The following is a 72,089-nucleotide window of genomic DNA, read 5'->3' on the forward strand; positions in this document are numbered from 1 at the left end:
TCTCTCAATAAAACACGGTGTTTAGTATAAATCACATTTATACTAAATTTAATTATATGAATCTCATCCTAATAATTAGTATTTGAATCATATTCAAATATTTAATTTGTATCAAAATCAATTTTATATTATAATGTATCAAATACATTATATTAATTATATCACATATGATTAATTTAATTAATTATATCATATATAATTAATTCCCTTAATTAATTTGAACAAGTTAAATTAATTCACTCAATTAATTTGAACAATTCAAATTAATCCAAAATTAATTCTCAATAATCCCTGTTGAGCTACAAAGGGGACCTTATGAACCTGTAGATTGAAGCTCCAATGGTACTTGAATAATTAATTAAATTTCTCTAATTAAATTATTCAACATCCATTAACTGTCGGTCACTCCACTAAAGACCGACAACCGCACTCTTTGAAGGAACATTGTTCAAGATGTGAATCGCAGCCTCTACTGCATACCCCCAAAACGAGTTAGGTAATTAAGCATGGCTCATCATAGAACGAACCATATCTAATAAGGTTCTATTTCTCCTCTCTAATACACCGTTCTGCTAAGATGTATCAAGTGCTGGAAGTTGGGATTGAATTTCATGTTCTATCATATAATCCTGGAATTCTAAATCCATGTACTCTCCATTCTGATTAGATCGAAGTGTTTTAATCGTTTTACCAAATAGATTTTCAATTTTAGCGTTGTACTCTTTGAACTTTTCAAAGGCTTCAGACTTATGTTCCATTAGGTATAAGTAATCATTCTCGAATAGTCATCTATGAAAGAAATGAAATATTTGTACCTTCCTCTAGCCTTTACATTCATTGGGCCACAAAGATCCAAATGTTTAAGCTCTAAGGGGTCTTTGGCTCTATAACCTTTTTCCCTAAAAGATCTTTTAGTCATTTTTCCTTCAAGATAAGATTCACACGAAGGTAATGAATCATCTTTTAACTTGCTTAGAAGTTCATTCTTTACCAATCTCCCGATCTTATCGAGATTTACATGACCTAATCTCAAATGCCAAAGATATGTATCATTGTTACTTGGAGAAATTCTTTGCCTTTTTGTTTGAGTATTTTCAATTTTAAACATCTCATGATTTAAAAGTGCTTTTGATTCGTTGGTCTTAACACATATAAGTTATCTTTTAGTTTAGTTGAACAGATAGTTATACCATTTTTCATAATGAACTCTTCATTAGATGAAAAGAAATAGAGTACGATTGTTCAATTAAACAAGAAATAGAAACAAGGTTCCTCCTCATTTTTTGGAACAATGTATAAGTTTTCTAAAAACAAGAATCTATTACCAAAAAACAACTCAGCAGCTCCCACTGCACGAGCTGAAATGGTGTCTCCTGTTCCAACCTTGAGTGTCATTTCACCCTCCTCAATCTGCTAGAAGGAACTAATTCCTTGTAAAGAAGAAAAAACATGATTAATGGCTCCCGAATCTAGTATCCAGGCATTATGGTCATTTTTCACTAAACAAGTTTCCAGAACTAGTAAATTATATTTACCTTCCTTATCTTTTTTCTTTTTGGCGAGGTACTTGGGGCAATTGCGTTTCCAGTGACCATCCACATTGCAGTGGACGCATTTGCCTTTGTCAGCCATCTTGACCTTCCCTTTACCTTTCCCAGTAGTGGGAGCCTTCCACTTCCCCCATTTCTTTTTCTGGATTTTCTTAGAACCAGAATATGAGTGAGCAGACTTAGTTCCCAAGGATGAAATTAAAGGAACTCATTTACAAGGAGATCCTTGAGGGGAAGCGAATCGTCCAAATTCCATTTTTATTGAAAACTAAATTTACAGTAAACATACAAGATATGCATTCATAAACAAATTACAACATACTTTTTACAAGGAAAAATGGTTCAAAAGATATCACCTTTGAAGAACCTTTCTTTGTGTAAATCCTTCGATCGGTCACGAACCTCCAACTCAATAACTTCTTCAAGACCTTCTTCAAGAACTTTACGAACCAAATAGAAACACTACCACAGTGAACCTTTGGTATTCTCAGGATGAGAACCCAAGATTGGTGGGCTCTGACTATCTTGGTTTGGAGGGTTTGTTTGAGTTTTGAAGGAAGAAGAATATTGAAGCACAAAACGATTCTGTAGTCTCTATCGTATAGATAATAAACTTCAATCGTATAGCCTTTCACGTTAGTCTAGTAAGAAAGAAGAGAAAATAATTTCTTTTATTCCTTTTTGCCACAAAACCAATTACTACCCACTAAGGTGGTTGGAGAGAAAATAGGAATTTATTATTCAAAATAATAAAATAATAAAAATAAATATGATAACTAACTTATCATATCATATTTATATTAAACTATATGTTATATCAAATATAACACATTAGTTAATATTGTATCATATACAATATAAACTATAGTTTCTTTTCTCTATTTTATGGCATTTAATATAATTCATATTTATATTAAATTTAACAACTATGAATTTTATTCATAGGAAATATATTTGAATCTCATTCAAATATTTATTTCCTCCAATTAAACTTTAACGTATCAAATACATTATAACAATTATATCATATATAATTGAATCAATTTAATTATATCATATATAATTAAATTCCCTCTTATTAATTTAAACAATTCAAATTAACCCAAAAATTGATTATCAACTAAATCCTTTTGAGCTACCAAGGGGACCTTATGAACCTATAGCTTGAAGTTCCAACGGTACGTGAATAATTGATTAAACTCTTTAATTACATTATCCACCATCCATTAATTGTCCGACACTTCACTAAAGACTAATAGCTGCACACTTCGCACTACAAATATATTTTTGTGTCCATTGGATATGACCAATCAATAGTACGATAACCCTTCACAAATTGCTCATATGTACAACTAAGAAAAATTACCATTTTACCCCTGTAGTTACATTTAACTCCTTAAATACCACTGATCCTTCTAATGAACAATAGAACCTAGTCCCACTATGACTAAACTCCTCTCAGGCTAGAAGAGGATGTGGGACCACATTGTTTAAGACCCAGAATCAGCCCTTAAGGGAGCAATTTATCTGCTTACCCCTGCTTTGGGGAAGGAGTGAATTCCACCTTGTATAGCTGAGTTCTCAGCTCCCCAATAAGATGAATCCCCAAAATGGTAGGCTTGTTGAGTCGACGATCTGGAAACTCTCACCCATACAAATCAAAGGACTGCCTTCATAGGCAGGAGTTCACAACTCACTCAAGATTAAGATCATATTACCTATGGTCATCCTAGTAAAATGAAAGTCTCTATTATGAATGGTGTTATATAATGGGACTAAATATTTCGTGGTCCAGTCTTATACAAACTCCTTTGTATAGAATATCCTCGCTCGTATGTCTAATACATGAATGATCAGGATCAGATCATTTGTAGCACTTTACAATAATTGTAATACCTACAAAGCGAGCCATACTCATAGTGTCACCAAGATAAGGTACCCAGCCTTATCCATATACTATAAACCATTTAGGTTATCACTTAAACATGATCCACCCGTATGTCTCTACATACATGTTTAAGTTACAATGATAACCTTGGATGTTAGTTTATTGGTTTATGGTTAATGAAACTAAAATATCACATATGTTATAGACAAAGTGAATAAAAATATAATATATTATTAATCACATAAGAGTTTGTTTCATACAAAGTTTACAAACTATAGAACTCTACAAGATTTAAGGCATCAACCCCAACAGAAAATCTTGTGGAACATTTTGGAATGGGCAACATTTGCTTCTCCTTTTCCTGATCCCTTACCTTTCATAAGGATCTGATAAGTCTGTAACTCATTAAGAAGGGTAGTCATGATGCACTATATTTGGTTCATAACTGCATTGTTGTAGAATTAAAGGAAACTCTTCGGAAGAGATTTCAAAATAAAGAACACCTGACTCTGCTTGTCGATGACTGCACCGTTCATTTCAGTGACATTGAACTGGACCATCAGGTCGAGAACATGTTCTCTTACTAACTGGCCTTCCTTCATGCGTGCATTGTAAATGTACTTGAGGGCCTCATGCCAGATCTGAATGGACAGTTGTCCAAACATCTCCTGGAAGGACTCCATGACCTGACATGCAGACACCATGGCCTCATGCTTCTTGGTAAGAATGTTAGACATACTTACCCAGATTTAGACTCAAGCCTTGTCATTGGATTTCGTCCAACGAGCATAAGCATCCTTCAATGCTTGGGATGCATTGCTAGTAGGGACTAGAGGGCATTCTTTCGTCAAGACGAACTATAGATCTTCAATAACCAAAATTGTATTCTGGTTAGATTTCCACGTTGCATAGTTTTCACCAGTTAATTTTTCGTTTTTAAGCAAGGAAATGATTGTGGAAGACATGCTGAATGAATAACAAACAATTGACTGTTTTAGTTATATTTGTCTTAACCCATTACTTAATTATCCAATCAATTTAGCAAAAACACATGTAATCATATAACCTTAATTAAACTATTGATTTAGTTTTTGCAACGATACTTTAGAAGTTTAGAGCAACAACCACCACAGGGTGATTAGCTAATGCTCCCCTAAATTGAGATAATCTCAGCTAATCACTAATACTAGAATAACTCTTATTCCTATAGTTTTTAGCTACTGTTTATTGGTCAAGGATTCATTAACCAGTTTAATTCTCCCATAAGTATGACTTTCTCATTTTTTGGATCCCAGAGGTATGCTTCAACAAACTACTGTCAGGTAAGAAAGTTGTTGAAGATTAACATAAGGAACCTTATCCATTGTTGAAGTTTGCAGTTTCGACTCCTATGATCAGGACCTCTGAAGGGATGCTTACTCTAGGATGATATGCAGGCAGAATCTCACGGTGCAATCTAATGGAGGAGGCTGTAGGTTACGTTGACACATGTCCTCTCCCAATTACTATGAACACTTTCCCTATTCACCTTGATATTTACCCATGCAAACACTTTTCGAAAGGAGGCCACGCCCAAGGCGACAGGAAACCGAGCATGGATCTCATGGTGTGAACTCTTAGGGACGTGCGAGCTAAAATTTGATATATCTCATATACCAATTTTCTCCCACTAAAGTATTCTAATATTTTTAGGGTTTCATTATACTTAGTTAAAAACCGGCTAATGAATTTATCCAAGTCCTTTTAATATGATCAATATAACACTTATATTGAATAATTTAACAATACTTTATTTCACTTTAATAAAATCAATCATTTTTTGCATGCTTATAAAATATTTGCCCAATTCACCTTTCAGGTCGGTACCCAGGTAGAGGTATTCCATTTTCGTTAGCTTAAATACCCTCGCCTAGACAGGACGTTTATTAGATAAAAGTCCCTTATGAGCAATTATTTTATAAATTTATTCTTTTAAAGGAATTCATTTTAATCCTATTAAAACAAATTACAAGATTTACCTGTTTCTAATCTCATTAGAAAAACTTCCAACATAAGTCTAGGTGAATTAATTTAAAACCATTTAAAATTAATTTGGACCTATGTTTGCATGTAACTCTTGATTATAGTTTTTAATCAATCTCACTAAAAACACAATACTTATATTTTAATGCTTTATTAAAACCTACAAAATTTGCATCTAATGACATTGATTAACTATAACACTTATATTTATCTAAATAATGTCATGCTCAATGCAAATTCCATTTTCATTTGATAAATATGACACTAATATTAATCATATATGAAAATCAAGCATTTACATTATTCCATCATTCATTATAACAATTATAACATAGCACGATGCATGAGTATGCTTAATGTAATCATACATCATTATAACATAACACTTATATTATGACGCATGAGCATCCTAATTTAATCATACATCCATAAAATATAACCCTTATATTTAATTATGATGCATGTATATGTTTTATCCTAAGGTGGTATTTTTTAATCTATATGACATACAATATGTAATATGTATTCAAACTTTAATCTAAAACATACATTCAATGCATAATTTAATTAATTTAAACAACAAAAATTGGACAAATTTTGGTACTCTAATGCAAAATTAATTAATTTAATATATCTAGAATATTAATTTAATTAATTAATATAAAAACAAAACAAAACAATTAGGTCAAAAGAAGATCTTCAGCAGTAGCTTTCTCGTGCACGCGCCGTCACGGTTCCGTCAAAGTTTGTAACGTCGCAATGCCAAGGGGCAGTGTCGAGACACTGAAAGGTAGAATGCATCTATTTTGCACATTTTCTGTTCTGAACTTACTTCAAACACCTTCGTTTCTCCCAATCTCTTCAACAATAGTTGCTCTATTGTTCGACACAGACTTCAAACTCGAAGCAAGAATTAAAATACTAAAAAATACGATAGGCCCTTACATTTTAATCACATTAAAAGGTAATCTAAGTAAAAAAATTGAAAAATCCAATCTTGCAAACCTTCATTCAAAATGCAGATTTAAAACAGCATTTTGATACCAATTGTTGGGATCAAATTTCAAGTGGAAGCGTGTGAACGCCTCGCATCTCGTTAACCGATTTTTTAAGAAACCAAAACAGTGTCCTAAAACAGAATGTAGAAGGATAAACACATTATAGGCATGCTTTAGATGAAGAGAAATAAAAAGGAAGAACCATTCTTACCTTTGAAGATTTTTGAGCTCCTAGAACGATCCTCTCGCTTTTTCAACAAATACGATCTCGAACATGAATGTCTCCTCGAACAATATTGAACATGACCACGGGAATAACCTTGTTATTCTCTAGGATTTCAATAGAAGGATATGTGGTATCTAACTATTGGAAGAGAGTGAAGAGAAGAGAATTCTTTGAAGAGAGTAAAGAGTATTTCTTTAGTGGCTAAGGTAAAAATTGCAAAATCAAATCTTGCTCTAAAAGGAACATAAGGAAGATTTTATAGGGGAAGGATTAGCCCCTTTTTCAAGTCTTTCCCCAATGTATCCTTGTGCACAATTAATTAAATAACACTTATTTAATTAATTAACACATTAATTAAATAACCATTTATATATGAAATCCAATTTAACGCATACATTAAATTAACATAAATATCGTATTTTTATGTGCAACATCTCTCTATTAATTACTAATTTTTTGTGAATCTAATTCACTTGAATTAAATGTTTGAATCTAATCCAAATGTTTCTTTCCAACTTAATTTAAATCATGGATCACATCCATAATCATTTACATATTAATCATCTTAATATGCAATTTTCTCAAATTGATTTGAACAATTCAAATTATTCCTCTTTAATATCTTTTAATGAGCTAACAAGGGGACCTAGTAGACCTGCAGATCAGAAGCTCCAATGATATGAGATTAATTGGCTAAAGTCATTAACCAAATTAATCAATATTCGTTAACTGTGGGTACACTCTACTAAAGACCCACAACTACACTCTTTTCACTACAGATATATTTATGTGTCCACGGATATAAACACATCACAGTAAGTTAGTTCTTCACGAGTGTTCGTAACACCAACTGGGTCAAATTACCATTTTACTCTTGGATTATCTCTGTATCCTTAAGTACTAGTGCTCCTCTAATGAACAACCTTTTTATGGTTCAACCAATAAACAGAAACCCTTCTCGAGCCAATAAGAGGGTAGGACCCTTTGTTCAAGTCTTGGAGACACCACTTAAGGGAACACTCATCTACTTACCCTGAAGTCGAGAAGGAGTGAATTCCATCTTATATTATTATGTTTCCAGCTTCTCACTTGATTTTGTCCCTAAAATGGTAGGCTTATTGAGTTGGTGAAATGACCATTATCACCCATACAAGTCAAAGAATAATCCCTCGTGAACAGAAGTTCATAATACACTCAGGATTAAAAAGGTCATCCAATTGAAATGGAAACCAAACTAGTTAACGATGTTACATCTAGTGGTTACTATTTCGTGGTCTAGTCTTATGCAAACCCATTGCATAGGATACCTCCATTCACGTGTCACCTATACGAACATGTTGGATCACTGTGTTTCTATCAAATACAAAGTGGGTTGTATCCATAGTATCACCAGGATAAAGTACCCAACCTTATCCCTATACTATAGACCCTTTAGGTTGTTTCTTAAACATTGATCCCTATATATCTCCACATATAATTCAAGACTCATAAGGCAATCCTGGATGTTAATTCATTAGATTTATGGTTATTAAGACAAAATAGAATAAAATACAATCAATAATATTTATTGAATTAACATTGATGACTCTTTATTGAATACGATCAATTGATAACATTTACTATCTACGAGTTTTAGGACATAAAACTCAACACATATATATAGAATATGCCATGAGAAAGCTTAAGAGGTGGGATAAACGAGCATCTGCATATACAGTGACGTCTATTGACAGGGAAACCTAAACTTTTAAAGTGTAAACTGACATAAGTATGATTTCTCCCTATAAAGGCCAGTACACACAAGTTGTGAGCTTGAAAGAAGGGACTTATTCTTGTAACAAGTGGCAATTATTCAAGATTCCATGCTCTCATGTAATTGCAGTTTGTAATTACATGCATTTGACATACTTACCTTTCATTGATGAATGCTACAAATTATCCCATTTCAAGCAATGTTATGAAGATCGTTTTCATCTAATACAACACCCAAATTATTGGTTAAAATTATCATTTACGGAAGTTCGTCCAAATGTGGACTTATGAAGAAAACATAATCGACCAAGAAGTACGTGAACTCATATGAAATTAATTGGCGAAAGACTAGTCAAAAAGTTTGATGTACAATATGCAAGGGAGAAGGACAAAACAAGCGTACTTGTCTATAACGTACATTAGGTGTTTCCTCTTCGAGCCATTGATGACTTTGTTATGTAATTGACTTTATCATGCAATAGACTTTGTTATGTAATTGACTTTATTATGCAACTGACTTTGTTATGTAATTGACTTTGTTATGTGATTGACTTTGTTTTATGTAATGGACTTTGTTATGTAATTGACTTTGTTGATATGTGTTATTGTAATTTGTTTTTTTTCTTATTGTAATAGACTTTGTTATTGTAATTGAAATTCGTTATTTAATTTTGTTCATATTCTTTCAGTGATGGTGCATCATGGATCCTGGTCCTTCTAATCTTATACAACCATATCAACAAAATACCCATAGTTCACAATTGATATGGGATAGTTCTTCTACTGTAGTTTTGAGCTGTTGAAGAAGGGAGGCATCTACACAACGTACTATCCTATTTGAATAATGTATCATGCCTTACATACAACAAGTTAGTTTTCTTGGGGTTGTACAGATTGGATTTATCCAACTGACATCTCATTACTACTTTAATAGAGCGTTGGAGACTATAAACCTACACATTTCATATGCGTTTGGAGACCATAAACCCACATATTTTATATGTCTTATGAGGAATGCACCAATTACGTTGCAGGACGTTGCAATTCAGTTTGGATTACCAATGGACAGAAAACTTATGATGGGATCATTACAACATGATTGGAAACAAGTTTATGACAATCTTTTGGGTGTTCAACCAAATAATTTGAAAGGCTCAAGATTGAGTATCCCATGGTTAGTGTCTCAGTTTACTGAGTCATCCCCTAATGCCAACGACATCAACATATAGAGATATGCACGAGCATATATCATGAAGCTTATTGGAGGATTTTTGTTCGTTGACAAGTTGAACACGTTGGCACACCTTATGTTTCTTCAACTGCTGGCCAATTTTGAGTAAGCTGTTAGGTGCGCGTAGGGTGGTGCTTGTCTTGCATGGCTTTATAAAGAACTATGTGGAGCTAGTAATGCACAAACTTTGAAAATAGCAGGGCCACTGATATTGCTACAAGTATTGAGATTATGATAGATTTAACATTGTAGCACCACAAGTTCAATTATAGGCCTCAGATCATCGTCCACTCAATTCCATATATTATTTTATTTATATATTTATTCCGTTGTCATTTTATGTAATAAAATATTTAATGATTTTTTTAATGTTAGATGGAGTGGAGTATCAGCTGCATCGAAACAGTCAACAAATATGTTGCTAGTATACCGATTAATATCTGATCGACTAATACACAATCAGGTAACAAATGAATATTACATACTTTTTGGGTGTCTAGCTAATTTTTTCAGATTAATTGGACACCATACACATAAGATATTTGGTCATTACTGCTTGATTATTGTTGTGATGGTCAAGACATTTGGTTAACGGTTAGCCCTCTTATATGCTTCCATACTATAGAGTGACATTAATCAGATCATATGTTGAGACAATTCGGTCTGCGACAAACGGTACCGACATTGTTCTATACACTCCCAACACTACACTAGATTGATTTGAGAGGTAAGCTCATCCAAGATTGGCGTTGAATTCATGTAGAATATATATTGTTCTAGCGTGCACGTCATGATCGTTGTGCACATGGAGAAATAACAAATGAGCTACCTGTACTAGATGACTATTTTTCTTCATACGATTCAATTACGAGATGATTTATCACACCTGACGACACTTACTATTACTGCATGGTAAGAGTTTTATTATCTTATGTTTTTCAAATGTATGATATGGACATTATTTAATATTAATATTTTTCATCATACAGAATAATTTTGTCCAATGTGTACACCAGTATCCACTACAACACAATTTACCAGAGTTGAGTTGATTGTGTGACCAAAACTTAGTAAATGTAGAAAATATTATTTAGCAGATAAGATGATCTAATGTTGATGACACTGATCGGAGACGTATTCGTCATAGATGAAAATGTCAACAAGGCGAAGCTAATCCAGAGAAACACGAAGACAACTACCATGTGGAAAATTTAGTGACTTGTAATTCAAACTTTTAGTTTCATATGAAATTCTATCTCAAATAAAAGAATTAGTGAAATTACATTTTATCTTGAGACACTAAATCGAATAAATGAGTATGATAAAATAGAACAAGAACAAAATAAGTAAGGAAGAAAATTGTTCATTTAAAATTAAAAAAAAATCTAAATCGAACAAAAAAATCGTGGACGGGGTCCATGAGTTTGGTTTTCGTTCATTGGCCAAGTCCACTCATATGCTGACATGATAGCCATCTACCACCCCAGGGGTGGTGACTGGATTAACAAAAATCATGTACCGGGTAAATGATTTTGGTCCAATTCCAAACAACCTTATTTTTTCAATACTTTTACCTTTAATACTATTACTACAATTTATTTCTTTAACCACTTTATTTTTTTAAAAAAAAAATCTTAATTTTTATGGGGTCTTTTTAATATAAAAAAAATATTTAAAAATATTTACACTTCATAGCAAAAAGTTCTAAAAGCATTTTTCTTATTTTTCTATTTTTGAAAATTCCTTTGCCGAAAATGGTCTGTGTCAATATTATCTTAAAAAATGAGAGGGATTATTATTAAAAATAAGAAAGAAAGTCAAAAGGGCAAATGATAATTCATTTATAATTCTGATGTATGTAGTCATGATGGATGACCATGAACCGAAGATTCCCATATTATATTTTATGGTATGTTTTTTTTTTTTTTAATATTTTAAACAATGGAGCTAATTAACCTTACTTTAAAGGTTCATTAGTTTGCAACGCAATTATAATTTAGATAAATCCCTTTAATTTTATTGTATGTTTGAATGTGTGTCTTTTTACTTTTGGTTGTATTTGTAAAAAAAATACTTTTAGAACTTTTTGCTATAAAGTGTAAATATTTTTAAAATTTTTCTATTTATAAAAATTTCTCTATACTTTTGAAAAATACATTATTTTTTAACTTAACCTCTGTCTCCATTCTAAATGCCTACCTCTCCTAATTAAAAGATATTCATTTCCATGCTCAGGTGAAACACCAACCACACTTTCACCAAGAGAAAACCACGACGAATGCAGAAGTTTGAAATTTAATTTTATACTTGTAAGACTACAATGTTATATTTCTATTTTTGCCAATTGAGGAATTTCTGTGATGGCATTGACCACTTTGTCCTTTCCTATCGATGCTTTGTTTGGCTCTATGTATGAAGTCATTGGAAGAGTAACGTGACTTTTTTTTTTTTTTTTTTTACGGATAGAATAGAAGTTTATATTAGTTGAATTATGTTCATTTTGACAATAATATGACCTTTTTTTCCCTCATACTTTTGAGATTTAATTTCTTAAATTACTTTTAACACTTTTCTAAATTTACTTCAATATATTAGTCGAATGAAAGAAACAAGTCAAAAGAATATGCATTTGACAATTTTTTTTTTTTTTGTAATATAAACGTTTCAAATTAGGACCAAATTTAACAAAAGGTATGGATTTAAACAAGTTTAAAGTTGTAATCACTAATTATAAGTTTGTAGTTTTAATTTTAAGAGGGAAAAAACCAAGTTGGACCTTTAAACTTGTTAAATTGTACCCTTTTTTTTACTTAAAATCTTCAACTTTTATCAAATTGCACTTCAAATCCAAGACAAAATGTTGCAATTCTTAATCTTAAACTTGGAAAACATTACAACCTTTACCTTCTAATAAGTTTGCATTCCAAAATTTGACAGAAAATTAAATTCTCGTTGAGGGTTGTCTTAAGCAAGATCCAAAGGTCATAGGGGCCCAAGCCCAAAGAAATCAGGGAGGTGGCATGGGAAAATACACGTCCCAGAAAAGAAAAGTCAAAACCTCAAGTTTCAAGTCAACCAATTGAAGCGATGAATATATACCAATCGAAAAATAATCGAGTTATGGTCGGTCTAGTGCCATGGAGTCTCAAGCGCCACAACTACCTTGAAATCGCTGAAGTTACATGTAGCCACAAATATGGATGACATTATAAATAGTCTCATTCAACGACCACGAAGGGGAAGAACAGCTAATATCTGAAGGAGAGTTCTAACTTTACTAATGAATGTGTGTGACGTGTGTATGGTTAGCTGGGCCATATACTCCCTATACTAACTTAGGCCTCGGAATGTGGTAGGTCACACTGAGTGTAAGGAACTCTTACATAGATTATCTCAAAATGCGAGACCATACCAGAGAAGCAGGTTGGGACAAGCCCACAAGAGTCCCATGATGATGACGACGACGACGAACTCGTGCAAGTTTCTCACACCAATAATATCATTTGCATGTATTGAAATTTCAACAAACTTTAAATGTAAAAATGACATGAAAACTACTTTTCTTTGGTCACAATTTATAAGTTTTGTCAAAGTTATTGAATAGTTAATTTGTGCATCAATCAAACTTAAAATTGTACAAACTTGATGTTATGGAGATTAATAAGTTTACGTAGTTTTTTATAGAGTTTTTTTAGAATGAAAATTAGTGAACTAATAAAAATCGAATAAAGAGTAAAAAGTGTAGAATGTATCTAAGTCTAGGTCTAATTCAATAGCCAAAGTAAGTCTAGCTCAATGATAATTGATATGCACTATCTATCTCACTTGAGATCTAATATTTGATACTCCATCCCCACAATTATTATAATAAAAAAGGATCTAACTCGATGAAATTGAGAGTTTAGGGTGAACATTTTAACCAGTTTAAAGTTTGTTTCAAAATAATTCTCATTAGCTTTTGTCGTTAAAATATAAATAAATTGCCCTAGTTTTTTCTTGACATGTATTTAAATTTGTTCTCTTAATCACATATATAAGTAGATACAAATTTCTTGGCTCATATATTTAATGACAAAAAGCCTTTTTGAATGGTTTTAAAGATAAACTTCAAATTTAAAAGTTAAAATGAAAAATTTTCAAAGTTGGAAGTATAATCATCGACGAATTTAGTATAGGTCCAAAGGGGTTCGAGTCCCTCTCAAATTTATGCTCTTTATATAATATATATATATATATATATATATAAAACTGACATAATGCTAATACTAATAACTAACCTGATGGTAAAAATAGCTTTTGGCTCCTTCAAACTTGGGTTCAAGCCTTACTTCTTAACTCTATTTTCTTTTTCAGATTCTCTGGATCTGCCACCGAGTATAATTGAAAATTTGAAACCAATTATTACGAGTGTATATGGGTTGGGTTGGGTTTAAGGTATTTTTTGGACCAATCCGAAAATTCGGGTTGGTTGGATTGACAAACCAAATGACCCAAATAAAGTTTTCAACCCAACCCAACTCTTAAAATTCGTTGGGTTGTCGGGTTATAACTTTTTTTATTTTTATTTTTAATGAAAAATATGTAAATTTATTATACAATATATGACTAATAACTAAAATCTCACAAAATTCAAATGCTAAATACCAAATATCTATGATATTTATTACAAACTTTATACAAAGATAAATATCATAACGATTTTATAAGAAAAATATTAAAAATTCACAAATTAATCAATGTAAAGTAATCAAACAAAGAGAAATACATGCACACACATATATATAGAGTTGTTTTTAAATATAGAAAATTAAACTAAAGTATTTACAAAATATAGCAAAATTTTAGAACTATCAATGATAAATGCTGGTAGACATTGATAGACTTCTATCAATATCTATTAGTGATATTGATAGTCTATCAAGTTCTAAAATTTTGCTATATCTTGTAAATATTTTCAACAGTTTTACCATTTCAAAATAATTTCCCATATATAATTCGAGTTAGGTTGGGTCAACCCAACTCAATCCAATAAAAAAAAAAAAATTCAACTAAATCCAATCCAAAAACAAAACTAACCCAACTCAACTCTTATATTTTAGGGTGGATAGTCGTATTATTTGAACACCTACCAATTATATAGTTTAGGGTTTATTCTTTTTATTTTTTGGGATTAATTTAACCTTAATTTTTTTGAACTCTTTTCCCATTTCTAAACCAAGAAAAAACAGAGCTACGCTCTATTCGCGGAGAGAGGTAGCGAAAATGGAGGAAGATGGGTTTGAGGGAGAGCCGAATGAAGTGGAGTTTGGCACTTGCTTGAGTAGCTACATCGACAATGGCACCACTGAAAGCCACAGATACTTTCTTTCTCGCAGAACAGTCTTGGAGATGCTTAGGGACCGAGGTTACACTCTCAACTCCTCTGATATCGACCTCTCTCTTCAACAATTCCGAGAAATTTACGGTCAATCCCCCGACGTTGATCGCCTTAAACTATCCGCCGTTCATCGCTCCGATCCCTCCAAAAGAGTAAGACTCCACTGCTTCTTGCATTGTTAATTCCTTCGCGCGTCTTGTTTGACTTAGTCAAATTAGGGCGGACAATGCAGAGTTCTTTTAGATTTTGTTATGAGGATAATGATGCATGTTTTCTTTTTCTATTATCGTGGGAATGAACTGGACTAAATTGCTACTGGATTACCCTTCTCTACTAGTTTATGTTTTATGATGGGTTACAGAAATGGTTGTTGCGAATTGTGATCATGGAGTGAAGTTTCATTGGGACGGATTACTGAGAGAAATATTTTACTAAGCGTGGACGAAACATACAAATTATTGGAAAATATTAGAAAGGCTGACAATATAAATACAGCACCTTCTCGTAGTATTTGTTATTTCAAAACTGATGTTGATTTTGCAGGTCCTCGTGATATTTTGTGGGACTGGTGCTGTGAAAGTTAATGCTATTCGCAATATTGCTGGCCAAATTGCTAATAAGGACTCTTTGCATGGTCTCATTCTAATTGTGCAAAATCAAATTACAAACCAGGCCATGAAAGCAGTTGAGCTTTTCTCGTTCAAGGTTGAAATATTCCAGGTTTGTTTCTTGAAGCTGCGTATGCGAGTAGCATCTTGGTGAATACTTGGTTTCAACGAGTCACTTATTTGTTGTCATGCTTTGTTTTTTAGTATTTTCTTCATACTTCAGTTTTTTGTGTATTCTTCACAATGGACACTGCTGAAGTCGTTATCTCAGTAACATCAGGAGCTGGTTAAATTAAATATCAACTGGATCATTAATCACATTCCATGAAATTGGCATCGACATTAGCGAGCCCTAGAACACTATATAGGTGAGGGAACAAGAGTTTTCCATGGTAGAAAAGAGAAATAACTTAAAGAACTAGAGGTCTTGGGTATTGAGAAGCATAACATATTATAAATCTCTTCCATTAACTTTTAGTAAGAAAATATTATCATGGCTAAAGAGAAAGAAGCCTTCAATCACTACTTCATGGGGACTATGAATGTAAAAATATAGTCTTTTCTATTGAGGATCGCACATTGGAAAGAAGGGAGGTTTTGAAAGACGTGGACGAAAATATCGTTATCGGTGTAAATATCGGTAAGTCAGATTTACGGATATATCGATAGATATTTAAATATCGATGGATATTTAAATATCGATGGATATTCTTGGAGGAATCATGGATATCACGGAAATTCTTAAAAATACTGTGAAATTTTTAGTGAAGTTTTAGAACATACTTATTTAAGTAATAAACTATGACTTTAAGCATATAAATCTATAATTAGAAGCCAAATATAATTGGTAATGGAATAATAGATAATATTGAAGACCAAAAAAATTATTATAAACTGAATTTTTTATTAATAAAGTCTAGGTCATACAAAATGAAGGTCAAATACAAGATTCAATAACACAAAGATGATCTAAGAGTTATTAGCTCCACATTAGCATAATTCACTTGATAATGACAATATTGCTCCTAAGTTCTCGTATGTTAAAAATTTATTACATAATTGGAAATATGTCATCCATGAGTCTCAACATCACCCCAATCCTACCAATAGGAGGATACCTTGGATCAAACTGTGTTCCATTCAGATGGGGATGATCTGAAGAAGGTAGATAACATAGAGTTTCTAAGTCTGAGTCATCATCACTTTCACGAGAAAGTTTTTTTTTTTTTTTTGGTAAAAGAAACAATTTATTGATAAGTATAAGGGGAAAACCCCAAACAAAGAAATTACAATAGGGATCGCCAATTACTAACTAAAAAAGAAAAAACTGAAATGAGTGAAAGAGTACTTTAATTTACATAAAAAAAAAGCAGTAGACAAAACAAACTCAAAAAACTGAGCACTAGAAAAACAAGTATCAGTAAAAAGTGAACTTTCACGAGGAAGTTGTCCCCATGTATAGATCGATGTCTTAAACCCATCACTATAACTATAGGAACCACAATCACTTGAACTACTATAGTTACTATGAGAAAAGCCATAGTTACTATTGTTATTGATATATTGACCATGTTCATATTGATTGTCTAAACTCATCCCTCCATACTTGAAAAAAGTGAAAAAAAGTGAGTGAGCATCAATCTAAGCATCATCATGTGTGGATCTTCTACGAATGAAAGGTTTTCCTATTACTCTAGTTCCTGGCCCACCAACTCTATGGTCATGGCCGGAGTTTTATGTGGCATGGGTGAATTGAAATTCTCCAATAAATAGGCTAATTCCTGCTCCACCAGCTTTATGGTCGTGGTCAAAGTCTCTGTTTTGGTATTTCCAAATTTAATTTATTGAGAATGAAAGTTTTGGATTGAAAATTGGAAAAAGGCAACACATTGGAAAAGCGTGGTATTGGAAAAAGAAAGAAAAGTGATATAAAGAGATAATTAGATTAGACAACATTTAGACGAAATATCCACGATATTTCCACGATATAACCACAAAATATCTGTGATATATCAACAAAATATCCATGGTATTGTTAAGCTGCGAAAGATATTAGCACAAAAAGATATATCGGAGATATATTGCTAATATCGGAGATATATCATGAAATTTGGAGAAAAAAGATCTTATCCCCTAATATCACTACCGGATATGTGATTTTACGGATATATCGTAGATATATCATTAATATATCGATATATTTTCATTCTTGTTAAAAGATACAAGAGCTACTCCTCCCATTGTCAATCGGTTTTGAGTTGGAACTCGGTTTCTCTAATATGGTATCAAAGTCTATGAAGTTCAAACGGGTATTCAATCAAGATCCGACTCAAGAATAGTGAACCCAAGAGGCTCTATCTTGAGGGGGCATGTTGAGTATCCCACATTTTAAAGATAGAAGACCTTATAATATTTTAAATATAGTTAGAAATCGACGAACCCATGTTTCTCTAATAACTCTTACATTCTAGCAATCCTTAAACAAGGTCAAGCATAAACACTAGAGAATGAAGTTGATATCTTTTCCTACATGCACAGAACTATAGAGAAGTCCAGCCATTTCTTTAATGTGTTGCCATGGGGAGCAAATAAGAGAGAAACGACAGTAGATGTGAAATATGTCAAATTTCTTTGCTTCCTGTTGTATATTGCATAATGAAATTTGGATTTTGTAATCAATACTTAGTTATTATGCTAGTGGAAACAATTGTATAGAATCAAAACTTAAGTTGAAGGGTTATTGGTCATTTTAAAAAGTTGCTTTTGAATTCCCTTTAGAGAGAATGGGTAAAATTTTGTGGCAGAGTGGTTTTTTTGCTACCTTGTGGGGCATTTGGAGTGAGCGGAATAACAAAATGCTTAGAAAGGTTGAGAGATCGAGTGAGGATGTTAGGGAGGTAGCGGTTTATCGCCTCCATATGGGCTTCGGTTACTAAACCAATTTTTTTTGAGGCTAACCCTTTTGTAATTATGAGCTTAGTCTTGTTCTTTTGAATTGAAATCCATTTCTATAGTTATTGTCGTGTTTCGCTGTTTTTTGTTGGGCTTGTTTTCTTTTTGTTTGTCCTTGTATATCCTTTCATAATGAAACCGTAGTTTTGTTTTGAGAAAAAAAGAGAAAAAAAAAATTGATAATCATGAAAAGTTCATATGTCTAGTTATATGATTTATCAAAATTTGAGACATTATTCTATATTTCCTCATATGACTTCTATTCACTGTAATTTTTGTCTGCTACCAAATTAGTATATTTGCTCGTTTGACTTCTATAGCACTCTTATTTTTGTCTGTTACACAGATTACTGACTTGCTCGTCAATATCACAAAGCATGCGTTAAAGCCAAACCATCAAGTACTATCGGAGGAAGAGAAACAAAAACTTTTGCAACAATACAGTATAGAGGAAAAACAGGCAAGATATTGAAAAAGACCCCAAGCAATATTTTGACAGTTTATTTTTCAATATTATAATCTTGCATTGGTGATTGCTTAATTGTGAATTTTATTTCCTTCTGCATGATTGCATGTAGATTAATCTCCTTCTCATGTTAAACATGCTTTCCTTGAATGACCAACATTTTCTTCTTTTCAATATTTATGCTAAATGCTGATAAGAGTCATGTCAACCAACATCTTCCAATATTTCCAGTATTCTACAACTGGGACTTTGAGTGAGCAAATGACATATAGTGCTCATTTCAGACTATATTTTGTTTTGGCAAACCTCATCCAAAGTGTGACACTACATAGACTTATTTTGTCCTCCACATCATTAAGCTATATTAGGGGACGTTTGGATTGCTGGCTTGGCACCTTAAGCTTGGGTGCAATAACCTGAGGGTTCAGGAAGTTTGGGTCCAGGAAAATTGTGTATGAGAGGATTTAGGAAGTTTTGATTTAGGAAAACTGTATATGAGGTGCAGGTTTAGGAAAACTATGTGGGGACATAAATAATGTTGTAGTATTCAAGCTGGTTGATGTCTCCAATTAAACCTGAGCTTAGGAACTTCTCTTCCAAATGTGGTTTGTGTTAGAAAGTGAAACCCACCCTAAGCCTAGCCTAGGGTTTTGTATCTTAAATCTATGGGTTTAGGCAAAGGGTTTTAGATGCTTGAATTTATGAAAACTGTCTGCGGTTCAAGTTGAAAGCTTCGGTTTATGAAAACTGTGGGAGGTTGATTAGTGACTTACTGTTCAAGCCTATTGGTTTTTCCAATTAAACCTGGGTTTGGCAGCTTCTCTCCAAGTGTAGTGTGGCTTCTAGCCAAACATATGCACCAAACACTCCCTTAGTGCTAGGGAATGAATGATTGAGAAGTCTTAAAGATACGGGTTTTTGGGTTCAGGTGACAGCCCATCGCATCAAAAAAGAAAAAGTGACCCATTCCTTGATACCTTGCTTCAGATAAAAACTAATAGTTAATAGTTTTTCAGCTTGGTAGAGGGAATTTATTGATTTTTAACGTTTTACTTTTTATAAAAAAAAAATCTTTACTTTTTTTTTTTTTATAAAAGAAATCTAGCTTTCCTGGAGAAAAAGATAAACGAAGGAATAAATTGAACTTTAAAGAGTTCTTTTCCTCAGCATTTATGACTTGAGTAACAGGAGTTACCACGTTAAAAGCACAAAAACAGTTGCATCTCAATTACATTAATACTACCGTAGCCTTTTGGATCAACTTGTCCATGTGAGATCACAGAAAGGAGTTAAGGGGATGTTTGACCCACCAATTTCATAAGTCAATGTTAAATAACTCAACTTCAATAGTGTTCACTCTAACACAGACTCCTAACTCTAGTATATTAACTCCAGACTTCAAAACTCTACGTAGGTGCCGAATACCTTGTATACAAATGAATCAAAGTGCTATGTGCAATTGCTTCTTGAATTCTCATGGACTCTGTTTCTTAAACTAGTACCAACAGTTGCTTCAACTTCAAGTCTTTATGCCTACTTTTGATATAATGCAGCTTCCTCGTATGTTACGTATGGATGCTGTTGCTCGATATTATGGACTTGAGAAAGGGCAGGTTGTGAAAGTGACTTACGATGGCGATATGACTAGGTCACATGTAACTTATCGTTGTGTTTGGTGATGGCCTATCAACACAGGTTTTGCCAATCATCTTTTGGATTTCCCACCCCCCCCCCCATAACGTGATTAGTTTTTATCTTAAACATCTATGTTCCAGAACTTCTTGTATTTACTAGGCCTCCAGTGCAGATTTTATAATTATGGGCTTCTGCAAGAAATCTGTATCCACAATTACTGCAGACATGCACACAAGGTACTTGTAAACTCCCTTCCTCCCCTGTCCCAGGATATTCTTAAATATGCAAGCTATGTATGAAAGAAAACGACTGAAGCTAGTTGTAGGAGATATATTTATATCTTTTTCAGTCCTTCATGTTGGATTATGATAACTTTTAATATTTGTTTTGGATGGCAAGAGAAATATGCTTGGAAAAGAGGAGAAACACTCAAAATTTTAAAATCAAGAATATAAGAAATGAAGTATTTTAATGAATTTACTTCTATAGAACCTATATTTCCTTCATAATAGTGTTAACAAAAAAAGTACTATTATTGGCTCTCCATTTTGTTTTTTGTTTTTTTTTATTCGAAAAATAAGCTTATACTTCTTTATGTTTTAAAAATGTTTCAAAACATAGCTTAAACTAAAAAAATATTTTGTTAGTAATGCTGATCTAAATTTTGTTCTCTTCCATTAATGCTATATGTGGTGTGTGGAGTCCGTGGGATGAGCTCAATATTTAATATAAATGTTTTTTTTTCTTTTTTGAAAATGTAATGAAAATTTTTAGCCAGCCATTCATTTTCAAAAAAAAAAAAAAAATAAGTAAAAATTAGATATTAACGTAAAAATCATGAACTAAATGTTGTAACTATAATGTTATATCCAATTTTTTTTTCTTTGACAAAATAACATTATATACAACCAATAATTATATTATTTGTTGCTGTTTAAAGTTATATTATTTAGATTAAAAAGTTATTTTCATCCTTGAACTTTGATAAAAGTAACAATTTAGTTTCTCTAATTTTCAATTTGTAATGATTTAGTCTCTATCATGATTTTTTAATCAAAATTATGTATCAATTTTTATTACATAACGACTTAGTTTTTATAGTATGTAAATAAATTTGATTCCAACCATTTATCAATATATGTGCAAGAAGTTTTACTAAATAATAATAATTATTTTTAGTATAATTTGTAAATCATATTAATATTTTTTTTAAGAATAGAGATTAAATCATTTCTTATTGAAATTTAAAGACTAAATTGTTATAAATTTGGAAGTATAGGAATTAAATCATTACGAACCAAAGTTTGATCAAATAGTTACTTTCATGAAAGTTCAAGGAAGTTTTTAACTTATTATTTAACTTTGTAGAGTTATCTATCATGTCTATGTATATTTTCATGTTAAAAAGTAATTATATTATAGTGTTAATCAATACTATGCATTTATTATATGTTATATGTTATAAATGTCTATTGCCTTTCGTGTTTTTATTTATTTGTGTTTTTAGTACACAAATATCGTGTGAGGATTTGAAGATATAACTTTAGTGAGTATTTGCTAATTATCCTTGAGTTATGCTCGTGTTGACATATTTTTATTTATACCAATCTCTTTTTGTTGTCGAAGTGAGTTTGACTCAGTAGTATTGGCATGCACGGCTCTAGAGGTCGGAGGTTCATTCCCCCTCCTCGCATTTGTTATATTAGAAAAAAAGAAATCTCTTTTTGTTTTCCCTATTTTTTTTTTCATTTTTTATAAAACTTTATCTTGTTCTCTAATGCTATTTATTTTTCAATTTATAAATATAATGTCAATATGATGGCAATTCAAGTATAGTTTAGTGGATAAGACATTAATTATAAGTTAAAAAATTGATGTTCATTCTCTCATCTACACAATTTTGAAGCCAAAAAAATAAAAATCAATCTAAATTTAATTGGTTAAGACATATTTGGTACGAGGTTCAAATCTCTGACTAAAACCAAATTATAAATATAGCATATTGAACCAAAAGAAAAAAAAAAAAAAACAAATGTATCGCACCTTATTAGCCAATGGGCCTTGTGTGTGTGAGGTATATTTAAGAATTGAAATATCCATATCAGATCTTTTGAAAAAAAAAAAAGTATCGGTTAAGTATAAATATTAATAGATATTTTAGGAAGTTGAAAAATTATAAAAATGATTTAAATTAATACTTACGTTGTTAATACTTCTAAACTGTCGTATATTTATTTTAATTTTTTTTTTAAGTATTTACAGAAGATTCTGATTAATCATTAATATCGATGTTGAACTCTTAGTGATTGTTTGGGAATCTGTAATAAAATGAATTTGTAATGTAATATTATTCAAAAGTTCATGTTTGGATTGAGTGTTTTAGGTTCGATTTATAATATCAAACTCATTCCATTATGAACGTTTTCATCCCAATTCTTTTTTCAACCATTTTCATGCTTCACGTTTCCCATTCCCTTGCGCCCTTGATTACTCACGTGTTCTAACATTCTTCCGTTTCTTAATAATTCTGATACTCACGTATTCTAACATTTTTGTTTTTCAGTAATCTTGGTTACATTTGAGTCTCTCAAAGAGTCCATTATAGACGTACTAATAGATATATTAATTATAAATATACAAAGTTTAATTTTTACCATTAAATTTATGGTGTTGTATTAATTTTCATCACGGGATCTTGTTCTTAATTAAATGGTGCAATTAAAATTGAATCATGAATCTTCAAGAATAAAGAATCCATTGGAGCATCTTTTCTTCAATCCAATAGGATTCATCTCCTCCCAACTTTCTTATATTTTCATTTGAAACCTTCGACCTATATCACCCACCAACTCAAACTTCAAAAATCGATTTCTAGTGATTTCAAAATCAATTTCTAGTGATTTCAGATTTTTTCTTAAAATCAATTTTATGTGTATCAAACATCAACTTGTATAGAAAATTCATTTTAACAAGGGGAAAAGTGAACTCCCAAAGATAGCCTAAACATACTAGATTCTGGATGGATGGTTTAGGATTTACTTAATATAAAATTTAAATTTAAATTTAATATATATTTATTTTTTTAAAAAAATTAATATGTTAACCATCCATTAAACACAAAATACAAATTTAGAAATTTACTGACATTTTTTTTTAAATTAGGGCCAATAAAAACCTAGTTCAAATGGCACTCATGCTTAGAGATTTATTTATTTATTAAATTAGATACCTTTTAAATATAAAATTGATAGTTTAGGTCTCGTCTAGTAATCATTTTATTTTATTTTTTTAAAAAATTATATTATTCCATGCATCTTTTTTAAATATTATGGTTGAATTATTAGTCAAATTTTAAAAATAAAATAAATTTTTTAATGCTATCTTTTTAGTTTTTAAAATTTGACTTAATTTTTTAAATCACAGTAGATAATAAATAAAAAAATTTGGATGGATAACCTTAATTTTTAAAAACAAAAATCGAAAACAAAATAATGTTCTAAATATTGGTTAGAAGCTTTTTTTAAGATTTCACTTTCTTGTTTATTTTTTATCATTTAAGTCAAAAAATAGATGTCGATCTTATCATCTTCGTAATATTGACGTCACAATTAGAGAGATTTTATCACCTAAGACGCTGATACTGTAAACCCTAACTCCGAAAATACAATTATACAACTCTCCTCGAATCAAAGCTCCAACAATGGCGATCTCAACATCATCTTGTCCAATCATGTGAACTTTCTTTCAATAATTTCACGAATTCGAGATATTTCTTGCTTCTGAACTCCATCCCAGCTATAATAGCGCGAGACAAATCAGGTGAAAGTGAGAGAAGAAGATCGAAGCAGAGATGGGCAGCACCCCTAACGATTTCTCAGTCGTCATTCTCCCTTCTGATGGCGGCATCGATCCGCGGCAGCTTTTGCCTGATAAAGATAGAGAGTCTGAAGAGGCTGACAACTGGCACGATTGTGCTCAAAACCTTCCCTCCGATGAGGACTTCTCCGATCTCGATCTCTTGCAGTTTGTCCGTCTTGAGGGCTCTGACAAGACTGGGAATCGCATCCTCCGCGTCGTTGGAAAATACTTCCCTGGTAAAGAAGCTCTTCTGTATTACTCTTGACTTTTGCGGTAGTTGAAGTTGATTGAACGATTACGTTTTCATTCATTAGTTTGCTTCACTAGACAGTATATAATTCAGCCTAATTATTCGGTCGGGACTGTCTATCAATAATTGATTAGATTTTAATTTCATTTTAATGTGTTAATAATTGCTAATTCATTATAAATCCCTTCTGAGTAAAGCTCCAGATGATAAATTTAATGTTCTTACAAGTTTCATAATCTTTTTGTCTATATAATCCTGTATTTTCATAGAAAATTTAATAGGTCCTTGAAATTTTCATTCTTGTATCTATTAAGCGAATTGAATTTCTAATTAAGCAACGAACTTCCAATTTTGTATGTAATAAATCATCTTTGTGAACTAGTTTAGTTTAACAATTTTGAGACCCGTTGAAAACTGAATTAGAGGTTGGACTAATTAGACCTTACAAAGGTTCATGAAGATTTTATAGTTAACCACCTCTTAATAGTAGTGTTCTTAGTCTCTATCTTCTTAAGTTATTGATGAACAATTCATGGCCATATCTTCTTGACATCACCAAAAAGTAGATAGGTCTGATGGTTATAGCACAAACTTCTGTTTAGAAAATATCGTTTAATATTTTCCTGTATAAGAATTCAGATAACTCCAATGTGTTTTCTAAATATGAAATTTCTTTTAACACAGCTGTGGTTGTAAGTGGAGAGCGGCTGAAGAAATATATCTTCCATAAATTCCAGAACGAATTGTCAGAGGGTCCATTTTGCATTGTGTACTTTCATACAACCGCCCAGAAGGATGATAATTGTCCAGGCCTCACCATCTTGAGGTGGATTTATGAAGAACTTCCATCTGATTACAAGGATAGACTTCAAGTTCTCTACTTTGTACATCCTGGTCTCCGTTCGAGGCTTGTCTTGGCAACTTTTGGCCGTTTTTTCCTTAGTGGCGGGTGAGTGTGTTCACTATACTGGTTTTCAAATGTAACTAACTTGTTGAATTTGATTATTGTTCTTTAATTAAATTAAGATATAACATTATTAAAACTGTTTCTTTATAATTTTCCAGCTTTAGGTTGATGGATAGGATCCATATTCTTCTTATAAGTGCTTCAGTTAGAAATTGCTTTTCTTCTTTCCGATTTCATAAACTTTGAGAAGTCTACTATTTCTTTTGCAATTTTATTATCATTGGCTTTTGCAGCAGAAATTTTCATAGTTTTAGTGCTGTATTAACACATATCTCGAATAATTGATGCTTCACATATTGTGTACTTTGTTTGATAAGATTTATTCTCTTTTGGTAGATTGTACTGGAAAATCAAGTATGTGAGCCGCCTTCAGTATCTTTCAGAAGATATAAAAAAGGGAGAGGTTGAGATTCCTGATTTCGTGAAAAGTCACGATGAAGTTCTTGAACACAGACCACTGACAGATTACGGAATAGAACCTGATTCCCTCAACGTTACGGAGGCACCTTATTTAGCCAACTCCTTTGGGAGATATGAGGAGAGATGGATGTCAAGGCAGTACATGACCTAGTAAGCTTGGTTAGAGAAGTTGTATTTGATCTTAGGCAACTCCAAGGCTTATGAGGAATTAACAGGAGCCATGACTAAACATAAAATATTTGTACATTCTGATTGTGCTGTGTTGTGTAGCTTGTATTGGTAACTTCTAGTGTTGCTTGTAAACTAAAGGGAATGTTATTTATGATAAGCTACCGATGTCTGATGCTTGTTTACTTAACCCTTACCAACTGGTTTAAATGTTTAATTGTCTTGAAAGTGGGCTCTTGTGTTCTCCAGTATGGTTGTAGTTAATAGCTTATTCAACATCTTATGATATTGGATCATTGCACTTGCTTTGACTGTTAGAGATTTTAGATATGAAGATTATTGTAGTACCGTATAGGTCTGGTCTTTAGGGTTGTGTTTCTTATTAAACTTGGCTTGTAATTTTACCCCTCATTGAAATGATCTTGTTTGTGTCATATAATTCAAGTAGATATTATGGATGGACCTTGCGTCTATTCACTCTTCAGTTTTATTTAGGGTGCATTTGATATGATTTTTCAAAAGGTAGTACAACTTTTAGAATCGATCCTGTGTTGTGGGTAAAATTTTTTCCTTTTAGCTTATTATGAGCATTTTTCAAAATTTTTATAGAACTTAAAAGAACTCTGGAAAGTACTCTTGGAAAAGGTACGTACTTTGCATCACATGTAACTCATTAAGATAATTCACATTGATATTGAGGCATTTGAGTTTCCTGCTTTCAATTGGCTGTGTTTTTCTACATGGCAAGGAGGAAGAAAATTCAAGAAATGTGGTCTATGAATAATTTTGTAGTACGATTGAATTTCAATACACTATTTATCACAAAATCACAATGGCCTTTCAAATTACTCAATCTCTGTTTTGACTCTGGTAACAGCATCGATGTAACAGGTCTTTGAGAATATGGCTTAATGGCTGTAAGTATCTGACTAACTTGAAAATTCCTTGGATGTCTATTTTCCTTCACTCTGTTTATATAAATTATTCATCATTTTCTTTGTTAGATGATATTATTTTAGTTTTGGATTATTTTAGGAGTGATTTTTCTTGGACTGAAGGAGGGAGGACCAAAAGATATAATTTACAATCAGAGTTGAAGTGAAGACCCTGTATAATTTAGGAGCCAGACTGATTACCCAGTGCATTGGAAGAAGAATAAGCAGATTTCACAAGCCAAGGAAGGTGAGTTCAAATATAACAGTGACCAAAAACTTTACAATTACAATCTATGTTAATTAATCTTTTGGAGTTTGAGTTAAATATATTTTCCTTATCTACCATGTGTTAGGAAGATGGACCTTTTTGGTACAAAGGAATAAGGATTTGGTTAGAATCAAATCTAAAACTTGTATATGCTCAAGAAAAACATAGGCAAGTACAAGCAAAAGTCTCTACTCTCTATCTCATAGATAAAGTTGATTTATACAATACACTAGATCTGTGTTATTGATATTGAATGAATGGGACAATCATCCAGGAGAATCAGCAACATGCCTCACAAAGCCAACAGCAACACACGGCAAAAAGGCTGCATCCAACCACGAGTTTATAAGGTAAGATTTGGTTTTTCCTCAAAGTGATTCATTGAAAAAGAAGGTAGTGAAAACACCCACCATCCTTCAATAAAACTTCTATCTACTCATTTCTTTGTAGCGCCCTGAACCATTTCTTCCCTGTCCCGACATCCTCGGTCAGGGTACCCTATAGTTTAGAACAGTTAGATAGAGAGACAAAGTGAAAATTTTGAGAGAGGGAGAGGAAGGTGGAAAGAACTTGGTGGTTGATGGTCTTGTTTTGCTTCTGATATGGGGCATCTTTGAAGCTTGGAAGTAGATTAGTGTCTGCCAATGACCTATATATATATATATATATATATAAATCCTTTCTTTAGTAAAGCTTATAGAGATACGTGAGAACAAAGCTTAGGAATATGATTCTGATACTGATGGACAACTTAACTTCAACCTGATTCGCCTCTTTGATATCCATTTAAAAAATTTAGATTCTTTAGAAACCAAACCATTCAAACATACTTGGTTTTAGCTTTGCCAATAGATATCATATTCTGGAAGACTTTGCCATGGAAATAAGGTAGCAGTTTTTGCTTATAAATGCCCACAAAAATTTCTCTTAGAAAGCGAAATAAAGGTCTTGTGGAAGAAAATAAACTGGGTGGAAATATGTAGATAAGTGCATAAAAATGGTAAATACAGTTTAATTACAGGCGCAAAATCGATAAACCAGACTTTTTCAATTTTGGTTATTTTTCAATTTAGCACTCCATTTTCCCAAGACCTATTTGTTTCACAGTTTTTCCATAGAATTTTAGACAAACATTTAATGTCTTTATTTATTTTACATAATTTCAAATTTTAAACTCTAGGGAACTTCAAAATTCATCTGGGATGGTTTTTTTTAATATTTTGCAAAAGTCTTATGTTTGGGAGATGAGCAATAAAAATATAGTTTAATATATTAATTAGACTGAATAAATTTTAACTAATATCTTATAGTTACTATTTTAGGCTATCTCAAGTATTTAATATGAATTATTATTATGATGATGATTATCAATATTTTAATTATTTTTAGTAATTATCTTAAATAAATTATGTTTAATAAAGGTTTAATATAAAAGTATTCATTTATTTTTATTTTTATTGATTAAATAATGTTAAATTTATTTGATGACTATAATAATTGGTTTTTTGTATTTAATTAAGTAATTATTTAATTTTAATTTCTATATATAAAATTGGTAAATTGAACACATTTAATTTTCAGATATTGATTATCGTACATATCCTGAACATTTTAAACTCAGACATTCAAATCCCAAATATTTAATATTTATACGATTATAAAAAACATTATTGGTCTCTATACTTTTATTACAGTAACAATTTGGTCCCTAAACTTTAATTTGTAATGATCTAGTCCATGTAGTTTTATTTTTGTAATAATTTAGTCCTTGAACTTTAGTTTGTAAGAATTTAGTCCTTGTACTTTCAAATTTGTAACAATTTAGTCCTTAACGTAAAAGAAATTATTAAAACTAGATGTCAATTTTTATTATTTTAGGATGTAGATTATGTATTTTATAAAAGTATTAAGTTTCCATTTAATTTGTTGCTTTATCTATGTAAGAAATCTTATTCAAATTTAACATTAATTTTTAAAATAGGGATTAAATCATTATAAATTTTAAAGTATAAGGACTAAATTATTATATAGTAAAGTTCAAGGACTACATTATTACGAAATTGAAAATATAGAGATTAAATTATTACAAATTAAAATTTAAAGACTAAAGTGTTGTAAATGGGCCCTAAAGGGGTTTAGGGCTAAGTTGGGAGAATGGGCTGCAAATTGAAAGCCCAACTTAATGAGTCAGAGCTCTAAAAGTGTAAATCAATAATATTAGAAAGTCAACTATTACAAAGTATTCACAAACTCAACCATTACTTCTACAACTATAGAGTTCTCTATTTTCTGTCTACAAGAATAGACTTTGTTCTCATGAACAATGCTAAATATAAGAGTAGGGGTGAAATCAAATGATCAGAACCTTGACAATGAGACAAAGAGGGGAGATCGATTTTCCCCCAACAATCGAATAAATACTGTATATTTGATTTCATCTATAAATTTTCTTCCCCTACGAGTTTGAGAATCTCTCAAATGTTTGTACATGTGATCTCGTCAAAGGTGTTTTTATGCCCAAGTTCTACGGAAAAATTTTAATGATGGTAGCCAAGATCTTAAAAGAACCTCTTGCTCATTACATCATTATGAAAGAAAGCTTCACTATCGCTCAGAATGTAGTTTTGCTGGACAACCTCCATAAGAATTAGTGTATGTTTAGGAGTGGTTTTGAAATTGTTAATAATTTTTTTACATTCAAAATAACTCAACTTTAATCACTCAAAATTGATTTAATATTTAATTTCACTTTTAATTGCGATTTTCATTTTGTACAAATTGGTTTTTGATCATTAAAAATATGTTTTATAATGATTTTAAAAATAACAAAAGTGATTTTGACCATTTTATAATTACTCCCAAACATATTCTTTCACCAAACGTGTCTTTTGTTTTTTCTCCTTTGAGATTCAGTTTCTTTATCAATTTTTACACATACATTTGCCATTTCTTAAGTTTAATAATTGTCGACGATTTCAAGATGTCAAGAATTTGGAGATTAATATTTTAAGATATATTTAGGGTCCATTTGAATTGACGTAAGAAAAAAGTGTTTTTCAAAAATTCATTTTTATTTGAATATTTTTGATAAAAATTGATTAAAATACACTCAAAAAGATATTTTGAGTGGTTGCTAAATACTTCAATTTTTTTCAAAATAACTTATTTTTTAAATTAAACACTTGAAAATGTAATCCAAACACACTCTTAGTTTTCAAGCTTCAACTACTTTTATATATTTAGTTTTTATCCTAAGAATAAGGAACGAAGGTAGGGAAGAAGAAGAACATGAAAAGATATTAGAAAAGAAAGGAAAGAGGAAAATAGAAAGATCCAAATGCAATCTAAACTAAATTACAGGGATCGCATGTGTAATTTTTCTTTTTATTAATGTAATTGTAGATTTAGTTTGAAATCTAAATGAAAATATATTCTAAAAAAGATTTTGTTAGTCTTGAAATCATACATAATTTTAAATTTTAAGTTAACAAAACTTTTGGATCCGTCATGGTATATGGTAGAATTTAAGTGCCTTAATATATGAGAAAATCATAACACAAATTCTTATTCACCCTGTGGCTACATATAGCTAGGTCGGTACATCTAAGCCTAAACTGCTCACATATACAACAAAAAAGCAATGTTTGTGAGTATATGGTACAAACTACAAAGCTGGGATGATGAATATTCAACATTCATCAAGAATAATAGCACATGGACCTTAGTCCCCAAATCTCATGCACCACAATTTATTTGGAAATAAAGTGGGTCTATAAAAATTAATAACAATATAAAATTGCTAACCCTCATCAATATCGGTTAATTGATTAAGTCATGTATCATCGACCAAGAGATTAGAGATTGAAATTTCTAAGGTTGTGCACCTCACATATAAAGTTGAGCTAAAGTCCAAAGGATTCCATGAAGCCCCATTGTAGATCATGGAAAGGCATTTAACTTGGTTCTAAAGCATTTGACTTGTTGCTTATTACCAACAACATGGTGTCATCTTTTGTTGGTTATGTTAGACATTATTAGTATAATATGTCTGTTGAGTTATGTTCATATTGGTTAATAGAAAACTCATTTTAAAGTAGATTGAATTTGATAGTTGATAAATTGTCACAAATAGACAAAATTATATAAAAAATTAAGTCAACTAAATGAAAAACTAACCCTAATTGATGGGAGATCAATTGTATCAAGAGTCGTAACGAGGAAAAATTATTCAACGAGAGGCAATCACTTAATGTAGATTTGAAAATCTACATGTTCCCTTAAGATACTTTCTCTCTCATATATCAAATAGTTAAAAAACCATCAGTTACATTATTGCAACCTCATCGAACAATTTCCTCATTGAGAGAAAATGAAAGTAAATCAACCAACAAAAATGTTTGGATTTCCAACAAAACTAGCTCCACTTTTTAAAATGACCCAATAAAAATCCTACAAATACACAATGGACAAATGCGCACACTCCACACAACACAAACACAAAAGGCCGTTCGAAACAAAAATTATCCTAAGACTATAATAACCATCTCTTTTTATAGTAAATATTCTAATTAGTTACCGTCAATACTATTTTAAAATCCCATTTGTTACCGAATTTACTATTTGCTACCGTTTTTACTATTTTACATTCATCATTTTTTTTTATTGTTTATTACAGTATTTACTATTTTCTTCTCAAACTAAAATAATTTACACCTCAAACACATATTATTATAACTCAAATTAAAATAATCTACACCCTAAACACAAATTATTATAATCAAATTATAATAATCTAGGACTATAAAAACCAACTTCTTGCCTTATACGCCCCTAAAGTAGTTAAAAAACAAAAAAAAAAAAAGGAAAAAGAAAAATAGAGAGAAAGCATTTAATAATTAAGGGGGTGTTTGGGGGCAACAACTATTCTAAGGCTATAATAACCACATCTCTTGGTACAATAAATACTATTTCAAAACTCCAAATTAACTATAGTCAACACAATTTCAAAACCTCTATTTACTATGGTATTTATTATTTGCTACAACTTTTATTATCTTACATTTATCATTTTTTTATTTTTTGCTACCGTGTTTATTATTTCATTCTCAAATTAAAATAATTTACACCTTAAACACATACCATTATAATCCAAACTAAAATAATCTACACCCGAAGCACAAACTATTATAATTTAACTATAATCATCTAAGAGTATAATAATCAACTTCTTGCCTCAAATGCTTCTCGAGAATGTGTCTGTTTAAGATATAATAGAAAAACCAATGGAGGATTGAAGGTGTTAATTAAACTGCAGTTAACAGAGTGTAGTGCAAGATACATACAATGACAGACATGATCCAGAGGGAACCAAAAGGGCAGCAAAAGGAATGAAAACAAAACAAAACCCAGAAAGAGAGAGTTTTGAAAGGGAAAAAAAAAAAGAAAAAAAAAAAAGAAAAGAAGAAAAACTTGTGTTTATGTGTGTGTTTTAATGAAGAGTCCCATTACAATCAACAACTGTTGTACTAAACATCTTTACCAAAACCCACAAAACTCTGTGTTAGTCAGAAGGGGGAGGTGGATGGGTCATACCCTTAAATTACCCATCTAAGAATCAGTGCCTTTTCCCACATATTTTAATCATATTATTACGTTTATTTCAACTTTGGAGATTTGTATATATATTTTATAAAGATTATGAGATTTTTTTACGATGTGGGATCCTTAGTATATTCTTCATGATAGTGTCTCTTTGAGTTCATCATTCGCGGGTCGGATCTTAATTTCTTTTGATCGAATACTCAAGTTTCATGGATTTTAATACCATATTAGATAAAAATAAAGTTGTATCTCAAAATCTATTTTATTTATCTAATGTAGTCCTAAATATTTCAATTTTGTTTTTAAATTCATATCTAAACTTTCAAAATTTATAGTTCTATTCATTAATGAATCAATTAATTTTAGTTCTTTTTTTAATATGATAGTAACATATTAGACACAATATCAAAAGTTTAGAAATTTATAATTTTTTAAGCATTACTAAAATATTAGTCTTATTAATTAGAATTTTTTTTTTTTTGAAAAGTTCACGAATTTTTTGACATAAAGTCGTTGCTTCTCAAAATAATAAAACATTCTTCTCTCTCTATTTATAGATATAGCTAACATACCGTTAATAAACCACATAAAATATATATATCGATTTTGTTGTTTGATTCTCGGCTTGTTGATTACATGATGACAACAACCTACCCCTCCTCTACTACTCCTAACAATAAAACAAATAATCCTAAAAAAACATATTTTAACCATAGAATTTGTTTTACCCTCTTGCAATTGAGAAAGAAAGAGGGTTTTGTTTTGTTTTGTTTGTGTGTAGACAGAGTTAGGGTTTTTGGGGACAGTATTCAGAGTTTGTGTTTTATGGATGGTCTGTTTTTCTTTTTATTAATGTTTGGTTTGTTGTGTTTTTTGGGATTGAAAGGTCAGGTCAAATGTCATAATCTGATTACCTCTTTTGATGCCACTACACTACACTTTCTTTCTTCTTATTGTCTTGTCAAATCACTTCCAATCCTTCCATTCTCACATCCCAATCTCTCCCCTTCCTTACCCTTCTCTCTCTCTTTACAAATATATATATAATAATAATTATATTTCATGTTTTCATTTATATATATATAGTTGATAAGAAATTTTAAAAATGGTATTAATTTTACTCTGTTGTTTTAAATATATTTGATATTATACTTAAAAACTATAAAACTAGTTTTAATTACCTTTAAGAAAGCGTTTGAGATAAGAATTATTCTAAGATTATAATAATCATTCATCACTACAGTAAATAGTATTTTGGAGACACTATTTCAAAATCTCCATTTGTTACCGTAGTTGCTATTTTATATTCATCATTTTTCTTATTATTTGCTATAGTGTTTACTATTTCTTTCTCAAACTAAAATAGTTTACACTTCAATCATATACTATTATAATCCAAACTAAAATAATCTATACCTAAAACACAAACTATTATAACCTAATATAATAATCTAGGATTATAATAATTAACTTCTCGCCCCAAACGTCTTCTAAATGTTTAAACAGTTATTTTAAATATGTTTTTATATAGTTTTTTCTTTTGTGTAATTAAACTTATATAATTTACTTCAAGGTTTAGGACTCAATTCCCTACCTTGTGCATATTCTCAAAAGAAAAAAAAATCCTTACTTTTAGTTGAGTCTATTTGGTAGAGAATTTAAAAACAGAAATCTAAAATCAAGAGATTCAATGAAAACATAATTGTATTTTATGTTTTTAAATATGTTTGTTAATAGATTTAGAAATTGAATTCTAATTTAGAAAATTGTTTAAAATGTGTTTGATACTAATGATAAAACTAGTTATAGTTACACACTAATATTTAATTGACATAAACTACTATTAATTTATTTATGAATATTATGTAGGTTAAAAAATAAAATAGTTATTATTATGTAACATTATATAATTCATTACATAATGCATCTTATCTTTGTTAAAAAATAATTGAATTTATACAATGATATATTATGTTTTTTTAAATGTTTTTTTTTATCTTTATTTAATATAATTTTTCATTTTAATTTTTTTTTTAAAAAAACCAGGATACAATGAAAAATTGTTTTCAGAGTTTATGCTGTTGGATCACAGAATTTGAAGATAGTTGTCCGAAACAGAATCTGGGTTGTCTGCCAACCACATACTTAACTCAGTAAATCTAAAAATCAAATAACAGAATCCAAATTCTCTACTAAACAGAATCTTTAATAATTTATAACTAGATATATTTTTATTTTTACTTTATTATATTTGTTTTATCAACTCCATTGTTTTTATTAACAACACACATAATTTTTTTTAAATTTTATTTTTTTATTAAATTGATAAGAAAAATAAATTCCTTCACATTTAAGAAACATAAATGATAAATACATGTGATTAGTCAAAACTTAATGAGTGGCACAAGGTGATGAACATTGTTGCTTATGAGCTAGTTGTTGAGGACGAGCCCTTGGTGCCCAATTTTGTTTTTATGGTTTCTCTATAGGTTTTCTAGGGTACTAAGTTTCGTGATGCTCTCCACATCAATGTCTACGTTTGTGAGCATGTGATGAGAGACTAGGCCTCACTATCAACATATGAAACATAATATTGTCATCTAGGTGTTGGCATCATCACCATTGAAGTGAAAGGACAAATACAATCTTGTGCGTTTTAAGTTAAGTGATAGAAGACATGTTTGCAATGTTGTGGTAGGAACTTCATCAAGTACAATTGAGGACAATAACTCATCTCCTAGAATTTTCTCCTTCTAAACACGTCTTTTCTACTTCTAGGACTAGGCGGAGGTGCATGTCTGTCATACATGTTATATTTTGATCAGGTAAGTAAAAGATTGATAAATTCTCTAAAAGTCACGAATACATCTGGAACATGACCTCTGTAGATGATAAGATGAATTAGAAAAGGTTTGAAATAAGTTTAATAATATAACCAAGTGAGTTTAACTAAGATACATTCCGTTTGACCAAAAGATGCTTCCTCATGAGTGATGTAGCTCCTAATATATTATTAGACCAAAACATGTAATATGTAGCTATGTCTCCCATGAAGTCTATCGCACTACAAAAGATACAAGCTTCACGAACCAATCTTGACTTGGAAAATCTGTGACATTTAGCTTTGGTTATGTATTGCATACATCTGTAACAACTTGTTTCCCTCCCTGCGTCCCTTGTTTCTCAACTCGTTTGGAGCGAGTTCCTGTGGTGAAAATGAACATTCCTATTACTTGGTGGAATTTCAGATAATAATGCCCTTCAAGGCTCTAGATTAAGCTTACTCTGATTAGTATCCCAATTTTCAAAGTCAAATGAAGATGCAAAAGAGATAGTTGTAGCAAGGTATATATGCTCAAGCATACATTTTGTAGATGATTGGTAGAAGTTTGTTCTCTAACAAATCAAACAATGTGGCGTATATGATATTCCTCCCACTCTTAATAGAGTTCGGTGTGCGTGTACAACTATGGGGTGTGTTTAGTATGGTTGTTTAGACAGCTCTACAAGGCAACAAAATTAGATGCTCACAACATTGTTGAGCTCATGGTTTTCCTTCAAATTATTTGGGGTTAGAAAGGGTTCCCATTGATGAACTCTTCAATATTGTGATATGAACCAATGTGTCCTGATGTTACTTCCAGGATCAATCACACGTTCAAAGGCCAAGAAGCTACAGTTGGCTCTGAATTTTCATATATTAATAGAGATGAACTCAATCAAGGCGTTTTAAAGAACACAAACTGGTCAAAAACTCTATAATTAGTTTCATATGATGCTACAACTTACAAAATGAAATTGATTGAGTTTTGTTAAAACTCATTAGTGTAATTTTATTTGCAAGCATATTTTATTCCGGTATTTTCATTTTAGATTCATATATATATCTTATTTAGAGTTTTTTTTTTTTTTTTTTTTTTTTTTTTTTTTTTTTTAAGTTTTGTTATGTTTTTTCCGAGTAAGAGGTAGAATGGACTTTTAGTTTATTGACCTTTAAAACCTTCATTAAAAATTCTGGACAAAAAATGTACATTTTGAAAACTTAGAGACGAAGTACAACTCTGCCTGAAATTTTAGAATTAAAAAGGTATTTTTGAAAATTCAGAGACTAAACACGACTAATCTTAAAATTTGGAGACTAAAAAGATAGATTTTTAAAGAAAAATTGAGAGTAAAATAGTAGAAAATATTAAGTGTGTAGTTGAAAGGCATTTCACAGCCAAATATATATATAAAGTTAGTAGGTCAGAGGATGTTAAGGAGGCTTATGCACCATACATATGAGTGCTTGTTTGAGAGTGAACTTAAAATTGTTAAATTTACTTTCGTTAAATTCAACATCGTCATTTCAAAATACATCTTTAATCACTCAAAATTAATTTAATATTTAATTTTACACTCAAATACAATATTCATATTATCAAAATTTATTTTGAATGATTAAAAATACGTTTCAAAGTGATTTTAATCATCTTAGAATCGCTCTAAACATATCCTCGGAGAAGGTAATATTCACAAATATTTGTGATAGAGCATCCTAAGCTGGAAAATTGGGAATTAAATCAGGGATCAGTTTGCTTTATTAATCTCCCTTTAGGAAAAATAAGGTGTATTTATGATGGATACCCTTGATCTAATGAAAGTAGGTGTACTTTTATTTATTTATTATCAATATTCTTTAGTTCATTATCCATTTGTTCCAATTTTTTGAAATACTTGCAAGGGAGATGCAAAGATATAAAAGTAACCAAAAAACTTTAAACTAGTTCTAAATTTATAGTATAATTGTAAGCTAACAATTCCATATATGGGCATGCTATATATTATTTAAGAAAGAAAATGTATCATCAAGTTATATTTGGTTAATAGATCAATTGGGTTGCATGTGACATGCATCGTTTGAGTAAATAGGTTAGTGAAACCATAATTTTTTATTTTGAAAACTAAATATATTAATCGAGAACACTCTGGAGATATATAAAAGTCTTTAGATAACGTAAAGGACACTCTATTAAATCTCTTTAAGTTTCTCATCGGGGAAAGAGACATTATAAAAAATGTTGCAGGAAAGCCACACTTCCATTGTCGCAAGTGCATGAACGGTCTAATTTCAAGCCCTAATTATATAAAAAAAAAGGTCTCATAACATTCATTGAAGGACGGGAAAAATATCCCATCAAATCATAATTTTGATGACATGCGAAACTTTTTCTTAATAAAATTTTTAATTTTAATTATAAGAGGACTAATTGAGAACTTTAGAAAATGGAGGATATCAAACTAAAGAATTAATGAAATTAAAAAAAAAAAAAATTAAAGAGCCAAATATTAAAGTAGAAGTTCGACAAATTCCCAATTCCAAAGAAAAATTGAAAAATGGTAGTTGGCCTTTAATAAGTGAAAATTTTAATTATTTTATCATTTCAATGAACATTATTATTATTTTTTACAATGTGTTTGGTTGAAAAGAAAGGTGAGAAATAGTACTTAAATTTAATAAAGCATTAAAAGTTCCATCAACAGTCAATCAAAGTCAGTTATATACTTAGAAAATAGAAAATAATTATATTAAATGTGCCAAACCCAACTAAATTCTACTGTGACATGAAAATCAATGCACACTTTCAATTTCAAAATGGGAAAGAAAAAGCAAAGGATATGAAAGCAAATACATAATTAAAAAAAAAAAAAAAGAATGCTTTAATAAGTTAATTGGGGGCAGCCTTTCCCAAAAAGATACCCTTTAAAAAGCTTTTGATCACATGTTGAGAGCCAAAATCTCTTGTAAAGTCCACAGTTCTTTGTCCCATATATTAAACTTTTTTTCTTCATCTTTTCAAAGTATAAACACTCTCACCTTTAATTTAACAATGGATAATGCACACATCTTGTCAAACACTATACCTCCTTGTCTTCATATTAACAATATCATGTTGTTTTCATTTTTTTTTAATATCCATAAATATCTGGATCGGTTTACGTATGTCTTGATAATCTTATGGAACAATCCACCTGTTCTTACAATATTTAGGTGTCAAGAAAATTCATAAGAAATTCTAAGTAGACCGCTATCATATATTGAACCCGTGATCTTTTAGCCCTTTATCAAAAATCTCTAACCATAGAGTTATAAGTTTTAAATCTGTATTTTATTTTGAGGAGACTGATATTTTGGGTCATATAATTAAATGAATATTACGAAAATATATGTTCATATATATCGTATGATATAAAATTATTATAAAGCAAATATCTATTCATATCCTTAAACTTTGGAGTTGCGTTTCAATTAATTAAGACTATGAACTAGTAGTTGTATCAATTTAAACTTTAGATTTTCACAAGTGAATCAATCAAAACTCTTTGTAATGATTTGTAGCTATTTTTATTTAATTCCATTTATAATCAACTAAAAATCACCTAAATAAAATTGTTCTCCACCAAAGTACAATAAAAAGAAATTATCACTCTATTTTTCTTTTTCTAAATAAGCAGATAAATGGAAGAAAATCAACATATGAAAAATCGCTCCTATTTAATGAAAACTACTATTATCTAAAAATAACGGGGCATAAAATCAACATAGGAGAATAATCTAAACATACAATTTATTGATCGTAATATAGGGTGATTACTTATAGAATCATCAAAAGATGTTGTATGGCTAATTACCTAAATAATCAATTGTATGTCAATTGAGTTATGTTATTGCTTTGGCCTAAACTATTTACTTTTAAGTATATAAAAAAATCATATACTTTTTAATGTAAAAATTATGAATATGGTATATTTTTAAGCATAGAAATAATGCATTATTTAACTAAACATATAAAGAAAAATGTTAACCATATGCCAATATCTTTTATTAATTACTATAAATCTCACTAGACTTCGATATACTTAATAAAGTTTAAATAGATTTAAGTCAAGACATGCTATTCACAGAATGAGACCAAAGAGGTTCAAGTCTCGAAAGATAAATTCATTTTTGGGCCCAACATGAGATAGTATATTCCCACATCCTATATCATCTCAGTATTTGGAAGTCGATTATTCTATCTCACCGATTTTAATTGTTTGTGACTCATTTTCGGAACGTGTTTCGTATCTCACCATCATTTTTCCTTTCGTGTATCGTATATCATCTCAGTGTTTGAACATACTCGATCATTCATATTCGATCAAAACTCCTCAGACATCAGAATTCTCCAGACATCAAAACTCTCCACATCCTATATTATCTCAGTATGTCAAACAACCCCTATGTGAGTCTATATATCATCTACACTCCAAAATAAATAGATTTCAATATTAGGTAGAAAGACATATACCTAGCAAAATTTAATCAATATATACTCATAATGGTAATAATTTAATTTCTATCTTTTTTCCACATATAACTAAAGAATGGAAAAGAAATTTCAAAGATTTGGACTCATAAATACCAAAATTTATAATTATAAGCAATAAGACAAATGCTGAGAGCATTTTCCACTTATTTTTCATCTCAACATCACGTTTATATATGTAAAATATTTTAAAGTCTTCCCATTCATGACCAGTGTGAAACATTCAAATGGAAAAACATGAAGAAATGATAATTAGAAACTTAGATATAAAGTTTGTAATGTCGAGATTAAAAATTTAGTTTCTAATAAAGAAAGAAAAAAGAAAAGAAAGAATCCCATTTATATGTCGAGCTATTATATTAACACCAGTGGTTTGCATGTAAAAGAATAAAATAAAGGATATTTATAATGGGTAGCATTTGTATGAGTAATAACCAAGTGTATAGTAACCTTCTAAAAAAAATGTAAATATAGTAAAGTCTATATGTGATAGACTTTTGTTGCAAATAGACTCTTACCAGCGATATAGTTTATAACGGTTAGACTCCTACTAATGATATGATTTATCACTGATAGACTATTTAATTTTTTTTTCGTATTTGTGATTTATTTACATTATGTTATATCTGTTAATACTTCAAGTATGATTGCTATATTTATAACTGTCCTTAAAATAAATAATAGGAAAAAAAATGCACTTTGCCAAGATTCAACAGATCTGCAGTACTATTTTAAGAGTTAAGCTTAGATTAAAGTTTAAATCAACCAATTAGTTTGAACTTTTTGAATGACATTTGAATCGACCCACAGTACAATTTATTTTATTTCTTGGGGTAAAAATTGTTTTTATTTTATTTTTCTTGAATTATAGTTGGTCAAGCTTGTAAAGTTGCTTAATTGAATATTTTTTGAATTTCTTTTTAATATAATATTTATATATTAATATAGGTTAAAAAATACTTTTGATCCCTAATTTTTATAGAAGTAATAATTTAGTTTTTATGTCAAAGTGAACTTAACTCAATAGTAATTGATATGACCTTTTTATTTAGAGGTCAAAGATTCGATCCCCATTTGCAGTTGTATTAAAAAAATAATTTAGTTCTTGAACATTAATTGGTAATGATTTAGTTCATATACTTTCAAATTTGTAATAATGTAGTTCCTCAAACTTTAACAAATAACAATTTAATTAGTCTCTATACTTTGAAATTTGTAATAATTTAGTTTCTATCATAAAAAAAAAATTCTCTCTGACATTAAGTGTCAAATTTTATTGTATAATTATGACTTAGTCTTGATTCTTATACCCTTAATAAGTGACCAATTTGATTGCAAAATTTTAATACAAATTTTTATATGCAATGGAAATTATTGTACACAAATTCATGCTAAAATGAATTTTAATTGAAAGGAATTAAATGAGATAGAAATAAAAAATGAAGAGAGAAAAATGACCACTTTTCAAAATATATGGGCCAAAATTGATGTTTTGAGAATACAAAATTTAAAAGTAAAAGGGCTAAAATCAATATTTAAAAAGTAAATGGACCAAAATGGTTTAAAATACTCGTATATGTCTACAAATAGGTTGAGTTCTCAATTATTTTACAAAAATGGCGATGGAACTATCAATAAAATATCTATGTTGATGAAAATATTTAAATTAATCAATAAATATTTTACACATTTTAATGAGTTAAAATGTATATTAATTACATCATATTGGGGATTTTCAAAAATAAAAAAAATAATGAAAACTATTTACACAAAATAGCAAAATTTTAATCTATTTTGATAGAGGTTGAAGTCTATCAATGATAGAAACGGATAAAAGTCTATCACTGATAGACGCTAATAGAAGTTTAGTATCTCTGAGTGTTCTTTTTGTTATTTCTGTAAATAACTTGACATTTTTTCTATTTGTAAAAATTTATCTATCATATTCTAGTAGATTTTCTTATTTTTTCCTTATTTTTGAACGATTTTTTCACGACACAATGAAATGTCAATAAAAATATAAGACTTTTCCAAATATATAAGAGATGAGTATTTGTCATCTCAATTAGAACTCAGATAAAATAAATAAAATTTTGCATCCAATTTTAGACGTCAAATGATGAAGATCTTGTTTGATAATCATTTAATTAATTTTTTATTTTTTATTTTTGAAAATTAAATTTACAAGTACTACTTCTAACGGTAAGTTTCTTTATTTTATTATCCACCATTCATTCATGTTTCTAAATTAAAGTCCCGTTTAGAAATTAGGTAAAAACCATAGTATAAGAATATTAGGAGAAAACAAACATAAATTGTAACGCCCCGAGTTTAAGAGAGGGACATGAATAAACCGAGATCATATTTGAATAAGATGGATCGTGAGGATATGAAAGTATGATTAAGAAAGATCTAAAGGAATTGAAAGTCACTACCTATACCAACAAGGTGTATCTTTCTTTTCGATGGCTCAATCATAAAAATTCCAAAATTAAGCGTGTAGATATTGAGTATGATTCTGGATCCTAGTCCAAATCCTGGACCTGGGGCGTTACATAAATTACTAAAATATAAAAGTAAAAACGAAATTTTCACATTTTTGTATCTAGTTTTAGAGAAATGTTGGATGATAGAATATCTTGTGAATAACTATGAAATTAGGTCCTGTTTGATAACTAATTTATTTTTTGTTTATGATTTTTGAAAATTAAACCTATTTCTTTCCTATTTCTTACAATGATTTGCATCTTTCTTGAATGCAATGGGTAAATTCTTAGCCAAATTTCAAAAACAAAATCAAGTTTTTAAAAACTACTTTTTTTTAGTTTTCAAAATTTTGCTTGATTTTTTAAACTAGTATAAAGTAGATAACAAAGAAATAAATTTGGAGGTGAAAGTAGTGTTCTTTAGACTTAATTTTCAAAAACAAAAAATAAAAAACCAAATGACACCAAACGGGGTCATTTCTAATTAATTAAGTTTACAAGTACTAATTCCAATTGCAAGTTTCTTCGTTTTGTAATCTACTTTTCACTCGTATTTTCAAAATAAAGTCACGTCTAGAAAAGTAAAAAGCATTATAAGAATATAAGGACAAAACAAAGCTCAATTTCTATAATATAAAACTAAAAACGAAATTGTTATAAAACAAAGTCTACATGAGGTAGGTAATGAGTTGAGCTAGATGACAATTTTTTTTTTTATATCTCTACCACCCAACCACTCTTTTTCTAGAACCCTCTAGTGGGAGTGTAAGCCTCTTCCCAACTATCAAACATACACAAAATAAAGTGAAGTCAAGCTGAAGAAATGAGTGAGAAATGTGAAAAAAATAAGAGAAATGGAACCTAAGTACATATGGTTGAGAGAGAGAGACAAAGAGTTATGTAGTTCCCACTCAAATTAGTGCCAAATTGAATGGCATTGTGATGTTGCTAAATTTAAGCTCTCTATTAGTGGAAGGTCAAAGGGGAGAATGCATATATAAGAAAGTGGAATGTGTGTTGTTTCTTGGATTCTACTTTCAAGTGGTATCAACCTCACTAATATGATGCTTTTGGGAATCCCATTTTCCATACATCTAATTCAAAGTTCAACCCAACAAATATATATCTCATCAAAACTATACAATTAATATTCTCTCTTTCACAATTTTCCAATAATAATTTTACATCTCATTTTAGCTTAATTCAAAGCTTTTAAAACTTTATTGGTCCATTAAGTGAATCTACCATCAATTTTTTGCTCCACACAAGACCTTTCTTCATCAGCCTCTATATGACTTTCATACCATGTTGATGTCAAATATTTGTGTTGATACATATTCTATGTTAAATGATGAAAAAAAGAAAGATATATATAAGCTCATATATTACATGATTGAATTAGAAATTTTGGAAAAGTTTAGAAATCAAACTTGAATTTAAACCTTTTACATTATATGATGTTTAACATCATTAATTAGATTGATCTATATGGTTTTACTTTAGTGAAAATAATTTGATAAAAGAAAATTAGAAAAATAATTATATGCTCAACTTTTTTTTTTTTTTTAAAGAAAGATTGCTTTTACATAGAAAACTGATAAAAAATATTTCTAAATATAACAAAATTTTACTGTCTATAAGTAATAAATAATGATAAATACTAACTGCTAGACATCTATTTATGTCTATCGCTATCGTTAATAGATGTCTATCAGTGTCTATGATAGATAGTGATATTTTATTACATTTGAAAATGTTTTATCACTTAAAATAATTATCCTAAATAATTACCCTCAAAAGGAAGATGAATATTGAAAATAACATTAAGGAAAAAGAAAAAAAAAAGTTGAAAAGGGGGAAGAGATGCATGGGTGTGTGTGTCAATGGTTGCATGATTTGGAGCAAAAGGCAACATTGACTGTATATATATATATATATATATATTTTAGTGTTGAAGAGAAAATGCAATTTGGTTGAAATATATTTGGTCAAATCTCACTAGTGTCTACATGCATATGTCTCTCAACTTTAGGGCAATCATTTTCATTCCAAAGGTCAAAACTGGCCAACCTTCCATTTCCCCTTAAATTCTAGAAACAGAGAGCAATAGAGTCAAGTTGGAATCATCTAGGGTTTTGTGGTTGTATATTTAGGTACATCATAGACGGTATTCATTTTCGTAAAAAAAAATTTAATTTTTTTTCTTATATTTATACCTTTTTTTAAATTGTGATTAAAGTAAATTGCATAGAGATTAGTGCGATTTTAGAATAGACATAAATATTACACCTTAGTTTATGCACAAGGTTTAAATATCAATGTCGACAAAAATATCGAAATCTTAATTTTACGAAAATTTCAATGAAATATAGATAAAATGTCGATTTCAATAGATATTTCTAGAAAAATTATAAAAAATTAAAAATAAATAACATTTCATTATATTCAAATAAGTAAACATGTATATTATTTATCTTATATTTATATTAATGACATTTTGATTCTTGTTTTTTGCGTTTCATGTATTTTTTGACGATTTAATGAAGATATGAGTTCACCCTTTATATTGATATCGAACAAAGAAAAAATGTAGAAATATCGATGGAAATATTGACATATCCATGAAAATTTGATACTATATTGCATGTGATAAAAGATTTTGAAAAAGTTAAACTCTATAATTAAATAAAGAAGGAAATTAGTACACACCCTACATCGCTTAAATATGCATGTTTTTTCCTAAATACATTGGTAAAATTAAGTACATTCAATTACTTAAGCTTTCATCATTTTTTTCTTTAAAAAAAAAGGAAAGAAAAAAGAAGAAGTTCTCATCATTCTTTCCCTTTTTTTTCCCTTCAAAAAATAAAAATCATTGTGATTTGTCATGGACATTATTTTTGTAAATAGATAAGACTAATTTTGAGGGTACTAATTCTTTTGGTATTGACAAAGGAAACCATATTCATGATGTCCAATCATAAAAATATCAAGTCACAACTTGTTAAAAAGATGAATAAACTCCATTAGTCAAAGAATCATTTAAGTTTTAGAATAAATATAAATTTCTTAAAAATTTCAAGTTTAAATCCTTGAAAAAGTATTGTGATATAATAAAACAAATTTGATTTAGCACACACTAACATATATTTCTTGATATTGATGTATATATTTTGAGGCTGAAATGGGAGCTATACCTAATGGAAGCTAGGAAAGAATTTGAATTGACTCCAACAATTTTGTTGCACCATTAGAAATGGAAATTTTGATTATGTTGACTACATTTTCCTCCACAAAATTTAACTTTTATATATATATATATATATTTCTCTCTCTCTTTCTTAAAAAAAAAAAAAAGAAAAAGAAAAATTAATAAAATTTATTTGATGGGATTCTCATTCATTTCCCATTTATAGAATTGTCTTTTCCATTTCCATTAACATTACATCTAATTACCAACTCACCCTAATTTTAGCATCAAAAAGAGAAAGAGGAACAAATAAAATAATATGATGATGAGAGAGAAACAAGGAGATAGAGGAACAAACAACAATCATAATAATGGAGAGAGAGAGAGAGAGGAACAAATAATAATTATAATGGGGAGACCTAAGAGAATCAATCTTAGTCAAAAGTCAAGAAAATCTGATGATTGTAACCAATGAACAGACATGATCTAGTTGGAAGAGGCTAAACCTAATAAATATCAAAATCTGTCTTGTCTTTTTTTTTTTTAAACATCTTTATGGATGTGGTTTTTGAAAGAAAACAGAGGACATAAATTAATAATATAAAAGATTTTTGACAAAAACAATACATATACTTCAATTGATTATATATTTATATATATATGCAACTTTGAATGTGATTGATAGCCTAAAAGCATTCATCCCTTTTCAACAGTCCCATGCATTGGGTTAATTTATTACCTAATCTTTGTTATTATATTTTTTAAATTAATATTTTTGTCCTTAAGATTTTGAATTTAGGGTGGGTTGGGATTGTCTAAAAAAAAAAACTATATATTTTTCAAGACTATATTTTTTAAACTTTTTTTAAAAAATATGTTTAAAATTTAAATATTTGTACGTTTGGTTAGAACTTGGACTAATTCATAAACACATATATTTTAATTTTTTTGAGAAAGATATATATTTTGAAATTGATCGCACGTTATCTTGAAATTATTGATTTTTTTAGAAACTTGAAATTATTGAAGGTAAAACCAAACGTTAATCTTAATTTTTTGTATTAATTTTTTTGGATAATTCAATTTTAGAAGCACAAATATCTTGAAACATAAATACATAATCATAAAAGAAATAATTGATTTCTAACAACAAAACATAAATAATAATAATTTTTCCTAGACAATATAATATCAACTAGACATAAGAAGCTGTGCAATTCAATCATGTTCTTCATTCATCTCCATTTCACGAACTGAACCTCCATATTCTTCGCTGGCGTCCTCATGATTTCTTTCATCATTTGAAGCTAGTAGCATCTCATCGTCGTCATAAGGCTACTCAAAATTTGTTTTTGAATGAACTCTTATAAAGTTATGGAGAGTCATTGAAGCAACAACAATTCTTACTTATTTGTTGAATGGAAAACTAATCATTTTTCGAATAATTTTCCATCTATTTTTCCAAACACCAAATGTTCTTTCAGTTGTGCATCTAACGAGGAATGTCTATGATTAAATTCTTCCTTCACGCCTCTTGGTTGACTTCCACGTCAAAAATCAGCAAGATGGTATTGCTCACCTTTATAAGAACCTAAATATCATTTCATATGTGGATAACCAGAATCTACAAGATAATATTTTCTTAAAACAATCAAATAAACACTTGTTAAAATAAATATTAAAAAGATATAATAAGCACCAATGTATTTATTCTTTCATTAAAAAATATAATAAATTATATACTTTCCTTTAGGTGCTACAATCTGTATATGAGTACCATCAATTGTTCCAATATAATCTTTGAAGTATGGCCAATATCAAGTGTTCTTTTTAATTTTATCAGACATAGATTTGAATTGTGGATCTGTTGGCTTAATTACATCTACAACCATACGACAAATAACATCTAACATTGTGTCGAGCCATCTTGATACAGTCTCACCTAAGTGCTGAAATCTATCTTGAACCATTCTATTCATGAAACCATGACCTAATATAATAAGAAACATTGCAAGAGCCTCCTCCAAAGGCATATGTTTGGCTTTACTAAAGTTATATTGTTGTTCAAATCCTACTAAAGAATTCTTAAATAAATGTTTTGCCATCCTAAATTGTTGGTGACATCTATCCTTTTGACCATTCAATATTTCAAGAACAAATTGGCAAACAGTATGAGAAGATGTCCTACAAGGCTCTTTACAAACATGCCTCACAAAATGATGCACTATAGCACCACATCCCACTTTTACTAATTGATTGAGTTCATATTTAATATTGCTTTTATCAGAAGAATCATTGCTATCAGTATTGTAACAATCAAATGACATTTGAAAAGATAAAGAAATTAAAAGACGAAATTAGAAACAAAAGATTATAAACAAAATTTGATGATAAAACATTCATAACAAAGGTAACATTCAAATACAATAATTATCTAAACAATTCAAAGTCACAGTATCTAAACAAACATTTCTTAAGTATCTCAAACTTTCTTTTGCTTAAGCCATGCAACTTGAAGCTCAGGCTTTTGTAGTATTATAAACATTTCCCTATTTTCTCTTTTTCTAAAGATGTCTACAACTTTCATGAAGAGCTCATCGCCTTTCACAATTTTAGGTATGTCTTATAAAGCATTCATCACAGAATGCTATAACTTGGTAGATTTCTTCTCCTATTATCGATTGATTCACACACACGTTCTAATTGATTACAAAGTTTATTAGCAACGCTATCTTTTGATTCTGTTCTTTTTCTTTTTTTATTTCTCTTGAGTGTGATCCCCAGTAGTATATACTGAATATTCAATATCATTAGTATCATTATGCTTTGTATATCAAAATGTATCATCATTATACATATCTAGATGAATTGTCCTCAATAGTCTCAGGTAAAAATCCTTGAAATGGTGCCTATACTCCATCTCTCATAACTGCAATATCTTTAAAAAGAATATCCAATCGGTCTGCATTTTGTAACCCTTTGCTCAAACTTTTGTTGCCTCGGGCTTAAGCTACACGAGATTAATTAATGAAATATTTAATTATAATTTTCTTTCCTAATAAATAAGCTATATAGATAAATGATATGTCTCTAATTTATCTCCCCACCATTCATTTGTTGCGTCAATAATTTGTCTTAAAGAATCCCATCCAGAGCCTGTCTTATTTCCAACCAAGTCTGTCCATATTTGTCAATCCTTCTTTAGTACACCCCATTTATTTTTCATTTGTCTTTGATCATAATTTCTACTGGTTTTCTCTTTGAATATTCTAATAACACTTTTGCATCCATCTTTACTTAGATTCCTATTTGGCCTATTTCCTTTCAAAGTTCCAGCAACACATGCATGGATAAATTAACTAGTTGTAGTGTCATCCCAAATTGCCTTGATTTGCTTTTCTTTTTCATCTTTATTTGCAACTATATTCACAAACATCTCTAGCGAATAAAAATTAATCAATATTAGAAATTTTAGTATAAAAACAAGTTTTCTCTACTATTGGGGTTGATGTCCTAAATTTCATGGGTTTCTTAGTTTGTAAATCTTATACACGAATTATTTATTTAATAAAATACGGTGTTATTTTATTTGACATTTAGTGAGCATTGACCCAATCCAATAAACTAAGATCTAACATTATTTTATGTAACTTAAACATGTATGTGGTTGACATATAAGTGGATCATGTTTAAGTAATAACCTAAATGGTCTGTGATATATGGATAAGGTTGGGTACCTTATTTTGGTGACACTACGGATACAACCCACTTTGTAATTGTTACAATAGTTGTAAAGTGTTACAAATGATCTGATTCTAATAATTCATGTGGAGATATGTGAGTGAGAGTATCCTATATAAAGAGTTTGTATAAGATCGGACCGCAAAATGATTAGTTTCTCTTTATAAAGCCGTTGCTTGAAGAGACTTACATTTCACTAGGATGACCATAGGTAACTTGACTTTAATCCTGAGTGAGTCGTGAACTCCTGCCTATGAGGATAATCCTTTGATCTGTATGGGTAAGAGTGACCAAATTCGCCGACTCAATAAGTTTACCATTTTGGGGATTTGTTTGAGTGGGGAGCTAACACGATAAGACACCTCACTCTGTCACTGACCAGAGAGGTCTAGTTTATAGTTAGACTATAATTAATTATTCTTAGAGGGATCAGTAGTACTTAAGTATAATTTAAGGTGTTAATTATATTAATGTGATTAATATAAAGTATAATGTATATTGATACATTATAATATATAGTTAATTATAAATATGATTTATAACTAAAACTATATAATATATAAGAGACAAATATTTAAATAAGATTCAAATATTATATGAATAAGATTCATATGTATACTATAGGCTAAAACTAATGTGAATAAGATTCATATTAAAACTATAGGTTATAAAGGAGAGTTGTATTTTAATATGATTAAGATGCATAATGTATGGTTCATTAATTAATGGTTAATTAACTAACCATATGTTATATCATTAATATCATATTATTAATATAATATTAATATTATAATAATATAACTCCCCATTACAGGGGAATTATGTGTGTAATTGTTGTTGGGTTTTATGCCCTAAAACTCATAGATAGTAAGTGATATTAGTTGACCGTCATCAATAAAGAGTTATAGATGTTAGTTCAATAAATGTTTTTGTGTTGCTTCTATTTTTCTTAATAACTATAAATCCAATAAACTAACATTCAATGTCGTTTTATGAGTCTTAAACTGTATGTGGAGATATACAAGGATCAATGTTAAAGATACAACCCAAAGGGTCTATAGTATAGGGATAAGACTGGGCACCTTATCCTGGTGACACTATGGATACGACCCACTTTGTATTTGATACAAACACAATGATCAAATGCATTCGTGTAGGTGACAAGCGAGTGAGAGTATCCTATGCAATGAGTTTGCATAAGACTGGATCACGAAATAGTAACCACTAGATGTAATATTATTAACTAGTTAGGTTCCTATTTCAATTGGATGACCTAGACAACTTAGTCTTAATCTTGAGTATATTATGTGATGGAGTTGACAATCAACACACAGAAGCTATTAGGATCTTAAGCACTTTAATTACATATTTTAGTAGATTTTCATGCAAGTTCATTAAATAATAGTAAAAAGGGTTTCAAGCACACAACCTTTGAAGAACTTCCAATTGGTGTAAATTCCAGCTGATTTCTTCTTTCCAACAAGTTGTAGACTACCACAAAGATCTTCTCTACTATTCTTAGGCCTTAGATTGGGTGGTGGAACCAAAATCGAGAGAGATTTGACGTGGTTTTGGGAGTTGAAGTGAAGAGAAAAAAGACAAAATTTTTTCCTTCAATTTTTCAGGTTGCATGCCTCCAATTCAGTATGAATAACCCATGTACTAATTCAATTAAAGCATGTAAGTTTGAATAGAAGGGGAGTTTGACACTCAAAACTCCACTAATTAAGTGGAGGCTAATTGGAAAAAAATGGAAAAATCCCACTTTCCAATCTTAAGTTTTTTTTTCTTTTAATTTAATTTTAAATTTTCAAATAAAAATCAGATAAAATTAAAATAAAAACATAATTTCTAATTTTGAAATTTCAAAATCAAATTTATTTAAAATACTTTATTTTTAATAAATTAATAATTAAAAAATTAATTAATTAATTAAATAAATAATTCAATATAAAATATCAAACTAATTAAAACCCTAATCCAAACATGAACCCTCATGTAATTGATATTTAAATCTTATTTAAATATTTTCAACTCACCAAAAAACCGTTTAATTTGTTAATTAACGCTAATTATATTGAATATAATAATCAAAACCCTAAACCGAATTTGAACACTTTAAATTCTCTCAATACGCTATTATAAGTTTTGATTATTTTTTGAGCTAGTAGAGAAACCTAATGGACCTACAAATTATGAGCTCCAACGATTTGAGATTAATTATCTAAACACTTTAAACCGAATTAATCAATATTTGTTAACTACCGAGACACTTCACTATAGCTTAGTAGTTGCACTCTCCTCACTGTAAATATATTTATGTCCACTTGATCTAACCATAATTAGTAAGTCGATCCTTCACAAGTTGTTCAAATTTACAGGTAGGTCAAAATTATCGTTTCACCCCTACAATATATCTTGCTCCTTAAGTCTTCACTGATCCTCTAGTGAACAATTGGTTTATGGTTCTATCAATAAGCCGAGTCCCTCTTAGCCACAGAGAGGACATGACACCTTTGTTCAAGATCAGAAGTCAGTACTTAAGGGAACAACCTATCTGCTAACCCTAAAATGGGTAGGAGTGAATTCCGTCTTGCAGGACTATGTTCTCAGCTATCTATCCGGTCTTACCCCTAAAATGAGAGGCTTGTTGAACGGCAATGTTGAGCCACTCTCACCCATGTAGATTAAAGGATAATCCAAAATAAAGAGAAGTTCATAGTTAGCTTAGGATTGAGATCTTATTACCTTAGGTCATCGAATTAAAATAGTCAGTTTTAACAGTAAACAATCGTTATAAAGAAAAGTGACTATTTCGTGGTCTTATCTTATACAACAAACATCTTTTGCATAGGATGCCTCCACTCGCATGTCTCTACAGGAATGACTTTGGGATCACATGTATCAATATACAAAGTGGGCCACATCTATATTGTCCCTAGGATAAGGTACCCAACTCTATCCATATACTTATTGACCGTTTTGGTTATATACTAAAACTTGATCCTCTTTTCCGTCTCTACATAAAGTTTAAGTATTCATATTATAGCCAGGAATTCGTTAGCTTTATTGGACTAATGAAGCTATGAACGTAATTTATATATTCCATAACAACATTATTGAAAAACTCTGAATAATATCTTTATTGTAAATAGAATATGTTTAATGTTTACAAACTGCGAGTTTTAGGACATATAACCCAACATTATGAACTCTTGTTCACAATGTTGAATCGATATGGCAACCCTAGAGGGGGGTGAATAGGGTTTAATTAAACTTTTTTTAAAAAAAATTAATCCAATTAAACTAATTAATACACTTTTTATAAATAATAAGAAAAATTCAAATTATGCAATAAATAAGATGACAAAAAATGTGATAATTTAATTCTATCAAATTTTAGCAAATAAATAAGAACAAACTAAAACATACAATAAATTACTTAAATTAATTACAAAAATAAAAAGGAAAGAGTTAGAGAAGAAGACACCGTAATTTTTATAGTGGTTCGGTCAAACTCAACCTACTCCACTCCCCAAGCCTCTCTTGGGAATTTGAATAAAATCTTTCCGATTCTTTCCATAGATTAGAGCCTAACCGTTACACCACTGCTCCTTTTACGGGTTCAAGAGCAAACCCTATCCTTTCCACGATTTAGGATCAAACCGTTACAAATGTTGGAATTTTTGAAGAACACAATACAGCTCTCACTAGAGTGGATTTACAAATTTAAGCACTCAACAAGTTTATCCTCACAATACAATAACACTCTCTCAAGAATAAGATGAAAAAAAAAATTGGGAACTTAGAGAGAGTAACAATGGAACTTTTGAGTTTTTGGAGGATTATGAAATGTAAAATTTGTTGGTTTAAAATTTGGAGAGTAAGATGGTTTATATAGAGATGGAAAAATTTTTAGAAACCACAATTAATTTGGACCATTGGATTTTGGAAAAGAAAAAATCAATGGTGGAGATTTTAAACTAAACTAGTCATTAGATACAAACAAAATATAATATTAAATTCATTTTCTTTTGAAATTCATTTTCTTTTTAAAATTAATCCAAAAATAAAAAAACATACCATGTGTCAAAAACTAACCGTTAGACACAAACATAAAATAATATTAAATTCATTTTCCTTTTAATTCATTTTCTTTTTAAATTCATTCTCTTTAAAGTCAATCAAAAAATAAAAAACATGCCATGTGTAAAAAACTAGCCCTTAGACACAAATATAAATTAATATTAAATTTATTTTCCTTTTAAATTTCAATTTTTTTTTTATTTTAAATCAATCCAAAAATCAAAAGTTCATCATATGTTAATATCTTAATGATCTACCATTCAACCAATATGCTGCCACATGTCTACATGCAAATGGTCTAATTATGCCACGTCATCCACCATGGTATTTTCTCTATAGACTTGTTTTGGTCATATCGTCTTCGTTTTAGCTCTGATTTGAGTGATTTAAGAGGTGTTGGAATCGTTGTCCTGAGCTCTACGTTATGGACATATTAAAACACTAAGATTTTCAATAATTAAAAATTGAGTTTGTTATCATCAAAACATTGATTAATTAATTAATTAAAATTAATTAATTTGAGATTAAGGGCCACAAAGCCAACACACAAAAGATTGTCCTTTGATTTGTATGGGTGAGGGTGACCAGTTTACTGACCAAATATGCCTACCATTTTGGGGACAAGACCGAGTGGGGAGCTAGGAATATAATAATACAAGATGGAATTCACTCCTTCTCGTTTTCAGGGTAAGAAGATGAGTGTTTCCTTAAGTGGTATTTTTGTTTGGCCAGAGAGGGGTTTCTATTTATTAATTGGACCATAAACAGGTTGATCATTAGAGGAGCATTGATACTTAAGGAGTTAGAGGTAACCCAATGGTATAACGGTAATTCGACCTAGTTGGAGTTATGAACACTCGTTAAGGAATAACTTGCTATTATTGGTCTATATTTGTAGACATAGAAATATATCTGTAGTGAAAAGAGTGCAGCTGTAAGTCTTTAGTGGAGTGTACCCCTAGTTAATTAATATTGATTAACTTGATTAATGAGTTTAGCTAATTAATCTCATATCATTGGAGCTTCTGATCTACACATTTACTAGATCCCCTTGTTAGCTCACTAACAAATATTAAAAAAGGGATGATTTGAATTGTTCAAATCAATTTGAGGAAATTTTATATTAATATGATTAATATGTAATTGATTATGGATATGATCTATAATTCAAATTAAATTGCAAAGAAACATTTGAATAAGATTCAAATAGTTAATTCAAGTGAATTCGTTTCACAAAGAATTAATTAATAGAGAGGTGTTGCATATATACATATGATGTTTATGATGATTAAATATATATACGTTAAATTGGATTTAATGTATAAATAGTTATTTAATTAATGTGCTAATTAATTAAATAATTATTATTTAATTAATTGTTAAAGATTATTTAGTTAATTATGTTAATTAATTAAATAAATGTTATTTAATTAATTTTGCACAAGGAAAAATTAGAAAAAGACTAGATGAAGGGGTTGACCCTTCTCTATATAAAGTCTTCCTTTGGCCTTTTTGGGGACACACAGAACACAACAGAATTTCAAGCATTCATTGTACAATTTTTCCTAAGCCACAAAAGAAATCCTCTTCAATCTTCCAAAAAGTTCTCCTCCGCACCCTTTTCCAATAGTTGGATATCACCCATCATTCTATTGAAATCTTTGAGAATAACAAGGTTACTCTCGTGGTTGTGTTCAAGATTGTTTGAGGGAACGTTCGTGTTCAAGATCGTTGGAGGAGTCGTTCGTTGGAACATCGAGAGGATCGTTCTAATAGCTTGAGAATCTACAAAGGTAAGAATGGTTCTATCCTTTTCCCTACAACATGCTATTTACATGTTTGTTGTACGTATATTCTGTTTTAGTTTACTGTTTTTGTATATGCAAAAATCGGTTTGTGGGATGCAAGGCGTTCATAACGCTTCCACTGCAGGATCTGATCTCTTCAATTGTTAGAGTCAATTTCTTGCTTCTTCATTCTTCGCATTTTTCGAAAGAAAAATCAGTTTAGAGGTGGGTTATTAAATCTGCATTTTGAATAAAGGTTTGCAAGATTAGATGTTTTCGATTTTGGCACTTAGATTACTTTTAATATGATTAAAATGTAAGGGCCCATTGTATGTTTTGGGAAATTTAATTCTTGCTTTGAGTCTATAAGCCCGTGTCGATCAAAAGAGCAATAGTTACTGAAGAGATCGAAAGAAACGGAGGTGTTCGGGGCATGTTCGGAGACGAAAATGAGCAGAATAGAAGCATTCTACCATTCAGCGTCGCAACGCTGCTATCACACCATTGCAACGTTGAAATGCGAAGCACAACGCATCAGATTCGTAGTTTGACATAGCTCCAAAGTTTGACGGAGTCTTGGTGGCATGCATGCGAGAGAAGGCAGCGGTTGAAGTCCTCTTTTGACCTAGTTTTGTTTTTGTAATTATTAATTAATCTTAATTAATTAAATTGATATGATAGTTATATTAATTTAATTAATTAATTTTGCATTAGGATGCCAAAATCGGTCCAATTTTTTGTTGTTGTTTAAATTAGTTTAATTATGCATTGGTTATATGTTTATATTAATATTTGAATTCATATTACATATTGTATGTCATATAGATTAAAAAATACCCACCTTAGGATAAACATGTAGATGCAACATTATTAAATATAAGGGTTATATTTTATGGATGCATGATTAAATTAGCATGCTCATGCATCATGATATAAGTGCTATGTTCTAATGATGTATGATTACACTAAGCATGTCCATACATCATGCTATATATTAAAATTGTTATAATGAATAGTGGAATGATGTATGTGAATGCTTGTTTTTCATGTATGATTTATATAAATGTTATATTTATCAAATGAAAATGGAATTTACATTGAGCATGACATTACTTTGATAAATATAATTATTGTATATAATCGATGTCATTAGATGCAAATTTTATAGGTTTTAATAAAGCATTAAAATATAAGTGTTATAGTTTTAATGAGATAAATTAAAATCTATAATCAAGAGTTGCATGCAAATATAGGTTCAAATTAATTTTAAATAGTTTAAAATTGATCAACCTAGACTTATGTTATTTCTAATGGGATTAGGAATAGGTTAATCTTATTTGTTTTAATAGGATTAAAATGAATTTAATCAAAAGATTAAATTTATAAAATAATTATCCATAAAGGACCTTTGCTTAAGGAGCGTTCTGTCTATGGGGGTATTTAAGTTGACAGAAATGAAACACTTCCACTTCGGAACCGACCTGAAAGGTAAATTGGGCAAATATTTTATAAGCATGTAATAAATGATTGATTTTATTAAAGAGTTTAATAAATGAAATTAGGTGTTGTTAAATCATTCAATATAAATGTTATATTGAGCAAATTAAAAGGACTTAGATAAATTCATTAGCCAGGTTTTAACTAAGTATAATAAAATCCTAAAAATATTAGAATATATTAGTAAGAGGAAATTGGTATATGAGATATATCAAATTTTAGCTCTCACATCCCTAAAAATTCACACCGTAAGATCCATGCTCTGCTTTGTCGCCCTAGGTGCAGCCTCCCTTCAGAAAGTGTTTGCCTGGGTTAATAACATGGTGAATAGGGAAAGTGTTCATAAAGGGACGCGTGTCAACGTATCCTATGGTCTCCTCCATTAGGTTGCACTGTGAGATTCCTATGGTCCATTTGCGTGTCGTCCTGGAGTGACCATCCCTTTGGAGGGCCTGATCATAGGAGTCGGAACAATGCAAACTCCAGCAATGGATAGGGTTTCTTAGATTAATCTTCAACAGTTGTCTTTCCTTTCGGTAGCTTGTTGAAATGTACCTCTGGGATCCAAAAATGAAAGGGTCACACTTACGGGATGAACTAAGCTAATTAATGAATCCTCGATCGTAACAACGGTAGCTAAAAACTATAGGAATAAGAGTTATTTTGGTATTAGTGATTGGTTGAGATTGTCTCAATTCAGGGGAGGAGTAGTTAATCATCCTTCGGTGGCTGTTGCTCTAAACCTCTGAAGTATCGTTGCAAAAAATAAAATCAATAGTTTAATTAAGGTTCTATGATTACGTGTTTTTGCTAAAGTGATTGGATAGTTATGTAATGGGTTAAGACGAATATAACTAATACGGTCAATTGATTGTTATATGTTTCAATATGTTTTCTACAATCATATCTTTGCTTAAAAACGAAAAATTAACCTGTGAAAATTATGTGACCTAGAAATCTAACCCGAATACGATTCTGGTTATTGATGATCTACGGTTCGTCTTGACTGAGGAATGTCTTCCTGTCCCCCCCTGAAATGCATCTCAAGCATTGGAGGATGCTTATGACCGTTGGACAAAGGCCAATGACAAGGCCCAAGTTTACGTCTTGGAAAGTTTGTCTAACGTTCTTACCAAGAAGCATGAGGCCATGATGTTTGCACGTCAAATCATGAAGTTCCTCTAAGAGATGTTTGGACAACCGTCCATTCAGATCCGACACGAGGCCCTCAAGTACATTTACAATGTGCACATGAAGGAAAGCCAACCAGTGAGAGAATATATCCTCGACTTGATGGTCCGGTTCAATGTTGCCACAATGAATGGTACGGTCATCGATGAGCAGAGTCAGGTGTCTTTTATTTTAGAATCTCTTTCAAAGAGTTTTTTTTTTCAATTACGCAGCAATGCGGTTATGAACAAAATACAGTATACTTTAACTACCTTTTTTAATGAGCTACAAACTTTTCAATCCTTTATGAAAGGTAAGAGACTAGTAGAATGAGAGATAAATGTTGCCAATTCCAAAAAGTTCCACAAGAGGTCATCTTTGGGAACTAAGTCTGCTCACTCATTTTCTGGTTCTAAGAAGATTTAGAAAAAGAATTGAGAGAAGGGGAAGGCTCCACCGTTAGGAAGGCAAGGGTAAGGCTGAAGTGGTTGACAAGAGCAAGTTCTTCTACTGCAATGTGGATGGTTATTCGAAACGTAATTGCATCAAGTATCTAGCCGAGAAGAAGAAAGAGAAGGAAGGTAAATGTGATTTACTAGACTTGGAAACTTGTTTAGTGGAAAATGACCATAATGCTGTAGGGATTGGATCCAGCAGTGGAAGAGCCTCTCGTGTGAGATTGCCTTGCATCCCGCGATTCGATTTTTACAATAAACAAAATTGTTATACTAGACGGAATAGAATAAATACATAAACTAGCATGCTATTGGGAAAGGATTAGAATGGTTCTTATCTTTGTAGATTCTCCAAGTGCCACGAACAATCCTCTCCAATGTTCCAACGAACGGATCTCCAAACGAACTTGATCATGAACAACTCCTTGAGTGATTTAGAAGACTACCATGAGAGTTACCTCGTTATTCTCTAGGTTTCCAATAGAGGGATAGGTGGTATCCAACTATTGGGAGAGGGAGTGGAGAATAAGGTTTTGGAGAGTAGAGATGCTTAGAGAAAATTTTGTAAAATAACACTAGGGAGTTGTATATTGTCAGAGTTTCTCTGCAATGAGAATTGTGTATGTAGTGCATTCCCAAAGGGTCATGGCGAGGTCTTTATATAGAGAAGGACCAAAGATCTTTCCCAGTATATTTTCCTTTTTATAATTAATTAAATAAAATTTATTTAATTAATTATCCCATTTAATTAAATAACACTTATTCAATTAATTAGCCCAAGTAAATAACACTTATTTAATTTACACAATTAAATAATACTTATTTAATTTTGATTTGCAAAATAATTAAATATCTATTTATACATTAAACCCAATTTAATGTATACATTTAATTATCATATACATCCCATGTATATATACAAAACTTCTTTATTAATTAATTCTTTGTGAATCTAATTCACTTGAATTAATTAATTTGAATCTTATTCAAAAATTACTTTCCAATTTTATTATAGATCATATCCATAATTAATTATATATTAATCACATTAATATATAGTTTCCTCAAATTAATTTGAACAATTCAAATTATCCCTTTTAAGTATGCTCTAGTGAGTTAACGAGAGGACCTGGTGGGCCTGTAGATCAGAAGCTCCAACGATATAAGATTAATTGGTTAAACTCATTATCAAGTTAATCAATATTTGCTAATTGTGGGCACGCTCCACTAAAGACCCATATCTGCACTCTTCTCACTATAGATATATTTCTGTGCCATGGATATAGACCAATACCAACAAGTTAGTTTTTCACGAGTGTTCGTAACTTCAACTGAGTCAAATTACCATTTTAACCTTGGGTTATCTCTGTCTTCTTAAGTACCAATGCTTCTCTAATAAACAACCTATTTATGGTCCAACAAATAAACAAAAACCCCTCTCGGGCTAATGAGAGGGTAGGGCCTTTTGTTCAAGTCCCAGAGACACCATTTAAGGGAACACTCATCTACTTACCCTCAAGGAGGGAAGGAGTGAATTCCATCTTGTATTATCATGTTCCCAGCTCCCCACTCAGTTTTGTCCCCAAAATGGTAGGCATATTGGGCCAACGATCTGATCACTCTCACCCATGCAAATCAAAGAACAATCCTTCGAGAACAAAAGTTCATAATATACTTAGGATTAAGACAAATTCGCCTAGGTCATCCTATTGAAATAAAAATCTAACTAGTCAACGGTGTTACATCTACTGGTCACTATTTCGTGGTCCAATCTTATGCAAACTAATTGTATAGAATACCTCCACTCGCATGTCACCTACACGAACGCACTGGATCTTTGGGTTTGTATCAAATACAAAGTGTGTTGTATCCATAGTGTTAGCAGGATAAGGTACCCAACCTTATCCCTATACTATAGACCTTTTAGGTTGTATCTTGAACATGGATTCCGGTATGTCTCCGCATATAGTTCAAGACTCATAAGGCAACCTTGGATATTAGTTTATTGGATTGAGGGTTAAAGGTAACCCAAGTGTGGTAATTTGATCCAGTTGAAGTTACAAACACTCGTGAAAGACTAACTTGCTGTTATTGATCTATATCCGTGGACACATAAATATATCTGTAGTGAGAAGAGTGCAGCTGTCAGTCTTTATTGGAGTGCACCCACAGTTGAAGAATATTGATTAACCTTGTTAATGAGTTTAGCCAATTAATCTTATATCGTTGGAGCTTCTGATCTACAAGTCTACCAGATCCCCTTGTTAGCCATTAAAGGATACTAACGAGAGATTATTTAAATTTCAAATCAATTTGAGGAAATTGTATATTGATATGATTAAAATGTAATTGATTATGAATATGATCTATAATTCAAATTAAATTTGAAAGAAACATTTGAATAAAATTCAGATAATTAATTCAAGTGAATTAGATTCACAGAGAATTAATTAATAGAGAGGTGTTGCAAATATATATATGATAATTATGATAATTAAATAAATATATGTTAAATTGGATTTAATGTTTAAATAGTTATTTAATTAATGTGCTAATTAATATATAAGTGTTATTTAATTAATTGTGCAAATTAATTAAATAAATGTTATTTAATTAATTGTGCACAAATGAAAATTGGAAAAAGATTAGGAGAAGGAGTTGACCCTTCTCTATATAAAGTTTTCCTTATGGCCCTTTTGGGGACACACAAAACACAACAAAATTGCAAACATTCATTGTGCAATTTTTCCTTAAGCATAAAAGAAATCCCCTCTCCTCTCCTAAAAAGTTTTCCTTCTCACCCTCTTCCAATAGTTCTAAACCAGCTATCCTTCTATTGAAATCTTTGAGAATAACAAGGTTACTCTGATGGTCGTGTTGAAGATTGTTCGAGGAAACGTTCACGTTCAAGATCGTTGGAGAAGTCGTTCATTGGAACATTGAGATGATCGTTCTAGTAGCTTAGGAATCTATAAAGGTAAGAATAGTTCTATCCTTTCTTTACAACATGCTATTTACATGTTTGTTCTACGTATATTTTGTTTGTTTATGTAAAAATCAATTTACGGGATGCAAGGTATTCACAACGCTTCCACTGTGGGATCTGATCCCTTCAACCGTGTGGGAGGGAGTTACCTCCCCTCCCTTCTATGCATGTGATGTGAGAAAACACAGAAGATAAAAAAATTCATCTTTGACATACAGAGTGATGGGCGCAAGCGCACACGTTAAAGTGTAATATAGTAAAATGGTCAAAAGATCGAGTATCGTCCTTTTGGAAATTTGTTGGACTCACTTTTAGCTATTCAGATATCCTTCTAATTTTATCTAGGGGACTAGACTGTGATGAGAATTTAACTAATCTAATCCTAAAAAGAGAACAAAGGATAACACCAGACAAAACTAGATGAAGACACGTCCTAGAGTGATGATTTCATTAATGGATCAACTAAATTAATTATTTAGACCTCAAATTCATTTTTTTTTGCTAACTATAGACCTAAGAGTCTTTTGTCCAGGTATCCTCTATCGAGCTAAACCCTTTCTCACACTTAATTATCATCTCATTCTCATTCAATCAATTAATTAGGTGTAACATTAGATTCCTCTAATATCAATCTCTATTAACTTCCTATCATCCTCATGCATAGTTGACTAAGTTTCACATGCTAATTCCAATCTAACGCCCTCTCTCTCAAGCAAGGCATCAATTTAAAATCATTCAAACAGTAGCTAATTGTTCAAATGCATTAAACATAAGCCTGCTAAAATAGTTTATGCATTTAATAAATTCAAGAATAATCAACAAAGTTCCACAATCTAAAAATTACGTCAAAACCCTAAGGACTATAAATCAGTTACTCATCGAAGCGACATAAATAAAGACTTTTCATATCCTATCCAAAATACAAAGGAATAGAAAATAAAAGAGGGAAGAAAATGGAAATCGTGCTATCGATTGTCGTCCTCAAGCTCGGGATTGCCCTTCAACAATCTCGTCAATCCACCACTCCTTTGAAACCTCCAAAATGTTGCCTCTCTCTAGAATTGTGGCTCCCTTTCTCCGGACGGTGCAAATTTATTTTTAAATGCAACGCTCGCAGGATAAGCGGACGGGCGTGCGTTGTTGGGATTGGTGTCCTAATTCTCCCGAAGTCTCGTTGTTTGTAATTATTCACATTGTTTATGAATAAAATAATTGTTATTTCATTCTGGCATTTACTCATATCCAATAAACAAAGCTCCATGATTATTTTATGTAAACTTAAGCATGTATATGAGATATACAAGTAGATCATGTCTTAATTGATAACCTAAATAGGTCTGTAGTATAAGGATTAAGGAAGGATTCCTGATCCTGGTGACACTACAGATATGGCCCGCTTTGTACAGGTTTATAAGTGTTGTAAACTACTACAGATGGTAGATCCTGACTATTCATGTGGAGACATGCGAGTGGGGGTGTCCCATAAAAAGATTTTGTATAAGATCGGACCACGAGATGATTCGTCTTTGTACATAATTGAAGGTAATCGAATCCGAGATTTTCATGAGCAGCAGAAAACAGATCATTCCAAATTACAATCATGAATGAATATTACAAATTACAGTTGTAAACAAAACATACAGTTATTCAATCAATACAGAAATTACAGCATGAACAATCAAATAAACAAGGAGAGTGCTACGAATGTTTGTCGACTCGTCTCCACACTCCATGCTCATGAATGCTCGAACACAGCAACCTCGAACGTTTGAACAACACGACCGCAATACTGCACGAACACTTCGCACTTGTCTTCAGCGATTGCCTCGGTCACAAACTCCCCAACAACACGAACGGCCTCCACAGAACCTCGACGGTGTCGAGTTGAGTAAGACACCACTAAGAAGGTTATCTTAGTAATCTCGGTGTGAGAATTCAGAGGGTGAGCTCTGTTTGGACTTGGTGTGAGGCAGAGGAAGGAGGAATGAACAATCGTGTACATGATTGGGCAAGTGGGAGAAGACAGAAACCTATCGCATAGGTCGATGCTCAATCGTTTAGCTAAAGCTAATCGATCGTCTAGCAAAAGCTAAGTGATCATTTAGCTCAGTATCTGTTGCCTACAAAACACTACACGATCATTTACTTTGCTCAAGATGTCGCTTAGTAAATCAATATTTACTTGACAAGCTTCATTCCGTGAGATCCTTTTCCGAGAGAAATCTCAAAACAATTTTTGCCAAAAACTTACTAAAATTAGGAAAACAATTTCCTTTTATCTCACGATTACCATGAACCACCAATAACCTAACACTCAATTAGTTATTAAAGAAAAAGATTTAATTATATAATAATTAATATTATTCTAAATATAAATGATAACCAACTTATCATATTATATTTATAACCTATAGTTTTAATATTTCATCTCATGAAACATATAAACCATAGTTCTTTTTCTATTCCATGGTACTTAACGTAAATCTCGTTTACATCAATCCTCCACTAGATGTATCTCATACATCATACCGATTATATCATATATAATCAAAATACCTCTTGTCAACTTGAACATTACAAATAAACACCAAGAACTGATCCCCAACTGAATCCATTAAGCTACCAAGGGCACCTTATGAACCTGTAGCTTGAAGCTCCAACGGTACGTGAATAATTGACTAAACTCTTTAGTCACGGGATCTACCATCCGTTAACTGCTAGACACTCCATTAAAGACCGATAGCTGAACTCCCCTTACCATAGATATATTATGTGTTCATCATAACCAATAAGTAGTGCGACAACCCTTCACAGATCGCTCGTATGTAAAGTTCGGCCAATAATCGTTATGCCCCTGTAGTTACTTCTAACTCCTTAAGTACCACTGATCCCTCTAATGAACATAAGGCATAGTCTTACTATGACCGAGTCCTTTCTTCCAAAGAGAAGATGTGGCCACTATGTTCAAGCCCCAGAATCAACCCTTAAGGGAGCAATCTCTCTACTTATCCCTGCTTCGGGAAAGGAGTGAATTCCATCTTGTGGATTGAGTTCCCAGCTCCCAAATCAGACAAGTCCACAAAAAGGTAGGTATGTTGAGTTTGCAATTTGGACACTCTCACCCATACTAATCAAAGGACCACCCTCAAAGGTAGAAGTTCCCAAACACTCAGGATTAAGGTCATGTCACTTATGGTCATTTAGGTGAGATTCAAGTCTCTAGTATCAACGACGTTATATATAGAGTCTAGTCATCTCGTGGTCTAGGTCTTATACAAACTTTTTGTATAGGACACCCCCACTCGTACGTTTCCATATGAATGGTTAGGATCTACCATCTGTAGTAGTTTACAACACTTGCAAAACTCTACAAAGTGGGCCATATCCCTAGTGTCACAAGGATCAGGTATCTCACTTTAATTTTATACTACAGACCTATTTAGGTTATCACTTAAGTCATGATCCACATGTATATCACATATACATTCTTAAGTTTACATAAGATAACCAATGAGCTTTGTTTATTGGATTTGAGTAAATGCCATAATTAAATAACACTTATTTTATTCATAAAACAATGTGTATCTTTTGTGTATCTTTACAAAACAACGAGACTCCGAGAGAATTAGGAGACCAATCCCAACAATCTCCCAATTGTCCTAATGACTCGGGAGACTAATGTACAATACAATATATGAATGTACAATATACAATAAACTAAGGAATACCTTAGTATCATCTCTCACTTTCCCTAGACAAGATGTCGCATGTCCCACAGACCCAAACTCTCCAGGTGACCCTCGAACACTTTACCCTAAGGGCCTTTGTAGAGGGATCAACAACGTTATGCTCCGATGCGATCTTCGTGACTATCACATCTCTACGATGTACAATCTCCCTGATCAGGTGATATTTCCGTTCGATGTGCTTACCCCAACGATGACACCGAGGCTCATTCGAATTTTCCACAGCCCCGCTGTTATCAACATAAAGAGTGATAGGCAAATTTTTTTTAAAGAACTTCCAAATCTGAAAGGAATTTCCTCAGTCAAATAACCTCCTTAGCTACTTCACAAGCCGCTACGTATTCGGCTTCCATAGTGGAGTCCACGATGCATCTTGCTTGATGCTTCGCCAGACTACAGCCCCTCCATTCAGAGTAAACACTGACCCCGATGTCGATTTGCGAGAATCTCTATCGGTCTAAAATTCAGAGTCCGTGTTTCCTGTAAGGATCAGATCCTTATCTCCATACACAAGCATGTAGTCCCTTGCTTTAGGACAAGTGAGAGATTGTTGGGGTTGATGCCCTAAAGTTTCATGTCCTATAGTTTGTAAACAGTTTGTACGAACGCTTGTGTTGTATAATATATGATATTTACTTCACATCTTAGTTTTTGCTCAGTTGTATGTTTTATTTGCTTTACCATAAACCAATAAACATAAAATCCCTGGTTATATGTTTTTAACTTAAACATGTATGTGGTGACATTCAAGTGGATCATGTCTTGAGTGATAACCAAAATGGTCAGTAGTATATGGATATAGGAGAGAAACCTTATCCTAGTAACGCTACGGATGCGGCCCGCTTTTTGGATGAAGGATCTCATATTCTAGAGTTCTATGTGCGCGTTCGAATCATTCCGATCTCACCGTGATCGAAATACATATTATACATTTAATACAAACAGTTATGCAAACAAAACTTAATTAATGGGATGTTAATACAAAGATATAACAAGGGAAATAGTGTCATACCAGTTGAACCCTCCAAGTGATCCACCCACGCCCAGCAGCAGCGTCAACAACAACAGCACGAACAACCACACAAACACGAATGCCACGGGGACGACACCACCACTAAAGAGCCCCGGGTATTCTCGGAGTGAAAACCCAAAGGGTGGTCTTTGGTGAATTTAGTAGAGGAAGGAGGAAACACGAATCGTGTAGGCGAGAAGCAAGTGAGAGGGAAAAAGACGTTATCGCATAGTAGACTGCTTATCGTTCAGGAGAAGCTACACGATCGTGTAGGATTGACTGAACAATCGTTTAGGAAAAGATACACAATCGTTTAGTAAAAAGGCACACTATATGATCGTTTAGAGAAGCTATGCGATCATGTAGGCGACAATGTGCGATCGTTTAGGCGTGAGGTAGACGATCGTTTAGGCGGAGAGTGGTATCGTATAGTCTCTCGATTTTCTTAAGCGATCGCTTAGAATTCTACCGACGTGCGCTCTCTCTTTTCTTTTGGGACCACGATTCAAAATGAAATGAATCGTTTTTATTCCACTGGTTAAAATAACCGATGGTTTCCCCATTAACCCACGTCCGAATGTGAATTTGGATTAATTATCATATAATTAATCAACTAATTAATTAATAAATATAATCATATTATATTTTTATCCTATAGTTTGATATCACATTTCTACTATAGTATTTTCTCCTCTACTTGATATAAATCATATTTATATCTAATTTCCTCCATAATAATGTATCTCATACATTTTGCCAATTATATCATATATAATTAACCAATCCAATTATATCATATATAATCGAACTTTCTCTTGTCAATTTGAACATTTCAAATTAACCTAAATACTGGTTCTCGACTTTATCTAAGCTACCCAGGGGACCTAATAGACCTGTGGCTCAAAGCTCCAAGGGTCCGTGAATAGCTGACTAAACTCTTTAGCCAGGAGATCCACCATTCGTTAACTGTCAAGCATTCCATTAAAGACCTACAGCTGAACTCTTCTTACCATAGATATATTTCTGTGTCCATTGGATATAACCAATCCTGAGTACAATGACCCTTCACAGATGCTCGTAAGTACAGTTGGGCCAAATTACCATTTTCCCCTGTTGTTACATCTCACTCCTTAAGTACCAATGATTCCTCTAATGAACAATACAACATAGTCCAACTATGTGTGAACACCTCTCGGGTCAAGAGAAGGTGTGTGGCACCACATCGTTCAAGCCCCGGAATCAGCCCTTAAGATAGCTATCTATCTACTTACCCCTGCCTTGGGGAAGGAGTGAATTCCATCTTGTGTAGCTGAGTTCCCAGCTCCCAAATCAAACGAATCCCCAAAATGGTAGGCTTTAATCGACGAACTGGCCACTCGCACCTATACAAATCAAAGGACCGCCTTCAATGGCAGGAGTTCTCAACTCACTCAGGATTGAGGTCATGTTACCTATGGTCATGTTACCTATGAATGGTGTTATATAACGAGACGTTAACACTTCGTGGTCAGGTATTATACAAACTCTTTGTATAGGATGCCTCCGCTTACATGTCCCCAACACGAATGATCAGGATCAAACCATCCGTGACAAGTCACAACACTTATGACCATTCCACAAAGCGGGCTACATCCATAGTGTTACCAAGATAAGATTTCCCTCCTATATCCATATACTACAAACCATTTTGGTTATCACTCAAGACATGATCCACATGTATATCACCACATACATGTTTGAGTCATATACAGATAACCAGGGATTTTATGTTTATTTGTTTGTGGTAAAGCAAACAAAATAAGTAACCGAGGAAAAATACAAGATGTGAAGTAAATATCATATATTAACAACACAAGCGTTCGTACAAACTGTTTACAAACTACAGAACACAAGACTTTAGGGCATCAACCCCAATAATATGGTCACAAGTGTTGTGACTTGTGTGAGAACGCTTTGTATCCCACAATTCGATTTTTACATAAACAAATTCATTATAATTAAACAGAATATAAACATTTCAAATAATCCTCTCGAAGTTCCAACGACCGTCTCCTCCAACGAACTTGATCACGAATGATTTCTTGAACAATCTCGAACACTACCACGAAAGTAACCTCGTTATTCTCTAGGATTCCAATAGAGAGATAAGTGGTATCTAACTATTGGGAGAGGGAGAGGAGAAAAAGCTTTTGGAGAGTATAGAGGATTTTCTTTATGGCTTAGGAAAAATTTTGCACAATAACACTTATGTGTCGTGTATTGTTAGTGTTTCTCAAAGGGGCCATAGGAAGGTATTTATTTAGAGAAGGGTCAAGCCCTATTCCTAATCTTTTTTCTACTTCCCTTTTCCACAATTAATTAATTAAATAACACTTATTTAATTAATTAGCACAATTAAATAACACTTATTTAATTTAATTTGAAAAAATAATTAAATAACTATTTATATATTAAATCTAATTTAATGTGTATGTATATATATATATATATTTCATTATCATAGACATCGTATGTATATATGCAATACTTCTCTATTAATTAATTCTTTGTGAATCTAATTCTCTTGAACTAATTAATTGAATCTTATTCAAATATTACTTTCCAATTTAATTTGAATTATAGATCATATCCATAATCAACTATTTATTAATCACATTAATATATGGTTTCCTCAAATTAATTTGAACAATTCAAATCATCCCTCTTAAATATCCTTTAGTAAGCTAACAAGAAAACTTAGTGGACTTATAGATAAAAAACTCTAATGATATGAGATTAATTGGCTAAACTCATTAACCAACTTAATCAATATTTGTTAACTGTGGGTACACTCCACTAAAGACGCACAACTGCACTCGTCTCATTATAGATATATTTCTGTGTCCACGGATATAGACCAATAATAAAAAGTTAGTCAGTCACGAGTATTTGTAACTCCAACTGGGTCAAGTTACCATTTTATCCTTGGGTTATCTCTAACTTCTTAAGTACTGATGCTCCTCTAATGAACAACTATTTATGGTCCAACTTTCTCGGACCAATGAGAGGATAGAGCCCTTTGTTCATGTTTCAGAGATACCACTTAAGGAAACACACATCTACTTACTCTTAAGATGGAAAAGTGTGAATTCCATCTTGTATTATTATGTTTCCAGCTCCCCACTCGGTCATGTCTCCAAAATGGTAGGCATATTGGGTTAGCGAACTGAACACCCTCACCCATACAAATCAAAGGACAATCCCTCATGAACAGGAGTTCATAATCTACTCAAGATTAAGACTAAGTTGCCTAGGTCATCCTACTAAAATAGGAATTTAACTAGTTCACAATGTTACATCTAGTGGTTACTATTTCGCGGTTCGGTCTCATGCAATTTCATTACATAGGATACCCCTACTCGTATGTCAATAGGATTGGCAACAGGGCTGGGGCGGGGATGGGGGGGAGGAGAGGATTCCCTATCCCGTCCCCATGGGGGCTATTTCCCCCCATCACTGCCCCTATCCTTGGCAATTAAAGGCAGGGATGGGGACAGGGATTCCACACTGGGGGAAATGAGTCCCCACGAGGACCCATCTCTATTTTTATGTAATATACATAATTATATATATATAAATATTTTTAAAATTAATATATATTTATAGGATATATATTTAATTATATATTATATATATTTATTTGTAAAATTAATATATATTAAAAAAATATAATAAAAATTAATCGAGGTCGGGGTCGGGGATGGGGATGGGGCAAGGATACCCTCCCTGTCCTCGCCACATCCTCAACTGGGGACCTAGATATAATCACTGGTTTGACCCCATCCCCGATCAAACGAGGATTCCCCGCCTTGACCTATAGGGACCTGACCCCTCAGGGATGTTTGCCAACTACACGAATACGTTGGATCATTGCGTTTGTAATAAATACAAAGTGGGTCATATCTGAAGGAACCTATGAAGGCCCTGAGCGAAAATGTGGATCATCCCAAATTTTGGTTTTTCATAAAATGAAAATTACAGAAACATTATGTAATAACACAATAATATTTACATCATGCCAAATAAAATTAGAGAATAAGAAATTAGGGTTTCAGAAACCCTTACCTTTGAAAAATTTTTCTTCACGTGAATTCCCTTCTCCGGATCTGTCACGAATGATAAACAATCCCTTGAACCAAATGGTCACTACCAATTGGAGCCTCTTGTATTCTCTTTTGGGATGAGAATCTTTAAGGCATGTGTGGGCTCTTAGAATTTGGAAGAAAGAGAGTAAATTGAGAGGAGAGAGATAGAAATTTAGGATTTTTTTTAGAGAAAAATTATGGATCAATCTCTGTAAATCTCTTCTATGTCGAAGAAGAAAAAACTACCCCATCTTTAACCACTCCTACACGTAGAAAGATGAGAGATATTAGGGGGAGAGAGTCAGAAATAACTTCCTCCATTTTAAATTTCAAAATTTAAAATAAAAATAAAATTAAATAAATTAAAACTAATTTCCATTTATTGACAAATATAATTATATATTAACTAACTTTACATATCATATATACTTACTATATGTTATATCCAATATAAAATATAACCTATAGTTTATATTATATCAAATACAATATAACCTATGGTTTTTAATTCTCTCATCAATGCATGATATTTAATATAAATCCCATTTATATAAAAATTAATTATATGAATCCAATTCACATAATTAATATTTGAATCATATTCAAATATTTATTTCCTCTCAAATAAATTTTATATTATAATGTATCAAATACATTATAGTAATTATATCATATATAATTAAATTAAATTAATTATATCACATATAATTAATTCTCTCATTTAATTTGAAATTTTCAAATAAATCCAAAATTGATTCTCATTAAATCCCTGTTGAGCTATAGAGGGGACCTTAGGTTGAAGCTCCAATGGTACTTGAATAATTAATTAAACTCCTATAATTAAATTATTCAACATCCATTAACTGTGAGCACTTCACTAAGGATGAACAGCTGCACTCTTTGTACTATAGATATATTTTTGTGTCCATTGGATATAACCAGTCAACAGTGTGATGACTCTTCACAAATTGTTGGTAAGTACAGTAAGGTCAAAATTATCGTTTTGCCTCTGTAGTTACATCTAACTCTTTAAGTACCACTAATCTCTCTAATGAACAATTAGTCATAGTCCAACTATAACCAAACCCCTCTCGGGTCAAGAGAGGGTGTGACGCCACATTGTTCAAGCCTCAGAATCAACCCTGGAAGGAGTAATTTATCTACTTATCTAGACGTTAGGAAATGAGTGAATCCCATCTTGTGTAACTATGTTCCCAACTCTCTAATCAGACAAATATCCAAAATGGTAGGCTTATTAAGTCGATAATCTGGCCACTCTTACCCATAC

At 31.1% G+C, this 72,089-nt stretch overlaps 2 protein-coding genes, 1 long non-coding RNA gene and 2 pseudogenes across 4 annotated transcripts; 2 read left to right on the forward strand and 3 right to left on the reverse strand.

Annotated features, from left to right (window-relative positions):
* Positions 1-14,815: 14,815 nt before the first annotated feature.
* Positions 14,816-21,181, forward strand: NRPE5 (Eukaryotic rpb5 RNA polymerase subunit family protein). Of its 2 annotated transcripts, XM_039047475.2 has the most exons (5): positions 14,838-15,196; positions 15,588-15,764; positions 18,951-19,064; positions 20,624-20,765; positions 20,865-21,181. In XM_039047475.2, exons 1-4 carry the CDS (start codon positions 14,930-14,932, stop codon positions 20,747-20,749), a joined length of 684 nt encoding a protein of 227 aa, XP_038903403.1. In that variant the 5' UTR covers positions 14,838-14,929; the 3' UTR covers positions 20,750-20,765; positions 20,865-21,181. The 2 variants fall into 2 exon arrangements, with proteins under 2 accessions (XP_038903402.1, XP_038903403.1); XM_039047474.2 differs by having other exon boundaries at positions 14,816-15,196; positions 20,624-21,181.
* Positions 21,182-24,225: 3,044 nt separating this feature from the next.
* Positions 24,226-26,558, forward strand: LOC120091528 (SEC14 cytosolic factor family protein / phosphoglyceride transfer family protein). Its single transcript, XM_039049603.2, has 3 exons — positions 24,226-24,799; positions 25,498-25,762; positions 26,117-26,558. Exons 1-3 carry the CDS (start codon positions 24,556-24,558, stop codon positions 26,349-26,351), a joined length of 744 nt encoding a protein of 247 aa, XP_038905531.1. The 5' UTR covers positions 24,226-24,555; the 3' UTR covers positions 26,352-26,558.
* Positions 26,559-27,695: 1,137 nt separating this feature from the next.
* On the reverse strand, positions 27,696-28,220 carry LOC150032952 (uncharacterized). Its single transcript, XR_016524682.1, has 2 exons — positions 28,142-28,220; positions 27,696-28,069 (listed from the first exon to the last, which is right to left on the reverse strand). It is a non-coding gene; the product is annotated as an uncharacterized LOC150032952 (long non-coding RNA).
* A 19,695-nt stretch (positions 28,221-47,915) lies between these two features.
* On the reverse strand, positions 47,916-48,524 carry LOC150032953 (uncharacterized; annotated as a pseudogene).
* Positions 48,525-48,679: 155 nt separating this feature from the next.
* Positions 48,680-49,633, reverse strand: LOC150032954 (L10-interacting MYB domain-containing protein-like; annotated as a pseudogene).
* Positions 49,634-72,089: the final 22,456 nt, after the last annotated feature.

This window comes from Benincasa hispida, chromosome 11 (assembly GCF_027475165.1).
Source record: "Benincasa hispida cultivar pf3 chromosome 11, pf3_genome.v1.1, whole genome shotgun sequence".
NCBI lineage: Eukaryota > Viridiplantae > Streptophyta > Magnoliopsida > Cucurbitales > Cucurbitaceae > Benincasa > Benincasa hispida.

Coding starts and splice junctions, on each gene's coding strand:
- NRPE5 (XM_039047474.2), top strand. CDS start 14,930: ATGGAGGAAGATGGGTTTGAGGGAGAGCCGAATGAAGTGGAGTTTGGC. Junction 15,197..15,587: donor GCTCCGATCCCTCCAAAAGA/GTAAGACTCCAC, acceptor TTGATTTTGCAG/GTCCTCGTGATATTTTGTGG. Junction 19,065..20,623: donor ACAGTATAGAGGAAAAACAG/GCAAGATATTGA, acceptor GATATAATGCAG/CTTCCTCGTATGTTACGTAT.
- LOC120091528 (XM_039049603.2), top strand. CDS start 24,556: ATGGGCAGCACCCCTAACGATTTCTCAGTCGTCATTCTCCCTTCTGAT. Junction 24,800..25,497: donor CGTTGGAAAATACTTCCCTG/GTAAAGAAGCTC, acceptor CTTTTAACACAG/CTGTGGTTGTAAGTGGAGAG. Junction 25,763..26,116: donor CGTTTTTTCCTTAGTGGCGG/GTGAGTGTGTTC, acceptor CTCTTTTGGTAG/ATTGTACTGGAAAATCAAGT.